This window comes from Malus sylvestris, chromosome 13, assembly GCF_916048215.2.
Source record: "Malus sylvestris chromosome 13, drMalSylv7.2, whole genome shotgun sequence".
Lineage (NCBI taxonomy): Eukaryota > Viridiplantae > Streptophyta > Magnoliopsida > Rosales > Rosaceae > Malus > Malus sylvestris.
Genome location: NC_062272.1, coordinates 5,094,231 through 5,165,529, shown reverse-complemented (window position 1 = coordinate 5,165,529; position 71,299 = coordinate 5,094,231). Strand labels below are relative to the sequence as shown.

Below are 71,299 nucleotides of genomic sequence, written 5' to 3'. Positions count from 1 at the left end.
AACGTTTTTGGTGAAAATATATTTGGAACCAATTCTTAGTAAAAACGCAGGTAAATTCTGGAAAAACACTTTAAGTGCTTTCAAGCGTAAAAATATTATTTACAAGCGCTTTTAGTTATATTAAAAGTACTTTCAAATGAGCTCTAACCCAAAGCATAAAAGTGTCAATTACATGAAATGGGCTCACCCTTTCACTCCAACCATATAAATATGGGTAATACTAGAGAAACCGAATAATGTGGTTGTTGATGATTGATGTATTACTTAAGTGTTAATTAACATGCTTATTTCTTATTGGTGACATATCATTTGATTTGCAAATTTAATTTAAAATTTTGGTCTCTCTAGTATCATCCTATAAACATTATGTGAAACAAAACTTACACTTAACATTGCACGTCACATTGTATTATCAAATAAAGATGTTAATCAGCTTGCCTAGCCACTGTCCTGCTATGCATAGAGCAAATCGGGAAGAGATCCTCTCCAGATCTCTCCCACCAAAGTCCACCAATCAATAAATCCGGATCCTTAAAATTTAATACAACGGCTACAAATATGGGTTCTCTTAAAAAGTTATAATAATTTTAGTCGTTGGATCAAATTTAAAGAGTTCAGATTAATTGATTGGATGAATTTGGTGGAAGAGATCCGGAGAGGTGTAGTCACTGGCCCACTTCGATCGTTGAATCAGCTGACGAGGTGTGGGCGGCCACGTGGGTATTAGAACCAACGAAAGAGACCGTACACGTGTGCCATCGCCGGGAGAGGAGCGTCGATGGTCCCGCAGGGACAGACCTGTCAATACAAACAAAAGCCCATATCACATTCCGGGGCCCAATTTCGACACATCGCCCACCCACTTGCTTTCTTATCCTGCGCCTCTCCTGAAACAGACTACGGAAAGGGACCCTTGTTCAGTGGGCCCAGCCTTCACTTTCTGAACCACCATGGCCTGCTTGCCACGTAGCACGCTATACATCCACGGCCCGAATGTGGGCCTGGCCCATTAAAGTGCCTATGGTGTTGTGCTCTCCCAGTAGACAGTTGCCACGTCTATGGTCTACGTTCTAGGCTTCTAGCCCCTTCTGCTACTTGTGGAGAATGTGATTGTCTGCTTCGATATGATTTTGAGATCGTCAGTAATGTGTGGTGGTCTAATTAGAAGAAAAAAAATTAAGACTTTGATACGGTTTTTAGTTATAAATATTTTTTGATTGAAATCTTATTGATTTTTAATTTTTGATCGAGATTCTTGAAATAAATGTGATAATTTATTTATTTGTACGCTACTATATTTTTTAAATTAGAAAATAGAAATTTTAGTTGTTTATATAAATGAGATTTTAAATAAAAAACCATAATTTGTGGGATTAAAAATATTAAAATATAAATATACTATTGTGTGTGTATAAACATGGGTACATTCATCAAAATTAACCAAAAAAATATTGTATCAAAACATGGGTACATTCTTCAAAATCACAAAAAAAAACAAAAAATTAGGCTTAATAACATTAGTAAATTTGTTCGATTAAACTTGACATTGATACATTTTAAAATCAAAGAAAAAAGAATGTGGGTAAGTTTAAAAATGGATTAGAAAAAAAAATTAAATAGATTTTATATAAAAAAAAGGGTACATTTTACATATAACAAATTGGTATATTTAAGAATGAGTACATTTTAAGATTAAAATTTTTTACATGAATGGGTACATATAATTATCATGGGTACATATAGCAAAATAAAAAGATATATGGGTACAAATACAAATAAACTTTAAAAAATATGGGCACAAAATAAATTAATAAATGGGTACAAATTAAAATTGAAAAGAAAATTGGTACAAATTAAAAAAAAATTACAAATTAAAAATAGGTACAAACTAAAATTAAAAATATATGATAAAAAATTTAGTCATAAATATAAATATAATAATTGTAACTTTTTTAACATTAAATGAATATATTTAGAAATAAAAAAAAATATTTTATTATTAAAACAATTAATTATGTTATTAATATCTAAGGACCTTGATCAAAAATTGAAAAGGAATAAGATTTTAATTAATAAAGTAGCAAAAAGAAGGATGAGAACCTAATTTCTCAAAAAAAATAAATCTAAAAGTTAGAAAAACTGAAGTGGCCAATGGCTGTGTCCACGTGGCATAGCTTGCCAACTATGAAATGGATGTGTCCACGTGGCGTTGCTTGCCAACCGTGAACTACTTGTTGGGGAGATTTCTTGAGCCATTAGAAGTCGTAGTGTGGTCGCTGTTGGAGTTCTCACACTCCACACGGAACACATTTGACTTGTGGTTGGGTTCGAATTTGCAAGAAAAACTTCGATGGAGCAGTCGAACAATATGTGTTGGTGGTTTCATTCGATCCTGCTAATTATATCGGTATGATAAAAGCAATTCTAATCCCGAAGTTTATCTCTAGGGGTATGATATCCACACATCTCTTTTTACTTCTCCCATACATTTTTTGTTTTCAGTCGTCGGATCAGATGAATTGAAGAAGATCAACGAACAGAAATTAACAAGGGACGTATGAGAAGTAAAAAATGGTGGATGGATAGCACACCCCTATCCCTGTAGCTGAGAAGATGAACTAAACTGCCCCAAATGTACAAGTCAATAGTTTGCTTGAGTGAATTGGGAATGTTTGTTATGACAAAAACTCTTCCTAACCCTCTATTGAATTTGTTTTTTCCCAATTGAGTAGGGGATGTTTGGGAGGTGAAGTTTCCACTTTTCTATCCCATTGCTTCCAACAAGCAATCATTAGTCAGATTTAGGGTTGGATATATCATACAATGCAATAAGGTTCGCCTTAAAAATAGACAAAGTATTTAATAAAACTTCATAAACACGATTAAAAAGTTTTTCGCTTATTAAATTAAAGCAATTTGGAAAATAACTCCTATTACTTCGGAGTTTACACAGTAGTTCAACTTGAGTGGCCGCATGTTTTATCTTACTCTTTGCTTCTTGAGAAACGCTAGCGATCTTTCTCTTATGACTTATTCAATTTGCATTTTTCATTCATTTAACGTAACGTGAACTCAATTATCTCTTAAAACTAGTGTAAATAGAAATAATAATAAAAAAGAATAAAAAACTCAACCCTCCTCCCCAAACTTGTCGTTCATCTTCCCAGTATCATTTTACGGAGTAGGATTATCTTCCCTCTTATTTATCTTTCCTTCCCTCTCCTCTTCCCACACTTTGCTTATTCTTTTTTTGTCTCTATAAAAAAATCAATATAAGATGTTGATATGATTTAATAGGAGGAAAGAAATTAAGATGAGAGAGAATCCTCCTGCTTTTCTTTAACTATCAAATTGCAGAAAACATCAAAATCCATGAATTCAAACGAGTAGAGATCCTATCCAAATCTCTTCCACCAAGGTCACTAGATCAAGTGATCCGGTCTTTTGAAATTTCATCAAACGGTCCATAATTTTTTACCCCTTAAAAGTTATAATAATTTTTTGCAGTTGGATGAAATTTCAAATACCAAATCACCTATTCAGACAAGGATCTCTTCTCAATTCAAATAGCCAAATCACCTATTCACCACATTTTTACACTAAAAAGTCAATCATGATATTATTCATTTTACCCTTTATTTTACCTTTATTGTTAAAATTCAAAGTTTTTAAGTTTTTTTTATTATTTTTCCTAATTTTATAAGGTTACAAAAATCAAACAATCACCGCACCCAAATCGAACCCTCAAACACACATCGCATAAAGCAATATATACGATGCATACTTAAAAAAATCCTCGATTAAGCACCGTACTTTCAGTCAAAAGTTAAGTTCTTCTTCATTGGTGTCAAATCAAAGTGAATGGTATTTTCTCTTTCACCCAACAAGTTCAAATTTTTCACATCAAACCAAAGCTGCTGCTGTTTTTTTTTTTTTCACGTGAAGTGTGACAAACCAATAGGACTCACCTCTCTCTTTAAGCAACCTCCTCCATTTTAATATTTGGGCATGGACCATGCATGATGCAATCTATATTCCATAAAATTAATTAAATAAATCATGGGACCATATCCTTATGTATTATATTCCCTCATTAGGGTTTGTTTTACAATTTCAAGGACTCGATTTCTTGTGCAACATCCCAGGCTTGCATCAGCAAGATTTTTCTGCAACGGACGCAATCTTGAGGACAAATGCAAACATATGGATTAGAAATATGTATATAATAAAGTCGCAATATTAGAAAAATGTATATACAACTGTTGAAATATTTTACATATTTTTTATATAAAAATATTAGTTATGAAATTGACGGTTTTGTTTTTACCCAAAAAATTAGGCATTCCACAGAGATTAGTAGAATTAATTTTCAGTGGAGGCCATGAAGACAAAAGGCAATTTAAGAATCAAATGACACACGCATGTGGAAGGTCTCTCCTTTTTCGATATGAGATTAATTTTTAATACGTTTGTACGATGAATTTTCAAGCCTAATACGTGAACAACACAAATCGCTAACTGTTGGGCTCTACACCTGGGACAATTTACTCTGATATTATGAAGAAAGTTGAAGTTCTATCGTAAAACTAATTGGTAATATGGATAATAACTTAATTACTTACTTATAAACACATATGATATCTTCTTCTTTTTTCCGAGATAGAATTAATACTCTCAACACACTCGTCCTCCCAAATGCCACAATCAAATGTCATACTCGCTCGACTATAAAATTGAAGTTAAGTTGCATAATTAGTCTGAACCTGTAAAATACTTACACTTTAAGAGTAGTGCTATGGTAATCAAAATTTTGAACCAAATTTACAAATCAAATGATGTGTTACCAATTAAAAATAAGCATGTTAACCAATACTTAAACAATAATTCAATCATCAATAATCACATCATTTCGTTTGTAAATTCAGTTTAAAAATTTTAATCTCTCTAATACTATCTCACTTTAAATAACGTAAACAAGGTGTCAACATCCCCAATAAGCTATCGGATCTGGGTTGTCCAAAAAGTCCTTTCCAATCACACACAAGTAATTGTCACCGAAGACGAACCATACCAGAAAATTTGACTTTATGAAAGCTCTATTTCTGTAAATTTCCACCATCTTTTTCAAGTGTAAAATAATACTTGTCTTGGCCGTTACTTCACAAGGACGCAGCATTCAACACATTAGTTTACAACAAAAATTAAAATATTGGTGATATTTATTTGATCCCCTCTGGAGTGCGTGTGCTATGTTGAACAACATGGTTATAATTCGATTTTAATGTAATCTTTCCTAGAAATCCAAAGATTAAAAGAATAGAATTTTAACGAAATATTTTTGGTACTGTACATTTTTAATGAAAAATCACATTTTTATCTTTTCTTGGTACTATTCGCTACACCTTTATTTGTCATTTTTTATTATTAAAACTAAAGTTTTTTTTTAGACTTTTCGTTAGATTTCTTTTAAAAGAATATGTGTAAATAATTCTCTATTATCGAAAACTCTTTTAAAATATGACTTTTTATGAACTCTATCTCATCTCATGTTTTTGACATAATATTTTATAATATTATCATAAAATTTGACATTAAACTTAACGTGACAGAATTCGTGAAGAGCCCCACTTTTAAAAACGGTCGTTCTCAGCTTTATTTTTGGTTTGTTTACTGTATTTTCGTTGGGGCTGCCTATCTTAATGCAGAAGAATCGATTTAAAACACAGGTTATCGAATGCAGCAGCATGATCTAGTTCCAGAATATGCATTAAGATACGATTTTTCCCTTCCTTTGCACTAAAATTCCATATGTTCTTATCTTTTCATGTCGATATTGTTTTCCAATTAGGGACATGACGATTCAAACTTAAAATCTCTCACAGCACTGAATGAAAAACCATGTCGTATCATAAACCCGTAAGCATAAACATAATTAGTGGCATAATGATTGGATACATTAATTACAACTGGCAACTAACTAGATAGTGCAAAGAAATGGAGCGGCAGTCTGCTGTGAAACGTGATTTCTCTCTCTCAGTAAGGCCAGAAACAAAAGGGCTGCTGATCCTGATCGTCCAAAGGGATGTACCCAAAATTACTAGAGCTTGGAGGGGGTAAATCATCATAGCAGCAATCTTCAAGCTTTAACAAGTTTGGTGGTGGTGGGGGCAGAAGGGTCTTTCCCAGATCATCATCTTCATCCTGCGAGAAATCTGATTGATCAGCTGGTTCAAACACATGGGAGGAATCCGCCGGCTCTAACAATGATGAATGGTTTTCAGTGCAGTGCGGGCTGTCCGAGTCAAAGACATCGCTTTTTGCAGAACTTGCATCCTCTTGCTTGCACACCACCATTGCCACTTTGGTCACATTTTCTGAACCCGCATTCAGAATTGCATTCCGAGGCTCCAAATCCGATGTATTGATCGCATCCTGTGAATCCGAATTTCCCTTTCCTGGTTTTCCTTTCTCTCTCGAAAGCAAAATATCCTTGATGGAATCAATCTGTTAACACGTAACAAAACCAAACAACTACTAGTTACTCAAAACTAAATTCTAGAGTACACCAAAGTATGACAGACATAGCTGAATTTAACGGCTGAATGTGCGCTCCAGAACCGAGCTTATCAGCCGAATGTGAGTGATTAAAAGGCTATGCATACTGAATTGAGGAGTTTGTTATACCTCATTCTTCAAACTTCCATTCTCCTTGAGGAGATTATCAGCATCAACCTTGAGCTTACCATAGCTAGCTTTCAATGAATCATAGTCCTTTTCCAACTGCTTGTTCTTATACCGCGCCCGCCGGTTTTGAAACCAGATTGCTACCTGGCGAGGCTGCAAGCCAAGTTCTTTAGCAAGTTGCACCTTCCTCTCCGGTTCAAGCTTGTTTTCTGACTCAAAATTCTTCTCCAGAAACTGAACTTGATTCGCCGTGAGCCGCCTTTTCTTTCCGGGCTGATGAAGGTAGCTACCGTCATAATCCTCATCCTCATTTTCTTCTTTAGGTTGGAAGAATGGCCTATCCAATGAATCCCCTCCACTTACATTTCCAAAATTAACCATTGAATTTGAGGCTGCATAGTAAAAAGGTGCAACCAAATTATGAAAGTCCTCCAATTTTGTTGACGGACTGAAACTATTCATCATGTCAGCAAAAAACTTTGATCCTTCAAACTTCACTTGCAAAAAGCTTCAAACTTTCCATCTAAACATGCAAAAAGCTTCAAGCTTTCTATCTAAAAATCCAAAAAGCTCCAAACTTCCAATCTTTTACGTGTTAATTAAGCAAGTACTGGCAACATTTAATAGAAAAAGTGCTAAACTTTGGTGAATAGTAGGAGAATTCTGCTACAAAAACTCGATTTTTGACAAATTAGTGCGTTGATTCAGATGATAAGTGTGGAAGTTTCAAGCTTTAACATTAATCCATCAAGTCAACCAAGAAAACCCCACGAGTCAATTTCTCAGAAAAGAAATACGAAATCAGAAAGGCTACAATCCCAACAAATAAAATAGCATAAAATAAAATGCAAGGCAGATAAAAAATTTACCATGAAAAGAAGAGGAAGGATTGGGAATCCAGAGAGACTCGAGAACGTCAGAAGAGCGAGGATGCTTTTCGTTTCGAAAAGTTACTTTCATGTCCGCAGAAGAAGAAGAAGAAGAACCGTAGAGTTTCCCACTCGCCATATATTAATGCAATCAGTTTACAAAAATCAAATGATGTGTGTGTAATTAATCGAATTATCAGGGGCTTAAGGGTGGTGGGTTTAATGTGAGGATTACTGCAATGTGGAAAGTGTGAGAGAAAGTGGAGCTCACATCCATCACTCTTGTGAGAGTAAAGAGCTTGGGGTGAGAGAGGAAAATGGTAAAATCATGGGGTTGTTTTGCAGAAGAAGAAAGAGTTGTTTTTGTTCTGCTGCTGCAAGTTTCTGCTTTTTCTATGGTTGGGAACTTGTGAAAGCCAGAAATTTTAAAACTTTGGAGGGGAGAGAGAGAGAGAGAGAGAGAGAGAGAGAGGGGAGATTCTTCTATTGGGGAAAGAGCTTATTGGTGGGGTTATAAAAGGAGCTTTGGTGAAGAGACGGGAGGCTTTCTTTTCTTGGGGGAGAGTAGACCGGTGGATGGAATTACCGAATGGCCCCCTTCTGGTTTCTCTTATCCAATTTGTTGCTTGCATTTTTAGAAAATTGAGAAAAATAATGATGAATCTTGTTTTAAACTAACAAATAATTGGATAATCTTCAATGTTCATATAAAAAAATTAGTGGTTAAATTAGTGACAAAATTTGAGATTTGCCACTTGTTTTGTTAAGGTAAAAAGTTCTGGGTCCAAAGTATTTGATCTGTTCGTTTGAAAAAATGGCCAAAGTTGCTTATATTCTGTTGCTCAATGCTCAAGTAATTTTATTGTGTTCGAGTAATGTGATGTTTGATAATACTCAACAACGGATCAGTGTCTCCATCTCATTTTCAAAGCATCGTGAGAGGACGGACTTAGGTCTTATTAGATATATTTCATTGTGTGTGTAACTTATATAATCGTTCATTGGATAAGCACGTAATAAATGTCGTAAAATTGAAGATATATTTCATTGACATGCAAGAATCCGGGATGGACAACTGTGTTGGGTTTTTACAGCTCAAAATTAGGATGATGCAAAGAATTAGGTTTGTGTTACCTATTTGGTTTTGGTGTCCTATTTGGGTTTGAATTTTGACTTCTTAGTTGGTTTCCTTGGTAGAGAGATTTTGTTAATTACCTATTTGATTAGGATTTAGATTTACTTCCTATTAGGATTCTTATTGTAACCCAAGTCCTATGCACTATAAATAGGACGTTAGGATTAGTGTATTTTGTGTGGCTCATTCGTGTGACAATTTGGTGAGAGTCAATTTGTGAGTTAGAGAGCAATTTGGGAGAATATTCTTCGTTAGGTTTGGGTTCTCTACTCGTTTGGTATAGGGTTTGTAATTTGTGGGATTTGGGTTATGAGAGTTTAAACACTCTTTTGTAATCTCCGTTTGTTTAGTGAAATTCCTCGCCGTGCTTCGCTCGTGGAGTAGGCTTTACGCCGAACCACGTAAATATCTTGTGTCAGTTTGAGATTGTTTGTTTTAGCTTTCACCTACGACGTTGATATTTGGTACTTTGTTATAATTCGCTTCCGTTTACGCATAAAAGTACAACAAACTGATGAATTTCAATTATAGACAATTAGATTGGAACAATACGTATGTATGATCATCAATGTTAACTACCTGTCAAACCTTCAATTATGTTAATTCTCTCACATTTCGTGAGTCATCCTCTCTCACTGAGAGTTTTTTCTCACCATTGTGTGAGTGATCTCGAATCTGATAACTTTTCTACAACCGTCGGTCCTAGATGTGGTTAGGGTCGGGGGTAGCTTTTTGCTCCTTCTCTTCCTTTTTGCTTCAGCTTGCGTTTTTCCCTACTCCCTCATGATCTCCCGTTCTACACTCCTCTTGCCTTTGATCTCATCGTCTTTATCCCCAAAGTCCATCCTCCGGTTCCCTCCACTCCCAGTTGCCTGTTCACCTCTATATTTCTCATCAGTCTAATTCATACCCTTCCCACTTAGCTTTGTCCCTTCTCGATCCAAACATTAATCTTGATCTGCAACCACTTCTCTTTACCGTGACAAGTTGCAGGTTTATCAGAAGATGTGTTTGAGTTCTGGCTCGGGAGTTCACACCATCACCTTCCCCTTGTTTGCCTTTAGGCAATGTTGCTTGTGGGATGTGAATTTTCACGGTCTTCCCTTAATTTGTGGCTGCGATCTTTGTGGTGGTGCTTGGTGGAGAACAATGAAGCCATATTTTCTTTCATTTCCTTCACTTCTAGGATGTTGTTTGGTCGGATCTCAAGCTTTTCGTGTTGGTGTATATGTGCTGCTACGACGACGACGGGGGTTACAAGCTACTAGGGTTTATGTTTTGCTTTTTTTGCTTTGTTTTCTTTCTATTTTGGGCTTTGTTTTGTTTTATTTTGTTCTTTGTGTAGTGCTTATCTTGTACTTGGATCTCTTATGTACATTTGTTCGGTTGATAATGAAATTTACCTTCTACCAAAAAAACAAAAAACCTTCAATTAATGCAACCTACTAAGAGGGTATTTTGGTAAATGGATCTGAGTATAGTTTTACATAGATGACAAGAAGGGGTCATTGAGGCCTATGGCCTATAGGGCCCTACGACTCTTTAATTTTAATTTCGTAGGGTACTGACAACTGACCTACCACGCTCTCAGTTTTCCTTCCGACTCTCAGTGGCTCCACCGGCGCAAACTCCCCAGCCGCCGCAGTGTCCTCAATATCGGCTTTTGCTTTATTTATTGTTTTCATACTTCCCATCTCATTTTATATATATATTTTTTGAGATGTGATATTTACACATCATTTTTTTACTTCTTACAGACTCTTTTTATTTTTAATCATCGAATTAGATGAATTAAAAAAGATCAAATGATATAAATTAATAAAGAGTGTGTGAGAAATAAAAATAAGTGTGAATAGCACACTTTTTTTTTTACATGCTAATGACTCTTTTTATCTACTTTTGCAGTCAACTATTTTGTGGAGTTTCGGTCGACTTGAATCAAATTCAATGCCCCATAAGCATTGGGGGTGAATTCGAAAAACCAAAAACCAAAAACAGCCAAGCGGAGTATCAAATCAAAGCTGAAAAAAAAAATCAAACCGAGTTGAAATTAGTTGGTTCAATTTTGATTTCAGTGGTTCAAGAATCAAATCGAACCAAATTAATAAATAAACGACGTCATTTTTATACCCTTATAATCCTACTACCTTACTACAATTATAATATCTCAAATTCTAAGAACTCATAAGCAATTCTAAACGAACCAAAAGTTTAACATTTTATTTTCTTTAATTGAGAAGGACATGAAATGAGTGCTTCTTTAGGGGAGTTGAGTAACTCAGAAGAGTGTAGAAACTACTCTTTTTATCGTCGAATCCGGAAGGAAGAAGTGGTTGTAGCTTTGAAGAAGATGAAGCATAAAAAAGCAATAGGCCCAGACAATATACCAATCGAAGTGTGGAAACTTTTGGGAGAGACAGGTATAACATGGCTCACTGACCTTTTCAATAGGATTTTGAAAACGAAGAAGATGCCAAATGAGTGGCGAACGAGCACTTTGGTGCCTATCTACAAGAATAAGGGCGACGTACAAAATTGCATGAACTATAGGGGTATTAAGCTAATGAGTCATACAATGAAGCTCTGGGAGAGAGTCATTGAGCATAGATTGAGGCAAGAGACACGGGTTTCAGACAACCAATTCGGGTTCATGCCAGGGCGCTCAACCATGGAGGCAATCTATCTCTTACGAAGATTGATGGAAAGATATAGAGATGGGAAAAAGAATTTACACATGGTCTTTATAGATTTGGAAAAAGCGTATGATAGGGTCCCAAGAGACATTCTTTGGAGGATTTTAGAGAAGAAAGGAGTACGAGTAGCATATATCCAAGCTATAAAGGATATGTATGAAGGAGCAAAGACTGCCGTAAGAACTCATGAAGGACAAACCGAAAGCTTTCCCATAACTGTAGGATTACATCAAGGCTCATCCTTAAGTCCTTACCTTTTTGCGTTGGTAATGGATGAGTTAACAGGACATATTCAAGATGATATTCCTTGGTGTATGCTTTTCGCAGACGATATAGTGTTGATAGATGAAACTCAGGAAGGGGTAAATGCAAAGCTTAACCTTTGGAGAGAAGTGTTGGAATATAAAGGTCTTCGCTTAAGCCGATCAAAGACAGAATATATGGAGTGCAAGTTCAGTGCAAATGGAGGCCAAAACGAGTTAGGGGTGAGGATCGGAGATCAAGAAATACCAAAGAGCGACCGTTTTCGTTACCTAGGATCTATCTTGCAAAAGAACGGAGAATTAGATGGAGATCTCAACCATAGAATACAAGCTGGATGGATGAAGTGGAAGAGTGCATCCGGCGTGTTGTGTGACCGCCGTATGCCACTGAAGCTCAAGGGAAAATTTTATAGGACGGCAATAAGGCCGGCGATGCTGTATGGCACAGAATGTTGGGCGGTGAAACATCAACACGTACACAAAATGGGTGTAGCGGAGATGAGGATGCTTCGTTGGATGTGTGGGCACACGAGAAAGGATAAGATTAGGAATAAGGATATCCGGGGTAAAGTAGGAGTAGCCGAAATTGAAGGAAAGATGAGAGAAAATCGGTTACGGTGGTTTGGACATGTGCAAAGAAGGCCTACTGACGCTCCGATTAGAAGATGCGACTATGGGACAGAGGTTCAGGGCCGAAGGGGTAGAGGAAGACCTAGGAAAACTTTGGAAGAGACTCTAAGAAAAGACTTAGAGTACTTGGATCTAACGAAGGACATGACACAGGATCGAGCACAATGGCGTTCTAAGATTCATATAGCCGATCCCACTCAGTGACTTGGATTTTCCAAGTCTCCAACCGAGAAGTTTTCCTCACTCGGGAAATTAAGGGAACACTACCCCAACCTACATGCTCCACTCAGAAAGCTTCAACATACAAGTTTCAACAAAAGAAAATTCAAAGAACTTAGCGAAGAAGGCTTTGGTGTATTTAACACAATACGTTGAAATGAAGGAAAGCTTATTTATTGATATCCCCGATAAGCTACAAATATGTACATATACATGAGTCAAAATAAACACACAAGAGGGAGCCTTCACAAAGGTTGCTTAGGAGAAGTCTCAGCAGTCGGTAGAGCCCCAGAAAGAGAAGGCACCGGAGGGGGATCATTTGGAGCCTCAGTACTGGACAGAACCCTAGAAGGAGGAGGCATCAGAGGTTGATCATTCGGAGCTTCATTACGCGGTACAGCTCCAGAAGACGAAGGCAATAAATGCCTTTGGAACAAACCCACAAATCTCTGATGATCAAGTAAAACCTGACCATCAGTTTCCTTCATCTGGTCAAGCTTCCTCTTCATGTTTGTAGCATAGTCATGTGCGAGCCGGTGCAACTGTTTATTCTCATGCTTGAGCCCTCTAATCTCCTGTTTGAGACTCATCACTTCAGCCGCCAATGATTCAACTTGGCGGGTTCGAGCAAATAGGCGTTGGGCCATATTAGACACAGAACCTGCACACTGAACACTGAGAGCCAGGGAATCCTTAACAGCTAACTCATCAGACCGTTTGGAAAGTAGTCTGTTATCTTTAGGAGTGAGAAGGTTCCTGGCCACCACCGCAGCGGTCATATCATTCTTCATCACGGAATCCCCAACGGTAAGAGGACCAGTTGGGGAGACGAAGGATGGGCGCCATATGTTGTCTGGAGAAGGCGGGGCTGTCTCTTCAACAAGGTTCAAGTCAAAACGACGGTCGGAGGGGCCAGACATTTTCAAAGGTGTTGAAGAGAGAAGAGGTCGGACAAATCAAGATCTTAGAAGTGCAAGAATGAAGCTTCTACTGGTGGAGATTCAAGTGTGCTTTGGAACTTAATGCCAGCCCCTATAAAAATCTGCACTCGACGGAGCTTCAGAAATCGAAGAGGCGCCTGCTCAGAAATCGAAGAGGCGTTTGCTTTCTCAAAAGCTGGGCTGCTTAGAGATCACGAGGGTTGATCTCAGAAATCGAAGAGGCGTTTGCTTTCTCAAAAGTTGGGCTGCTCAAAGACCACGAAGGCCGATCTCAGAAATCGAAGAGGCGCTCGCTTTCTCAAAAGCTGGGCTCCCCAGAGACCACGAGGGCCGATCTCAGAAATCGAAGAGGCACCTACTTTTCCAGCCTTGTCAGCACCTGTCACACGCACACTCAGCTTTGCGGAAATTATGGGCATTCTGTAGAAGACTTCTGGGGAAGTAGAAAACACATGAATCTTACTGTTCAATCACCCACTTCCCACACGTAACAATAGCTCATGGGTACCACAGATAACTTTGCCAAAGTTCTCTGCCAAAGTTGAGCACGTGAAGCTTGCAGCTCCCACTACATCGCTCTGACCAAGAAGGGTAAAAGAATAGCAAAGAAACAGCACTAACAAAGTTTAGACCCATAAATTTTGAAGGTCTAGCTACCATATTATTACCCACAAGGGTAAAGGAACAGTACCACTGCTGGATAATTGGAAAGTCCCTGTGTGTCAACCTCTGTGCTTCGTGGCAAGGTAGACTAGCAAACATGCCCAACCTTTACTCACATTCGAGAAAACACTCCCAATAAGATTGCTTGCTCCAAAATCGAAGAGGCACCGTCCTCCGAATCTCGAGAGCCAGACTCCCAACATGACTACTTTCTTAAAAATCGAAGAGAGGGTAAAGGAACAGTACCATTGCTGGATAATTGGAAAGTCCCTGTGTGTCAACCTCTGTGCTTCGTGGCAAGGTAGACTAGCAAACATGCCCAACCTTTACTCACATTCGAGAAAACACTCCCAACAAGATTGCTTGCTCCAAAATCGAAGAGGCACCGCCCTCCGAATCTCGAGAGCCAGACTCCCAACATGATTACTTTCTCAAAAATTGAAGAGACACTGCTCCCCTAATCTTCGAGAGCCAGACCCCCAGCATGATTGCTTTCTCAAAAATCGATGAGGCATCGTTCTCCGAATCAATCGAAGAGGCGCTCGCTTTCTCAAAAGCTGGGCTGCTCAGAGACCACGAGGGCCGATCTCAGAAATCGAAGAGGCACCTACTTTTCTAGCCTTGTCAGCACCTGTCACACGCACACTCAGCTTTGCAGAAATTATGGGCATTCTGTCGAAGACTTCTGGTGAAGTAGAAAGCACATGAATCTTACTGTTCAATCACCCACTTCCCACACGCAACAATAGCTCATGGGTACCACAGATAACTTTGCCAAAGTTCTCTGCCAAAGTTGAGCACGTGAAGCTTGCAGCTCCCACTACATCGCTCTGACCAAGAAAGGTAAAAGAATAGCAAAGAAACAGCACTAGCAAAGTTTAGACACATAAATTTTGAAGGTCTAGCTACCATATTATTACCCACAAGGGTAAAGGAACAGTACCACTGCTGGATAATTGGAAAGTCCCTGTGTGTCAACCTCTGTGCTTCGTGGCAAGGTAGACTAGCAAACATGCCCAACCTTTACTCACATTCGAGACAACACTCCCAACAGGATTGCTTGCTCCAAAATCGAAGAGGCACCGCCCTCCGAATCTCGAGAGCCAGACTCCCAACATGATTACTTCCTCAAAAATCGAAGAGACACTGCTCTCCGAATCTCGAGAGCCAGACCCCCAGCATGATTGCTTTCTCAAAAATCGATGAGGCATCGTTCTCCGAATCTCGAGAGCCAGATACCACAGACCACTTTTTCAAAGTGCTCTGACAGAGTTAAAACATGTGAAACTGGCAGCTCCCACTACCGTGCTATGACCAAGCAGGGTAAAGGAATAGCATTACTACTTGTTGTTAGGGAGACTCCTATATATGTCGACCTCCATCCCCAACGGACAGGCAGACCTGCAAAAATGCTCAACCCTTCATCATATCTGAGAGGGCACTCCCAACGAAGCCTTTCGAAATATTCAGCTTTCTTTCCCCCCGATAATACCTCTGCAAACAAGCTATACTAGAGCAAGAATATCTCATATCATCAGGGTTAAAAGCAAGAGTATCCCATATCATGCTTTTTCCCTGTCTTTTCCTTTGGTCTTGTTTTTACCTGCAAGACAAGGAGAAAGAGAGCAATCAGTCAGCACTTGGAATCAAGCTTCCAGCCAGGAACTGACTGCCTGGAACCCCTTACCTGATTACTTACCTGGCATTGCTCTCGAGTACTCATCTTCAACATCTTATGTTTCCAGGGAAGATTCCGCATCTGCTTGAGGAACAGATAGGGCAAGTGCGAAGGATACAAGGAAGCATGTGGAGACAAGCGTAACAGCACACGTGCCGATACATCCATTACTCTATCAAAAGCAAAAGTATCCCATATCAGCAGGGTGGAACGTACTCTAGATTTGATGGACTTGTTTTGACCCTCAAATTCTTCAGTCGGCCTTATACTTTGGAGGAAACCAGAAAACCCTCCAGCTCAGTTCAAGAATAAGCCTGTGGAAAGTTACTTCTTCAAAAGCAAAAGTATCTCATATCATCTCTTCTCATTTTTCTTCTCTTTATCCTTCATGCTGCTGCAAGATGGGGAGAAGGTGAACAATCAGTCGGAGCTCTGATTGCTTACCTTGTCTGTCACCTCTTTCAGCAGACCCCCTAGCTCGGCGACTTAGGGGACTCCTACTACATGGTTTGTATCGCGCTTGACCAAGCCTGAAACTACAAGTAAGCTTCAAGTGAAATTGATACATTACCTTGTGCATCTCCACCAGTTAAAGATACCACCCCTGGATGGAGGAAGAGTACTTCCAGAGAAGATGCCACATCTACTTATGAGACAGATAAGGCAAGTCAAGACGACACCACACTCCGATATTTAGAAGTTTCGTGATTACGAGATCATTCTCCCACAATATTTCCGAATGTCATTTGTACTAAATCATTCACTTGTACTCACTAAAGGAGAGCTTGAACCTATGTACTTGTGTAAACCCTTCACAATTAATGAGAACTCTTCTATTCCGTGGACGTAGCCAATCTGGGTGAACCACGTACATCTTGTGTTTGCTTTCATATCTCTATCCATTTATATACTTATCCACACTAATGACCGGAGCAATCTAGCGAAGATCACAAAAAGCGACCGTTTTCGCTACCTAGGATCTATCTTGCAAGAGAACGGAGAATTAGATAGAGATCTCAACCATAGAATATGAGCTGGATGGATGAAGTGTAAGAGTGCATCCGGCGTGTTGTGTGACCGTCGTTGGCCACTGAAGCTCAAGGAAAAATTTTATAGGACGGCAATAAGGCCAGCGATGTTGTATGGCACAGAATGTTGGGCGGTGAAGCATCAACACGTACACAAAATAGGTGTAGCGGAGATGAGGATGCTTCGTGGGATGTGTGGGCACACGAGAAAGGATAAGATTGGGAATGAGGATATCCGAGGTAAAGTAGGAGTAGCCGAAATTGTAGGAAAGATGAGAGAAAATCAGCTCCGGTGATTTGGACATGTGCAAAGAAGGCCGACTGACGCTCCGGTTCGAAGATGTGACTACGGGACAGAGGTTCAGGGCCGAAGGGGTAGAGGAAGACCTAGGAAAACTTTGGAAGAGACTCTAAGAAAAGACTTAGAGTACTTGGATCTAACGGAGGACATGACACAAAACCGAGCGCAATGGCGTTCTAGGATTCATATAGCCAACCCCACTTAGTGGGAAAAGGCTTTGTTGTTGTTGTTGTTGTTGACGTAAGAATTGAAGTTATTATGTACTGGCTACGAGTTTAACAAAATCTTCAACTATATTATTAATAGTTTATTATATTGTGCTTAGTACGACTAGAGAGTTGAGACGGTTGAGCAAAAGCAAGTTGGTGGCGAACGAGGAGTATTATTCAACAAAGGTGTTCTTCTTGATAAGCTAACTGCTGCGATCCGAGCAGTTGAGTGTCATGTCCAAAGTCAAGGCTGCTACTTGCCAGCTAGCCTGCCAATGGCCGCATGGACTTGCAATACGGTTTGAATTTTGGTTCCTACTCAACTCTCACAATGTCAAAGGCTTTGCTTAGATTTCCTAGTCTACTCTGGGATATTTTATGCTAGAGCGAGGCTATCAATCGTTAGTTTCTTTTGTTAATCATGTAATAATTATATTTTAACAGTTAAAAACTTTTGAATATAAGGTGGTCTGGACTCTGGAGTAACATTTGCATAGATCTAGTCGACATATCGAGTGTAGCATGCATATCATGCATTCGTAGATTATACATATTGTCGGCTTCCCTGATCAGATCATTGGAGTACCTTATCATGTTATCCCATCAAGAATGGTTAGGAGTCTTATGACACGGTTAAGAGAGCAACTTGAGTTATGATCATTTCTTTTTGCAGTGAACTGTAGGTTTTTTTAGACCGTCAGATATGATCTAAAATATTTTAATCTAGTCCTGTAATTGTTGCACACAATGATTATTAGAAAAACACAACTTACATATCAAGCCCTGGTGATTAATCAACTGGCTTTGGTTAGAATAATGTTCTTAATTTGTAAGGTATCGACAATGGCACGCGACCGTCTGGTCTTGTGCATCTAGTTTCCAATTAACCATGAGTTCAAAAATCAAATCTCATATATGACAATTAATTGCTAGCAGAAAAAAGCATTGGCAATGAAGATATGTAGAACAGCGCAGTAGTAAATCCAGTATGTAATTGAGGACTGAGCCGAATGCATCCAAAGATTCCAAACATCAAGCACATTGCTATACAGATAGCTACTTTAACTCGTGAGGTTTCGGTTGTACATTGTTTTGTTTGGATAATCTGAAGGAAACACTCGTGCCCTACTAAATGCATGAGCCATGAGGAATATAGGAACTGTACTACTGCATGCCGTAGCTACTTTAACTTTATTTTGTTGGATGCTAGCTAGCTACGAGTACAAGCATTTCTGCTAGCTAACCCTAGCTCGTCTTCATTCTTTACAAACTGGAGACGCAAAGTTTTCCCAACAGACAATACTTTTAGAGCACTCAGATGTCATCTTCAACAAAAAGTCTCATCGTATAGGATGTAGAACTTCATGTATTTGGTGCTGCATTGCATATAAAAGGTATCTTCTTTCCCTGCCAACTGGTTCCAAGAATGGTTAATAGGATTATAGGAGGAGAATTTACCTAGCAAAGAGAAAAGAAACTTTAGTAACGCAACTCATCCACCCGCGAGCCCTCACACACAAAAATCATATCCTTTATATGTTGTTCTAAGGTGACAACTTCACTGAATACTCTTTTGATTACACAAGTCACTGAGTACTCTTTCACTTAGTATAAACTAAGCTCAACTCACTTTTCATTCTTATTTGACTTAACAAGTGATGAGTGAGATAGACACGATCATAGCATATTGTGTCATAAGTGTTTCTAGGTTAGTTTATGCAATTTACCTTTTCTATGTTTATGAATGAACAAAACCGACAAGAAAGAAAATAACAAAACTATTCAAAATTAATTATCGCCACTATATCAATCAAATATCAACGAAATAGTGATAAACTAATAATTTTAATCGAAATTTAAAATTCTTATCATTTTAGTCAAATTTCCCAACGTTACTTGCCTAATGACATTGAAGGAGAACAAAAGGGTGTTTTGATTTTCATTATTTTTGTTAGATGTTTGACACACAAATGCATCATATAGCCACCCGAAACAAAAGCACATCACTATGATTATTTGCCAGTCATGAGCTCCCTAAGATGCATTGCAAAACACCCAACAATTGCCCTAGTAGACGCATACAGCACCCTCAGAGAGCTCAAGCAAATCCACTCCCAACTGCTCGTTAATGGCCTTCTCAACGACCGTCACCTTTCCGGCCACTTTGTCGCCGCTATTGCCCTCAGAAACCCCATCAATTTGGATTATTCCAATCAAGTCCTCCACCAATGCCAGAACCCAACACTCTTCGCCTTCAACTCCATGATCAGAGCCTACTCCAAAAGCTCCACGCCATCCAAAAGTTTTCACTTTTACAGCAGAATTCTCCGATCAAGTGACAATCTTTCACCCGATAATTACACCTTCAACTTCTTGGTTCGCACTTGCGCGCAGCTTTTGGCACGTGAGACCGGTCCTACCGTCCATGGCGGATTGATAAAGCACGGGTTTGAGAACGACCCACATGTCCAAAGCGGGTTAATTTTCATGTATGCTGAATTGGGTTCTTTAGATCCGTGTCACAGAGTGTTTAGAGAAATTGTTGAGCCGGATTTGGTTTGCCAGACGGCTATGGTGAGTGCTTGTGCGAGATGCGGTGACGTTGGTTTTGCACGGGACCTGTTTGATGAAATGCCTCAGAGGGATCCCGTTGCTTGGAATGCGATGATTGCAGGGTATGCGCAATGTGGGAAGTCCAGGGAAGCCTTGAATCTGTTTCATTTGATGCAAATGGAGGGTGTGAGGGTCAATGAGGTGTCTATGGTTTCGGTTTTATCGGCTTGCTCCCACTTGGGGGCATTGGATCAAGGGAGATGGGCTCATGCCTATATAGAGAAGAACAAGGTGCGGATGACGGTGACGCTGGGGACTGCACTCATCGACATGTATGCGAAATGCGGGAACATGAACAAGGCCATGGAAGTGTTTTGGGGGATGAAAGAAAAGAATGTGTATACATGGAGTAGTGCATTGGGAGGACTAGCCATGAATGGTTTTGGTGAGAAGTGTCTCGAGCTTTTCTCCCTTATGAATAAAGAAGGGGTTCATCCGAATGAAGTTACGTTTGTTTCGGTTCTGAGGGGTTGCACTGTGGTTGGACTAGTTGAGAAAGGTTGTCAGCATTTCGACTCAATGAGAAAATTGTACGGGATTGAGCCTCAGCTAGAGCACTACGGGTGCATGGTTGATTTATATGGTCGTGCCGGGCGTTTAGATGAAGCCCTGAGCTTCATAAACGGCATGCCAATGAAGCCTCATGCAGGTGCTTGGGGGGCTTTGCTGAACGCTAGTAGAATGTACAGGAATATGGAAATAGGTGAGCTTGCCTCGAGGAAGATAGTAGAACTGGAGGCCAAGAACCATGGAGCTTACGTGCTTTTGTCCAATATTTATGCCGATTCCAAGCTTTGGGATGGAGTTAGTAACGTGCGGCAGACTATGAAGGCAAAAGGTGTAAGGAAGCTTCCCGGTTGTAGTGTCCTAGAGGTCGATGGAGAAGTTCATGAGTTCCTTGTGGGAGACAAGTCCCATCCTCGGTACAATGAAATTGAGACAATGCTGGGAGAAATTTCTCGGCGGCTGAAGTTGGCGGGCTATGTGGCTAATACAAATCCTGTGTTGTTCGACATAGAAGAAGAAGAGAAAGAGGATGCATTGTGTAAACATAGCGAGAAGGTAGCAATTGCTTTCGGTTTGATCAGTTTGAAAGAAGGCGTGCCGATTCGGATTGTGAAGAACCTCAGGGTCTGTTGGGATTGCCATGACGTAACCAAAATGATATCTAAGCTTTTTAACAGAGAGATTGTTGTAAGAGATAGGAATAGGTTTCACCATTTTAAAGATGGTGAGTGCTCTTGCAAGGGTTACTGGTGATGTTAAATCAAATGTTCATCAGGATTTTTGTCCTTTAAATTTTGACTAGAAAGAAAAGAATGACGAAAAATAAAGGTGATTTTTTATTCTTTATTCTTTGAATCTAATCAATGGGCTGGACTAAGTTTAGGCTACAGCCCAGCCAAGTACACTTCCAAAGTTTTACTAGTAAAGTCCAAGTCTATCTCAGCCACTAAATCCAGCCCATTTCTCCAGCCCAATATAATCTTCTTCTTTTTTTTCTGTTGACAAAACAAGTATTCTTGTTCACAACAAGCGATATCACTAATCTAAGCTCTACTAGCGAACGACAAGGAGAGTGTCTGAAAGCAGAACGTAGAGGGTTTAATCAAGATGAATGTCATATCCACTGACGACAATCCACCACTTGCAATGAGAATATGGCCTAACAAAACTTGAGTGCAAAGGAGTGAACACATCCACATGGTCAACTAGCGGTCTCCATGTGGCTTCATGTTATTGGCTCATAAAATTGTAAGCTTCTATGTAATTATGGTAGACAAGGGTTAACCAAAGTCATCGAGATGGTCCTTCTACTGTGACCAACCTAATCTATGAATTAAGAAAGCGACATTTCCAACATAAAAATCTACACGTCTTTGTAAAATTAGGCATGTATCTTACTTTTCGTATGAAATTATCAGCTTTCGGGGCTAAGTCGTTGTTTGGTCGGTCCATATTTTTTGCTGTGTGTGAAAACATTAAGGAAGGATATAGAAACTTTGTTGTGGCATAACTACCACTACACATTACCACTAGCCAATTAAGTTCCGTTTAGCTGATGAACAAGACCAATTAATTTTAATTAAATGTGCAATCACGGATCTTGCAGAGTACGTACTGATAACACAATTGAGAAATTCAAATCTCTGTGTATGATTTATGATGTCACATTAACCTTGTTATGGAGTTTATTGGTCGGATTCTTGTCCTCCCTTCGCTATTTTTGCTTATCATCATAATATTGCTCTTCTCCCCAAATTTTCGAGTTTGTTTAGATGAATTTGCGTCTCACATTGCTTATTTTCGTTTATGACTTCCCGCCCATGCTTATTTGTTCCCTTCGCTTTGCTGGTTGGTTCCCTTTTTGTGCAAGGTTTGGTTATATGCATGTGTGCGTTTATCTTTTCTTAATGTGTTTGTCCTCTCTCTTTCAGGTTGAAAGTGTCACTTTGTGCCTTTGGCCGGCAATGAGGAGCTAATCTCGTCTAATCGCTTATGCAACATTAAATAATCAAGTTCAATGATGCCTGGATCTCCTGTACCAATTTTGAAGAGGGTCAACTGAATAATTGTCCATACCTAAATCTAATTTCAATTAAAATTGCTTTTGCTTCAATAATTGAATTTGAAACCCCAGTTTCTAATGCTTACAAATTCTTCTGTTACTTTCAGGCCCTAACCTTCGTTCTTATTGGTAGGAAAAAAGGAGTCCGCGTACGCAAATCTTTCCACCGGTGCCGCCCCCTACTACGGCTATGAGACAGGCGTACGGGTCGTGTCAATTCTGAGTTCAAATTCCTCTGGCTTCGCGTGCATTTTTATTATATCTTAAATCATAATAATTCTTCAAGGTCAATGGTAGGAGAGATGCGAATCCCAGTCCTCAACTCAGATAATTATTAGGGTAATCTATGTCCTGTGTTATTATATTTCGACTTTTTAGCTAAAATAATCTATGAGATTGACACAATTTTTCACTTTGATTTCTAACAATGAAAATTGATAGAAGTGGTTCATGAGTTTGTTTACCCTAAATCATTTTGGTCATTACGTGAAAAATATGTCAATATCATCATTAAGTGAAGGGTTAAATGCCCTTAAAAGGTGGTCACGTGGTCGTTCACGTAACAATTTAAGGAATTGATAGGTTTTTCACAATGACCAAATGATTTTATGATGGACAGACTTGAAGATCACTAGATTGATTTTCAATATCAGAGACCAAAATAAAGAGTTATGTCAATCTCAACAACCCCTTTGGCTTAAACGCCTTATATTTCTTGAGACACAAAGCAAGACCTTCGAACCATATAAATTGCTAAGTTTCTTTAATCTTTGTTTAATTAACTTAGGTCTCCACACCAATTTTTTTTAGTACATCGATATTTTTACACTAAAGGAGGGGGAGTTTGGCTCAGCCACACAATAAGCAACCTAATTTGGTATCGAATTCACCATCTACGATATTCGATTCTAAGACCTCTCACTTTCAAGTGAAGATTAATACCATCAGATTGTAGTATTGAGTGGCCTCCACATCAATTAGATAGCAGACAAAACAATTTGGAAGCGCTATTTTTGCCCAAAATAACAGCTATCTAGGAGGGGGTTAGTAAGAATAGTACGCTGCGTGCTCAAATTTTTTTTACCAGAAATAGCATGCATAATAGAAATTTACGGCTTAATTTTCATTGTATTGCATAATAGACAATATATACAAGGTACAATCCTTGTTCTATAAGGAAACAATAAAGGACACACAACTATCCTTCCTAATAAAGGATTTTAATATTTACAATATATTTACATACCCTTTTTAATACCACTCGCGTTAACACTCCCCCTCAAGTTGGAGCATAGATATCACACGTGCCCAACTTGACAAGTGAGTCACCAAAAGATCTACTACACACGGCATGAGTGAGGATATCCGCAAGTTGCTCTTCCAAGTTCACAAACGGTATCGAAACAATTTTCTTCTCCAGCTTCTCCTTAATAAAATGACAATCAACCTCCACATGCTTTGTTCTGTCATGTTGTACCAGATTCTCTACAATCTCCCGTGCGGATTTATTATCACAATACAAACTTGTCGCCTCCTTTGCTTTGAAACCTAGACCATCAAGTAACTTACGTAACCAAAGGACTTCACATATTCCATGTGCCATACCTTTGAATTCGGCTTCAGCTGACGATCTTGACACCATGTTTTGCTTCTTGCTCCTCCAAGTAACTAGATTTCCCCCAACAAACGTAAAGTATCCAGAAGTATAGCGTCTATCAGTTACATCACCTGTCCAATCAGCATCAGTAAATCATTCAATCCTCAGATGATTGGAATTTTTATACAAAATTCCTTTTTCTGGAGTCGACTTCAAATAAGCTAAAATCTGCATAACAGCTGCCATATGATCCACACTTGGCGAGTGCATAAACTGACTCACCACACTTACTGCATAGGCTATATCTGGACAGGTATAAGCTAAATAAATTAGTCTTCCTACCAGTCTCTGATATTTGCCTTTATCCACTGGTTCTTGATCTGGATAAATTCCCAAGTAATGTTTCTCCACAATGGGAGTATCCACGGGTTTACACCCAAGCATCCCTGTTTCCTTCAATAAATCCATAACATTTTTACGTTGAGACAAGAAAATACCTCTAGATGACCGAGCAACTTCCACGCCAAGAAAATATTTCAAATCTCCCAAATTCTTCATCTCGAACTTGGTGGCAAGGTTTTGTTCTAGATTTATCATCTCTTCCGAATCATCACCTGTTATTATCATGTCATCCACATAAATAATTAAGGCTGTCATTTTACCACCTCCCCGTCTCACAAATAATGTATGATCCGTGTGACTTTGATAATACCCAATCCGCCTTATAACTTGGGTAAATCTACCAAACCACGTGCGAGGTGATTGTTTAAGTCCATAGAGTGACTTTTGCAACCTACATACTCCAGTTTTCCCTCCAGCATAGTACCTCGGAGGAAAATCCATATATACATCTTCTTCCAAGTGCCCATGAAGAAAAACATTTTTCACATCAAATTGTTTTAGTGGCCAATTCAAATTTGCAGCTAAAGAAATCAGAACTCGTACTGTATTCATCTTCACTACTAGAGAAAACGTCTCTTGATAATCAACACCATAAGTTTGAGTATAGCCTTTTGCTACTAACCTTGCTTTATACCTGTCTATCGATCCGTCTGCCTTGTATTTAATCGTAAAGACCCATCTACACCCAACTGGTTTCTTTCTTTTTGGTAGCTCTGTTACCTCCCATGTATCATTCTTATGTAGTGCCATCATTTCCTCATCCATCACAGTAGCCCATTTAGGATCCTTCAAGGCCTCTTCAACTCGAGTTGGTGCTTGGATTGCTTCCACATTGTTTACCCAGGCTTGACGTTTTGGTGTAAGGTTTGAGCATGACATATAATTAGCTATTGGATACTTCACTTTTCCTTTAGGAGAAAACCTGTCAGGAGGAACACCATGATTTTGCCTTGGCAGAAACTTATATGTACTCATAACATTATCTGGATTAGTTACATGAGTATTAGTAGTACTTACCTCAGGAATATTCAGAGAAGACATATTAGGTGGCACTATTGAGCTTGCGAGAAAGGGGGTTGCGGGTTCTGTAGCTAATGGTTGCTGAAGCGGTGAAACTGGTTCGACAGTTCCCTACTGACATTCTGCATCATACTCGGTAGTACGTTGCTGAGAAGACTCAGCTGGTTTGGTGCTACTTGGCTAAATGATACTCACATTCTCGGCAGTGTCTTGCCGAGAGTCACTATCTCCATTCTTGGCAGTGTCTTGTCGATAACTTTCGCAGCTTTTTTTGTCAATAAATACTCCCCCTAAGCTACATATTTCCAACCATCCAAGATCACCACTCATATTCTCCCCCAGGTGATCGGAATGTGATGGAGTCGAAGCATAAAAAACTCAGATTCAGAAAAGGTAACATCCATAGTTACATACATATGACGAGTTTCAGGGTGGTAGCACTTATACTCTTTCTGTTGATGAGCAAATCCCAAAAAAGCACATCGGTGAGCACATGGATCGAGCTTACTACGATGAATCTTATGAATATGAACATAGGCTACACACCCAAATACACTAGGAGAAAGAGTATTGGTTGACACTACTGAAACAAATTATGTCAATACTTGGAGAGGTGTACGAAAATCCACAGCCCGGGATGGCATACGGTTAATCACATACACGGCATAAGTGACAACTTCAGGCCAGAACCGTTTGGGTACAGATGCACCAATGAGCAATGCACGGACAGTTTCTAGGATATGACGGTTCTTTCTTTTAGCAACCCCATTTTGTTGTGGGGTATGAGGGTAAGTAGTCTCATGTAGAATTATTTGATCCCGAAGAAAGCTGGACAACTCGGAACCAATATACTCACCTCCATTATCAGAGCGGATAACCTTAATAACAGAGGAATATTGTGTTGCAACCATTTGAGAGAATGATCGAAACACCATACCCATATCACTTTTATTCTTCATCACATAAATCCAAGTCATACAAGTGCAATCATCAATGAAGGTAACAAACCATTTAATTCCAGACAAAGTACTAACAGGAGAGAGACCCCAAACATCAGAGTGCACAAGTTCAAAGGGAAACAATCTTTTATTCATACTAAGAGGAAATGAAATGCGATGACTCTTCATGAGAATACATACCTCACAATGTAAGTCTGATTCTTTTATTTCATGGATTAAACTAGGCAACATACGCCTCAAATAACCAAACGAAGCGTGTCCTAACCGACGATGCAATAACCAAACTTCATGTAAATTATTGGTACGGGATGCTCGAACTGCATTAGCTCTGCCAGGAACGACGTCATCCACATAATATAACCCCTCTCTCTTAGTGCCACGCCCAATTATCTCCTTGGTCTGAATATCCGAAGCAAACAAAACAGTGGATACATAAGCACAACATAATCTAATTGCTCAGTAACTTGAGGAATAGATAACAAATTATCAGACAACGAGAGAACAAGCAGGCAGTGATGAAGGGGAAGGGTCGGCATGAGGTTCACAGTGTCGACCCCCAAAACCGGTGTTGTTGTTCCGTTAGCAGTTGCAATACACTTATGTGAACTGGTTGTCAAACTAGTAAATAAATTCTTATCAAAAGTCATATGATCGGTTGCCCCTAAGTCTAGAATCCAACTTGTATGATGTTCCATATCAGAGGCTAAAAGAACACACCCTATACTACCTGGAGTGGCCGAAACATCACTTTGAATAACCATCGGATCGACAACTGACCTGTGGGTAGAGCCAAACGCCCCACCCTCCAATTTCAGTCCAACCTCACCTTTGCCACTCGTTATTGACTACCACACAATACACACACATACACAGCAGTAGGTTTTTTTTTTTTTTTTTTTTTTTTTAACACACGGTTGCACAGTTTGAATTATTCACTGCAGTAGCAGAAAGCTTCCACGTATGTAGCTCTTACACGGGCAGATATCCTACCAATTGCGAGCCGCAATTACAAGCACTAGCAATCGTAAAACAAACACACACAACACAATTTTTAATTTGAAGCAGCAACAGGATCACAGCCTGCACTGATTTCTGCAACAACGATGCTACTATAAAGAAACACACGACAGACACACAACAACAGCAAGACAGCGTGCTGCAATCCCAGGGTACAAGTCAACCGAAGGTAACAGCAACGGAAGATACATTTTCTAGGGTTACGCCAACTTGGCTCTGATGCCAAATAGAAATTTACGGCTTAATTTTCATTGTATTGCATAATAGACAATATATACAAGATAAAATCCTTGTTATATAAGGAAACAATAAAGGACACACAATTATCCTTCCTAATAAAGGATTTTAATATTTACAATATATTTACATACCCTTTTTAATACCACTCACGTTAACATGCATATCGTCATTTCATTAAGTCTTCGTAGGCCTGAAGTCATCTGAAAGGCATACTGCACACCTGTTAATGCCTCATTTGTGAGGGTAACTAACATGTTCCAAGGCTGCTCCCATATGAATGCTTAACAAAGAAACACACTTATCTTGAACACACTAACAATGTTTGATATCATTGCATCTCATCAATATGTTTGTCCAAGAATGATGATGCTTTGTTATTCACTGAGATGACCATTTCATTCACTCTTCTTTCAGACATTTTATCAAACAGTTGGAGGGCATGTATGAAGCCAACTCTAACCTTCAAAAGGGCAGCACCCAATGTATCCATGGACATTCATCGAAGTTCGAAGGGTCAACATCCAAGGTATCCATGGACGTTCACCAAAGTTTAGAAGGTTAGTTGACCCCCACTGCCCCTCAATCATCTGCCACTGTAATTATGCTTCATTTGATTAACCCTTGCAATATTCTAATATACTCAATGTTTTGATTAGAAAAATACTGTATGAATTTCAAAAACTGCAGCCATGTGAAAAACCATGTTAGTTGTTTTAAATTTTAAATTTTAAATTTTTAAATTTTTATTTTTTTAACCAATCCATGTTAGTTTTAAACAACTACTTTTTTTTTTTCTTTTTTTTTTTCCAATGGTAATAGCAGCAGCCTTTTTTCCGGAAGAAATATTTGATTAATTTAGAAAATGAAAACCTTGCTGTTATTTCATTTCGTTTAAGAGTAAACTGTCGGTTTACCCCCTGAACTTTCACCTCACTTTCGATTTCCCCCCTGAACTTTTCCATTGGAAAATTAAGGACTCAAAACTAATTTTTTTAGCCAATTTGCCCCCTACCGTTAGTTTTTCATATATTCCATCCATATTTCCGTTAAGTGAGACCATGTGCACAACATGTGAGGGTAGTTAAGTTATTTCACTCTTAAAAATGATTAAAAAACTGAAAATAATAAAAAAAGCAAAACTTTCCCTCTATTTTTTCCCACTAATTCCTATCCTCGATTTTATTTTTCCCTCTCATTCCTATGCATGAGAAATGACATATGGTGTTATTGTCTACCATTTTTATTTTCTCTAACAAATTAATAATTTGACAAATGCTAATGGTGCTATTGTCTCCAAAGCAGTGCATTAATATAAGAAACCCTAGTCTTTTTTATGGACATGTTTCTTATATTAATGCACTGCTTTGGAGACAATAACACCATTAGCATTTGTCAAATTATTAATTTGTTAGAGAAAATTAAAATGGTAGTACATGCTTCAAAAAAAAAGATTAACTTAGCTACTTATGAAGACAATAACACCGTATGTTATTTCTCATGCATAGGAATGAGAGGGAAAATTAAAATTGAGGATAGGAATTAGCGGGAAAAAATAGAGGGAAAATTATTATTATTATTTATTTTCAGTTTTTAATCATTTTTAAATTGAAATGACTTAACTATCCTCACATGTTATGCACATGGTCTCACTTAACGGAAATATGGATGGAATATATGAAAAACTAACGGTAGGGGGCAAATTGGCTAAAAAAATTAGTTTGAGTCCTTAATTTTCCAATAGAAAAGTTCAGGGGGGAAATCGAAAGTGGGGTGAAAGTTCAGGGGGTAAACCGACAGTTTACCCTTTCGTTTAATTACGAGTAATAATATTATTTTAAGCTACACTAGTTTAAAACGAATGTCCTGTCCATTAATTACAACAATCCACCACTTGTTTAATTGACCTACGATATATTTGTTAAAATGTCCCACTCCTTGGTACCATAGTTAGTTTTGATCCTTAGGATGACAAAAATCTCATTAACCTATATTGTGTGCTAGCCAACCAAAATTAGAGAATTTTAGTCTACTGGATCAATGTTTCCAATTACAATTGATTTTAAATTTTGGGGTGTGCTATCCACACACCCTATTTTACTTCTCACACACCCCTTGATAATTTATATCCGTTGATCCTCTTCAATTCATCCGAATCGACGGCTGAAAATTAAAAAGATGTGTGAGAAGTAAAATAAGTTGTGTAGATATCACACCTCTAAATTTTTTGAGATGTCACAAGACCGCCCAGATTTATTTATGAGACGTATTTTCCTGAAAAAGCAAGTGTTCTTGCCACTAGTTTACTAGTGTCCAAGGCAAGTTGCAAGGTATCAGCTTTCTTCTTTGCCAAGGAAAATACACCACCTAAAGTCCTTTTCTGAAACTGAACGCAATTATTTTTGTTCTATTTTATATATATTTTTAAATTTATCATCGTAATTATTATAATAATTTAAAAGATAAAGAGCCTCAAATCCAAAATACATAAGTGGAAACCCACACTCTATCCATCCACATATATATTGATTGCAATCATGTAAGAGCATCATTTGTTAATTAAAATGAGCATTACGTGACTGTAAACAATTAATCAAACTTTTGGTAAAAAGTTGTCTAAAGCGTACACCGCGTCTACGTTTTAGAAAGAATAGAAGATAATTTAGATTAATCATAATAAGTGATTCAGTTGAAATGCAGTAAAATTTCAAGTACGATATGTTTCTAGTATTGCATATGAGGCAAGATGATAGCAAAACACAAGTGATGCCCTAGTTGCAACCTTTGAAAAGACGTGTGCCTTGGGCAACAAAAAAAAGGACGATTTAATTTACTTCCTGTCGCGATGATGCAAAATACATATTCTGCTATTAATTCCTGTCATGATGATGCCAATAACTTTTTTTTTTTTTTTTTTTTGGAGGGGATGATGGGGTGGCGTGGGATAAGAATATCTAAAATATAGCAGCAGGCTAGCCACACATGATTCGGACGGCCATGCATGCACACATGTCTATGTTTCACCTATATTTTCAGGGGAATTTGGATTCGATTTTGAACCCATACAGGGAGATCATCATCTCATTGATATGATAGATTTTATCAACCCTATATTTCAACAGCATCTGTACCGTTCTTTCACTTTTTGTTTTTCTGCATGTTTATCTATCTATACAGTTAAGGATAAGATATTACCCTTCTATATATTGTGGCCTTTTCTTTGGCATCTTTTAAAATTGCCGTGGAATTTCTCTTATTAACCAACCATCATATATAATTTGGAAAACGTCTTCCCTATTGTTCATATTCTAATTTATAAATCTTCCAGAATAAATGTGAAAGTGAACTCATATAATATATATATACACACAGTATTGATTTTCTAGCTAGCATTTGGAGGGATGGGACGATTTTTTTGTTTGTTTTTGTTTTAAAGTTTCAGCTTCAAACTGAATCATGGGTTTGAGAAGTGTGTTATATAAGAAGAATAATAATTTTGCACTTTAATTTTTTTTTTCTTTTGCACTCAATTTATTGTTTTTATCCATTGATTCTTCATTCTTCTTTATTTGTTCAATAAAAAAACTGTAACTAAAATGTGAAGTGTTGTTGGAGAAAAAATAGTGCTAAAATCACTAAACTATAAAATAATGTGCTAGCTAAGGGTCCTTAATTCACTCTTTTACTTGGATTTTACCTCATATACTTAAATATTATAACACCAATCTACATCATAGGTAAGATCATAATTTGTTGTAAGGATAGAATAGATAGGTACCGTACGAAAATATAAGAATATTTTTCTCTTCATATCGGGGGATCATACATTTCTCAAGTGCAAGAAATGAGTTCGATTGTATCATTTAATAGTGAACCCACGAATTATTAGTTCAAGTTGGGCTTTACAAGTATATGCAAGTCACTGTCACTTATTGATGCTCTAATGTACTCCACATAATTAATAGTTGACCGTTATTCACTTTATACCATAGTGACTGTCGAACTATGAGCTGCATTTCTCACTATGATTAACAGTTCAACACCGTTCACACGCTTCGGATTCTCGGACTATAAGTTGCATTTCTCATTATATTCCAGCCATTGTGGGGACCAAAATGAAGGAATAATGCCCTTAGCCTCGGGGCTTAGACTAATCAATGGAGCAAAATGACCATGAACAATGGATCTGCCGGACCCTAGGGCAGGTCATCATATCATAGTTCACAGTTCACACGTGGTCGTCTCCAAATTCAGCTTCAAAAAGAATCCAACTATATATATGTGCAAGCGATCCACATGCATGCATGCAGCTAATTTCCTTAATTATCATGCTCCCCGGCCGGATCACTGGATCATGCACACAAACTGGATTACAACACCAATGTATTGCTCTGAGTGATTAATGACAGTAACGTGAACAATACTGGTTTTGCATACGATGAAATTCTCTCTGTGTGATCTGTGCTAGCAATGGAGATAAGGATATACGTAGACTTTTCGTTAGGGTTACAACAAAGAGGGTAGACCTTTTCATTTGGCCGTATGTCTTATATAATTTAAAGCGACGTACCTAACAAACAATAAATAAATTTTATTGGAAGCTTTATTTATGGCTTGCTGGCTATCTCTATGTTCTGGGACGGTGAGACCCATAATTTTTGCCTGCATGTGATGTATGTACTCAGCGCAATGGCATGAATTGAACACACATATGATGTCACTGTGAGCTAAAGACGGATGAAATGGGGAGAAATGGAGAAATGGAGAAATGGGAAAAATGAAAATTTTGTTGACCCTTCAAACACACCTGTAGGGCATCTTCTAGGGACCAAAATATTTGGGTGTGATGGAGTTGTTGATATTACATGGACGTTGAGAATATTTAATAAAGAGAAGTAATTTTTATGCAACTTTTTTTATCAGGGAAAATGTGTGTGTTTATCAAATTTCTTTAATAAATAGATCACATTTAATACGAGTGAAATAATATCATCATGTGATGATACAAACTGAAAGATTTTTTTGCAAATGTAAAAACAAATCGGATCAAGACAAACTCAACTTGCCATCTCAATATTTTAACCTCTCAAATCGATTAGACAACAAGCAATACGACAACTTGATTTGATTCAATGAGTTTGATAAGGTAGATTGAAAAGGTAAGGGCAAATGAGGTACAGCTAGCCATCATGGAAAATGGGTTCATTAATTTGGTATATGTGATATTCTCAGTTGACATTTGCTTCGCTAAAAATTTGTCATTCGAATGAATTAGGCAATCAGTAGAAAAATTCACCTTGTCTAAGACACAGTTGTCCTAATTCTAACCTCATCCATTAGAGACCATGTTGCAGTTGCATGGTTTCAGAGCAGACTGTAGATCTGTTTCTTACTTGTTTGCAATCTAAGAATATAATTAATTAATAAATTCAGGTACAGCCGCAATTTGCTTTGATTAACTAACTTATACACACATGGATGTCATTGACATCCCGTGAAGATTAACACAATTTTTAACATATCGGGAAAGGCAGAAAACATTTTAGCTGAGTAGTGACAAGCAAAAACAACATATCGATCAGCACATAAAATTACGTAACGGCCAGGATTTGCTTAAACTTTCATCGAACTTCACCCGACAATAATATATGGATGATCTGGTGTTGATAATATGCTTCCACGTTGCACTATAGAGTTACTACCTAGCTGAGATAACATTACTTTATTTCTTATAAAATCGACCTTAATTATATATGTAGAATTCTCTAGACCTTGCAGTCGGAGCCTATAAAACCGAGAAATTTGAACCGTTCAAGATAAAAAGAGAGATCAAATTCTTGAATTGTGTGAAATGAGCAGTGAGATTAATTGCTGAAGATCGTAAGATTTAAAATTAATGATTCGAATTTCTTTGTCTATCAGCTCTGTACTACGAGATTCGGAGAGGATCTCAACTCGTACATGTATATATATATTTTGGACGTTCTTGTAAATTGCAATGTGGCCACATTTGCAGTCAAAGATGGATATATAGTAGATTAATTGTGAAGTTGATCTATTTTCAATGCTTGGCCTCAAACATTTAGCATATCCCCTTATCCATTTCATTAAAGTAATGCGGATATCATGTTCCATTACATCGTCTTCCTTCCTCCTCCATATAAAAAATTGGAAGATGTTAGGATTATGTTTTTAGACTCTAGTATTATAGACTGCATGATGTGGCGGTTGATTGCTGGATTCTTCAACCACATTATGTAATCTATAAAATTTGGTCTTAAAATATGGTTTCTCGATCTAGTATTTTCCAAGCTTTTATATGGAAGAGGAAAGAAGACGATATAATGGAACATGGTACCAAATTACTTATATGAAATGGATAAGGGGATATGCTAAATGTTTGGCCTAAGAAGGAAGATAATAAGTATTTTTGAGTTGGAGGAAAATAATATTAATACTTCATGATATGTGCAGATCCAAACTTGCCAGAATCATATCCAAACGGCCTTTGATTTGAACTGATCTCAACAGTGCTGTCTTTGTTGAAACAGTGACCTTCAGTCACAGTAGCGGGACAGCTAGGGTTACTTGCTTATCATGACTAGTTATTGGAGGCCGCAAGGTGAAAATTACAGTCAAAAACTTTAGAAGAAGGGAAACCCCGTGTTGTTTCTGCTAATTAACCCACTTGCATTGCATGTCTCTTTCATTTTTGCATCTTTGCATGTTAAGGATGAAAAACAAGTTAATAAAAAAACACGAGCTACATAATGTAAATATATAACTGGCCAATAACCATATATACGAGGCAATATATATAATCGGGCGGAGATTATTATACACTTGTTAGTGAAAAGAAGCTTTATGGAGACAGGAGACACATGCAATGTTTTTTCACCGTGCATTTGTTTAAACCTAATTTGTATGTTTTGTTTATTTAACATCGTCTAACTCTTAAGACTTGAATTTCGAGAATTTAGAGTTCACAGTCAATTATTTCCTCACTTTCTCATTATAAATTTATCGTTTGTACAAAAAAATGTTATATTTAACCTTTAATTTAAATTTTAAAAGAGTTTTGAATGCTGAACCAAACCTAATCTTACCCATCATCTTATTTACTACTAGGTTAATTACAGTAGCTTACTGCCATGAATTTTTCATATATGTCAAATAGAGTTAGATTCTTATCGTATGTCCTCCGTCAATGAAGTTGAGTTTAAACCCCCAGGGCTTTTATTGAAGTTTAGAACTAAAACAACATATACTGCTAAGGTAGAATATTATACTTGAACGCATTGTTAATAAATATATGAAATGTGTGTATAATACGTGAAACATACATACCTGTATTAATATGTTAAAAAATGTACAGGAAATGTGAATTTTATTTTTATTATTGAAAAATGTGTAAAAATAATGTGTATTGAACATAAAAGGTATGTGCGTATGTATATAATATATGTATGGTAATGTACAGTTGTAAAAAAGTACAATTAACAAATTCATTCATGCATAAACAAAAAATAAAAATATTATTAGAAGGTACGTATGTATATATATGTGTATATATATATATATATATATATATATATTCAATATGCGTATTAAACACAAGAACGTTATATTATAAAATTTATAGTGCAAGCTTGGATTTGAAGAGACATGCTAATATTTACTTTATATATCGATTGTTATATGTACTAAGAATCGGTAGTACCAAGTTATAGACACAAAACCTAATTTTTTTTATGCTATGAATTGATTCCCAATGCCTGCCCAATGTTTTTATCTGGATACGTGTTTTCTCCAACTCCAAGCAGAGAGACCTTTGGTTCACAGAACACTGAACTGAATAGTGGGAGCCAGTGTCGTGGTAGAGGCTAGAACAGCACATTCTCAGACTCTCGCAAGTCGGATAGTCAAAATGCCCCCAACACTCTCTGTCGGCCCTCCATTTGTGTATATATATGCACTGTGGCGGAGCCACATGGAGACCAAGATGGGCACGGGCATATCCTGAAATATTAGTTTATATACTTTATCTGTTGGTTTGGTAACTAAAGAATATGCGGCTCGGTGGTTGAAGGGGTTTTTGTGTTCCTGCACGTCGGGGTTCAACTTGCTGGTGAACCTCCTCCAAGTTCTTTATCAGCAATTTTTTTTTGGTTAGTTGATACGAAACAAGGTTAATTTATGTTGAAGAAAAATCTCACAATAATAGTATCGAGCCATGATTTAAATTTTGGTTTGAAATTAATGTTAACTTTGTTGTTGTTGTATTTAAAGGCCCCTCCTAGTCTAAATTCCTGACTCCACCACTGTATGTGCACAAAAAGAGATCAAGTTCTTTTTTACATAAAACTGATGATTGATTGAAGGCATAACTTCGTGAACGTCGGCATAGTAATATATATAGTTCTACTTTTCCGTAATGGAATATGTGATCATGTTCAACCACGTTTCACCCTAATCGATTTTAAGAAAATTTTGTGGAACGAAGATATATATATAATAGACGGAAAATCTTTAGATTCAAAGCATTTACTAACCTAACGGTTTAGACAATATTATAAGACCTCGATCAATACTGCTATATTATTGTATTTGCATTAGGACAAATAAATCCGCGGTCGTACCACTAGCAGATGGTAAGTAAGACTGATGAGTCGTAAGCTATGGTGATGGTGGGTATCAGGTATGTCCTTGAAAAGCTTAAATTTGACTAACTCTCAATCTTCCATCACTAATCTTTTAATCACAATTGTCCAATAGCTAGCATTATGCTTCTGTTAAAGATTAAAAGAACAGAGAATATGTTCTTTATTTTAATTTTTATATTTATCATTTGAAAGAAGAGATGGTAACATTCAGAGACGGCTTTGAAGGGAAGCGAAATGTGTAATCGCACATGATTTCAAATTTGAAGAAGCTCCCAAAAAAATTTGCCATCTAATATTTATTATATAATAATGCTATATATTAAAAAAAATTGTTTTTATTAGCACTTTAAAATCTTATTGTGCACTCATTATTAGCGTAAGTTTTTATTCCTTCTAAACATAAAAATTTGGAGTGCACAATGAGATACTTGGAGTGCTAATAACAACACCCTAAAAAACTTTTTTTTTCAATTTTATTATATGTTAACGCTATCTATTGAAGTGAGACTTTAAAGTTAGAGTTTTTGAAGCTTTATCTCATGTTTGGTCGTTAAGATTGAACTACTTTCGATTATTTACTAAAGGTTATATTCGTAGCTTTTTTTACTTATTGTTTAATGTCATTTGTAAACTTACAATCAGTGAGTCTTAAAGTTTGTTTTGATTTAAGTTATTACTTTCTAACATAAATACATTGTCCTAATGTTTTGAAAAACTATCTTAAGGAAGAGCCCTTTGACAAATTTCGCACCATAGAAGATGAGGCACCAACACCTTTACATTTAAGGAAAACTAACGAGAAGTCTAAAAAAACTTCCATTTTAATGAAAAGCCATTTTTAAAGGTATAGTGAATAGTACCAAGGAAATGTATAAATGTGGTATTTCGTTAAAAATGAACAGTATTGAAAGTGTTTTGTTAAAACTCTCTTACATTTAATATATAGTTTGGTGAAAAAACATTACAAGGGGTAGCTTTGCAATAAAAATAAAAAATAAAAAATTACAACGGGTACCCAATAATTTTTGGCTCTTTTTTTTTCATTTTGGGTCAAGATGATTTGATGCTTCCCTATTTTTCTCTGAGACATGTATACTTCTGTAAAGCATCTATTTTTAAAATAAAAATATATACTAATGGAACTTCTTGTTAATTTTCAATAAAAATAGCACTAAGGAACACTAATTAGACAATAAGACGTATATATAACATAATTTACTGCTTTTTACTGTTTATTTTAATTTTTTTAAGTATATTTATCACGATTTACTGCTCTTTTACTGTTTATTTTAATTTTTTGAAGTATGTGAGATATTCTACACTAATCTACATTAAGATGAGGAGATGAGTTTAAAACTAGGATGCAAGGGATTGAAGAGGAAGACACTAATCACTAGGCAATCCACCGCTTACTATTGTCTAGTTATATAGTATATTTCCATAAAACATCTACCCTTCCAATAATATAAATTGAGCATGAAAAATAATTGATTTCAAAATACTTACTTGCTTACATGGAATCATTACGAAAATTACAATTTAACATGCATGCACAAATTAATTAATTAATTTTATATGTTCATTAGACTATAAAATGTAAAGAGGATTAGGATTCATTTGATTTATTCTCTATTGTAACATGCAATGTGAGATTTTAAAGGGAAATTAAGTCATTTTCCAAAGGGTCTATTGACTCTTGACCATTCTCTCCCCAAGTTGGACTCCCTTCCTTCAATCCTTACCAACTCTATAAATCTCCCACCACCAGTCACCACTCTTTATTAATCAAAACCCTCTGGCACCAGGGATCCAATCCAAATTAAATTGAAACCCAAAGTGGGAAGAAAAGGAGGGCGCACAAGAAAGAAATGGTGGGTTCCTCTCTCCTTTTTTTCCTCCCATCCCTCACACTTCTTTTCTTGTCATGCTGCTTTTTCTTTATTGCAAGTTGCAACACCCCTTTAAGTCTCATGAGTTTTTGTAATGGTTCCTGTAGGAGCAAGAACAGCAGCTCAGCACCAGATGGGAAGGCTATGTTGACTGGAGAAGCCGACCTGCAATCAGAGGTCGCCATGGCGGCATGCTCGCCTCCTCCTTTGTGCTGGGTATGTGTCTCTTTTTCTTTGTCACCTGATCGATCACCTGGTTTAAGTAACCTTGGATTTCACATCAAGGATTGAGAATAAAACACATAAAGTACATTCATTTATTCTCCACCCTTGATGTCAAATCCAAAGGTAAGTGATCATTCATTCCTTGGTCACTTGATGAACAAGAGAACATTTCTACCAAATCCTCATCACTCCAAACCCCAAAACAAAGAATTGGGTTTTTGAAATCATTGATTATGTTGTATTTCTAAGTATTTTGGTATTTTTTTCACTGATTTGCTGCGTTTTTGTGTTGTTATGCATATGTTTTTAGTGGCGGAGGTATTGGAGAATTTGGCATATCTGGCAAATTCAAGCAACTTGGTCATGTACTTAAAGGATTATATGCATTTATCTCCGTCCAAAGCCGCAAACAATGTCACAGATTTCATGGGCACCGCCTTCCTTCTGGCCCTTCTCGGTGGTTTCTTATCCGATGCCTTATTCACAACTTATCACATCTACCTGATAAGTACAGTTATTGAATTTCTGGTAATTACAGTTTCCAGTCCCTCTCTCTCTCTGAACGTTTTTTCTTTTTTGGTTACTTCTGCTTACCTTTTTTTTTATGCTATCCACATACTTATTTTTATTTGTTACATATTTTTATTAATTTTTAGTCATCGAACCAAATAAATAAAAATTAATAAAAGTGTGAATGCGTGAGAGATAAAAAAAAAATCTATGAATAACGCCGCTCTTTCTTTTTTCGGTTATAAGCTTTCTCTTGCTTTTTGTTAATAGCTATATATATGCTGATAATCTGCACGTATTTCTTCCATTCCTTTCCCCTTAACTTTTGCATCGTTTTTAAGACTATTAATTCTATAATATATATGGAATAATTGGGTTGGTTCTCTCGAGGGAGTCCAAAGGGCACGTGGCTTGCAACAGGATTATGTTTCAGTCGGAACTCGGAGTCTGTGTAAGCTGGGGTTGGGAGCAAGCGCCATAAAACCCTCAGCCTCTCAGAAATTGAAAACTGTATGGATATGTTAGTTAGAATCATAACTTACTGTAATCAATGAGTTCAGTTGCTGCCTAGAGATCACACCACTTCATTGTTTTTTTTCTTTTTCTGATTTGAGAAAGCTCACAGTCTTGATAAGGAGAGAGTGGTGCTATCTGTACATTTTTATTTTATTTTTTACAGATAGTGCGGGATGACAAGAGCATTAGATGCTAGACAGAACCAACTGTTACTAGCCCATGTGTTTTTTTTTTTTGACAAAATTAGCCTATCATGAACAAGAAAGAAAACATAGCCCATCCCTTTAATTTTTTCTAGCTCCGCCTTGTCCTTATAACAATGTACTATTGGTATGAAACGTCATCATAACAGTGTACTCATTGCATATAAATTGTTGTCGAGGTTGAGGACCCATGTATTGATGTGCATTTGTTTTCTCATGTCATGCCATGACAATGAGAAACTTAGATTGCTCAATTTCAGTTTGACAGCACTGCAGGCATTAATACAATCTTTGTCTTCTCCCTTCACAACCTTGTCTTTGCTTAAGACTTACTTGATTGAAACACTACTCAGTACTACATGATAAGATCTCACTAGCTATATCACTCATTAGTGTACGGAACCTCTACGGATCCTTTCCTCTTAATCCATCAAATCAGAGAATCCGTGCCGTTGAAATTTGATCAAACGGCTACAAACAGGGGCCCACTTTAAAGGTTATAATAACTTCAGCCGTTTGATCAAATATCAACGAACAAATCCTCCTGATTTGGTGGATTAGGAGAAGTGTACCACCTCCACCCCTTGTGCTGGCCCTTTTTTTGCCACGTACACCCATGTTTTAGGAAACATGATTGTACCAAGTAAAATCAATCATATATATTGTGGTTGAAAGATCCACATCCAACATTATATTTCATTATTTTGGATCTCGTATAAGTTTTAACTGTGCAAGAGGCAAGTATCATATACAACGACAATGTCTTCTGTCCATATTCACATAACCACGTGTCGGGTTGCGGTTTCAATAGGGGCCAGAGGTCGAGAGGGATGTGGAATTCGACAAAATGTAAGTAGAGCCATCAACCATGGTCTTTAGGATAAATAGGACCCCAAGGCAAAAACATTACTTTCATCTGTAGCGACATTTCATAAGCAAGTCCTTTTCCTCCAAAAATTGAAGTGGAGATTCAACACGTGGATTGGGGACCCAATGTTTATAGCTTTCCTTTTTTGCCTATAGAAAAATTTGGGGTTTACTGTTGATTGAACCAGAAACTTTGGAACTCTTCTATTGGTCACTTTGAAGGGTGTGGAGCCCATTATCTGTGGCCCAATCATGTCCTACATATTTATGGCAGTTGGTCAGCCCAACTTAAGTCCAAGGGCAAACCCAAGTTCACAACGTAGACGTGGCGATATTTTAAATTAGTTTAATTCACGGGAGGAGATTGAAATTGATTACCGGGGTGGATGTAATGCTTTGACCGATTGAGCTAACTCACATTCGCATGAAAATCACAGACTTTGAGATATTTTAGTCTTCTTAACTTGCAAATGTTTTATTCTTTTGCCTAATGCTTATCTGCCTTATCAACCGATTCAAACTCCCAACATTGTCACAGGGTTTGATCCTACTCACAGTGCAAGCTCGCTTACCTTCACTGAAGCCACCATCATGCACCAAAGGCAGCCTCGACAATCCATGCCAAGAAGTTGAAGGCGGAAAAGCTGCCATGTTGTTCCTAGGCCTGTATCTGGTGGCATTGGGGGTCGGAGGAATAAAGGGCTCTTTACCATCACATGGCGCGGAGCAATTTGATGAGAGCACTCCGCAAGGCAGGAAGCAGAGATCAACCTTCTTCAACTACTATGTCTTCTGCCTCGCTTGTGGCGGCCTGATTGCGGTGACACTGGTGGTGTGGACTGAAGACAACAAAGGGTGGGTATGGGGTTTCGGAATTGCAACCATTAGCATATTGTTGTCTATTCTGGTGTTCCTTGCTGGTTCTACTCTTTACAGGAACAAGATACCTAATGGAAGTCCCCTAACAACCATTTTCAAGGTAAGAAAAGTAAGATGATATGTGCACCTTGTAATGTTCGTGATAACGTAAATTCCACATCACTAACACATCGGGGAGATCTAGGTTACTTAAGCAAGGGATGAAATCTAAATCGCAGATTTTTTATATAAGCGATTTTCTGCTTTAAACTAATCTAAAATGCGGAGAATGGCCTAAAAAGGTAGCTTGAATTCCAAGTAATCTAATTTAATTTCTGTCGCTATTGAGCAGGTTTTAATTGCTGCCACACTTCACAGCTGTGTGACCGGAAGTCCAAGCAATGCCATTGTGAGCATGGCTCCAAGCTCTTATTCTTCAACCCCAATCACCAAAGAAGTATCAGAACCAAACATCGTGGAGAAGGAGGATTACGCCACTGATGATCAAACACCAACAGAAAGCCTCAAGTTCCTAAACAGAGCGGTTGTAGTGAACAAGCGAGTCGACGATAAACTACATTGCACCGTGAAGCAAGTAGAAGAAGTCAAAATCGTGCTTAAAATCCTCCCGATTTTCGCATGCACGATCATGCTCAACTGCTGCCTAGCTCAGCTCTCCACATTCTCCGTCCAACAAGCTGCGACAATGGACACAAAGCTCGGCTCTCTAAAAGTCCCACCTGCTTCCCTCCCCATCTTCCCCGTACTCTTCATCATGATCATAGCACCAGTCTACGACTTCTTCATCATCCCATTCGCACGTAGGGCCAAGAAATCGGAAATGGGAATCACGCACTTGCAACGCATAGGAGCCGGCCTAGCCCTCTCCATCATTGCAATGGCAATAGCAGCCCTCGTGGAGATCAAGCGCAAGCGCGTAGCGTCCAACTCTGGAATGCTAGACTCAACCGAGCCACTCCCCATCACGTTCTTTTGGATTGCGCTTCAGTACTTGTTCCTGGGGTCAGCGGACCTTTTCACATTGGCCGGACTGTTGGAATTCTTCTTCACGGAAGCGCCGACGAGCATGAGGTCTCTGGCAACAGCTCTCACTTGGGCTTCCTTGGCAATGGGGTATTATCTGAGCTCAGTGATTGTTTCTGTGGTGAATGATGTTTCAGGGAAGTACTCCAACCACAAATGGCTGTCCGGTAAAATGCTGAATCACTACCACCTGGAGAGATTCTATTGGCTCATGTGTGTGCTGAGTGGATTGAATTTCTTGCACTATCTTTTCTGGGCAACCAGGTACAAATACAGATCAACAAGAACAGATAAGTAAAACAGGAGATCAACTTACATGGTATGGATACACTATCACTGTGATGTACCGTGTCAATGATACAACATTATGCGAACAAAAACTTACACATATCTACGTATTGTTGATATAAGATGTTATGGTAACAGTATACCTCGTGAAAGTCATCTGCAAAACAGTTTTTTTGGCAGGATCATAATATGTGGCATGATGATCATAACTTGCAAGACAACAGCTTGGACTGTAAATAATGATGCCCAAACTGGTAGCGAGTGAGAACTGAATCAGAGAGGCCTACACAGAAATGGGATCTAAGCATAGTTTTTTCTTTATAATCTTGTAGTCATTAAGTTATCTTATAGAAATATATGGTAGTTTGGTTCATGTTGTCAGACTGGCAATGGACTAATGGATTATGTGTCGTGTACTCATGTCATGTTTTTGCACGTAACCTATGCTCCTTTTTGGAACGATAATAAATAAAGTGTTTGGCGAGATTCACTCATTAGTGAAGGTTGTAAGATGCAAATATCCACCCACGACTTTTAAGGGAAGGGGTCCTACACAAGCTATAATAAGAAAATGAGTGTGATATCCACACCCCTTTTTATTTCTTCTACACCTTTTTGGTTTTCGACTATCGGATCGAATGAATTGAAGAAAATCAACGGACATAAATTAATAAGGAGTGTGTGAGAAGTAAAAATGAGTGTGTGGATAGCACACCCCTAAAAAAATTGAAATTGATACTTCGAAAAAAGTAATTTTACACTCACTTAAGTAGAATTTTCGTCTTGTCGATGTAACAGATGAGTGCACTAATGACTTTTGTGTAGTGGAAATTAAGACAACTAACTTTAGATGGATTCGTTTGAGCTTCATTGATTTGTATATATTTTTTAATGTTATAGTCGCACAATCGTATATTATCGTCGCAATGATCATATTCTTAAGCATTCGAATTAATGTGTCAAAAAATTTGATAAGCGTGAACAAAACATTGAATTGGTCGAATAATTCCTAACTATATTAATTATGATTATTATTACTGTTAAGGGGTAATGTGTATGAACGAATACAGTAATTCTCAATCAAATCCCAAACTAATATTGCCCTATGAATGGAGACATTCACTGCACTCGGACCCAGACACCGTGGCTGGGGGTGCCAGCGTGGACAAGAAATAGCAAGTAGTATCCAGGTGGGGCCACTGTGTTCTTCGGTGGGCCATACGCCGTAATCTTGTAAGCAGACGTCGACAGGCGCACCAGGCGCGCCACGTCCAAGACCACCATCCTCTGATTCATTGCGAACGAGTGCGTCGTAAACGACGGCGTTACGAGCGCCACCGTAATCCCGGGATCGGTCCGGTACTCGGATAAAACAAAAGTAACAGAAAACTCCTGGCCGTACGATACGGTATCGTCCCTCGTTTCGACGGTCAGGATCGACGGCCGCAGGGAAGCGAAGAGTGGGGCCAGGTACGGCGGGTGGAAAGCCTCCAGGCTGAGATCGGTGGGGAAAGCTCTCCTGAAGTTGTACATCTCGTGCGGGTTGCTCCCGCCCACCAATACTCTGCCATCTGGCACAAGAACAGCGGATGAGTGGTACATTCTTGGAATGCCGGCTGGCTTCAGCACCACGAATCTCCGTTCCGGGTCGGATTCGTAGGTTCGGTACAAGACCGGGTTGAAAACTGGATTTTCCGCGTTCTCCCAGCCCGCCGTCCCGTTCGACGCGCCGTTGATTATGAGGACGTCGCCCGTGGGCAAGAGTAGCATATCGGACATGACACGTGGCATGGGCATTTCCTCCATGACCCATTTAGGATCGGGGTCGGACAATTTGATCCGGCCGCAGCTGTTGGAGGCGAAGACGTGTACATTTTCATATTTCGCCTTGTGAAAGGCGCCGGGTGGTGCCCCGCCGCATATCAAGATTTCAACTTGAGGAAGACCCAACTCGGATAAAATCCCGTTCATTTTGAGCGGGAGGAGGACAGAGGACCCGGTGCTGGGGTAGTTCCGCTTGACGGCGACAGGCATACCCGGGAGCTCCTTCACGATCCGGTTGTTATTGTAGTCAAACAAGATTGACCGGTTGTTTGCAAAGATGAAGAGGTTGCCGTCCGGCAGGAGGTGCAAGAACGGGTAAAGATTGTTCTCCTCCCCCTGGTCGTTGGTCTCCGCCAAGAACCGGAAGTAAAACCACTTGTCGTTCTTCTTGGGGTAGAACTCGTAGGAGAAGGCTCTTCTTCCCCCGACGACGATGACACGTCCGTCGGGGAGAATCTGGTTGGAGGCGTACCATCGGTTGTCGGAGAGTTTTTCCGGGAGCTCGATCCACTGACAGCTGCCGTCGTTGCAGGGTGAGAAAGTACGGATTTTTCGGATGCCGATGTCCCCGTATCCGCCGGTCTGGACGAGGGTGCCGTTGGGTTCGAGGGCGCCGGAGGAGCACCAGAACTCGGAGGCGACGAAGAGGGGGAGGAATGTATCGGTGGCGAGGTCGTAGAGGAGGGAGTGGGCGGTGCAGTCGTTTACGGTCCTGTTGTGAGCGATGTACTGACGGCAGACGGTGCCGTCGGGGAGGGAGAGGTTGGAAGGGCCCATATCGGTCCGGTCAAAGATGATGACTCTGTCGTTTATGAGTAGCTGCATGTGCATGGCCGAGACGCCGATGCTCTTGTGCAAAAGAACCCACTCGCCGCCGTCTGATACATTAGTATTTTTTGTCGTAATGGAGGGAAACGACGTGGTATTGGACAAGTATTCGGAATGGGAGACGATGAAGAAGCAGGAGAAGAAGATGGGGACGAAGTAGGGGATAATGGAGGAGGAGAAAGAAAGGTTCTTGAAAACGGAGGCCATGGTTTCTTGGGGATTGTTTCAATGCAGTGGAGTGTACATATATATACAGTGGAATCTCACACTCTCAGTGTCTGATTTTTTTGCAGATGAGCGTAGTAAAAGAGATAACAGAGGATGAGGACGATGAAGGAGGTCTGAGCTGTGCATGGTGATGGTGGTGAACTTGTTTTTATTGAGAAATTTTTCAGTGTGACCGTTACACGGAATAGTACAGCACGTGTCATTACATGAATAATAAGATATATGTGTCAAAAAGTTAATAACTTAAAAATATAATTTTTTACTACTTACATTAAAACACATGGTGTGCCAACTTGTTCCCGTCACAATTAAAAAATTTTCATTTAGGTCAAAGCGGTAGGTTTGTTCCGTACGGAGGGTCAGACACAGCTTAGTTATTGCCACATTGGGCTCGTGGGCCGGGCCGGGCCTGACCAATATGCACATATTGCTGTATGTGGTAGGGTTTGGTGGGGTAAAACTGTAAAATCATTATGTGGGTGTTCCTTGAACTTGTTGAATTTTGTTCCGTAATGCAACGATGATCCGAGCTGTGGCGGAATCAGATACGAAATGTAATTTTTTAAAACGTATTTACCTTTTTCACTTATTGAAATTACTTTTTTAGTTAAAAAGTTTTGTTTTTTGGCAAAGAATTAAAAAGGTTAAGTGAACATTGCAGGGAAGAGATAAAATATGAAGTGTCACGAAATTGATCTGTCTTGTTATTAACTGTAGTCCAAAATCATGAATTATCTTAAGGGCTAAGGTTGTGAGCAAAAAATGAAAAATCTAGATGGAGAGATAACCACCTAATTTCCATAAGCATTTTAAGTAAGGTTTTAAATATCTCTAACATTATCAAGTATTCACAAACGGAGTTGTCGGTAATCGAAAGGAGGTGAAGTAATAGATTCTTACGGTATATTTGAAATTTCATAGATAATTTGAAAACGACAATAATTTTAATAGATTTTCTACACAATTTGTTACAAAATTAAGAGATTTATAAACATTTCGGTGTAATTTTGATTCTTTGATTTTTTTTTTTAAAGGACCAGCTGGTGGCTTCGTTACGGTATTTGTCTTTTCGGGGGACATGAAATAATGCCTTTTAAACATTGTATTTAAGAATTAAAGTCTTATTAGTGAGGTGCTGTGCTTCAGATCCTTTTTGTTCCACCTCACATGCCAATTTTTATTGAAGAGTAATTTCTTCTAAATTTGAGTTACCGATATACCCATAAGAAAATGGAAACAAAATATTTGATAATTTAGTTAATCGACTTTCGTCTAATTATTTCATCCACATTCATAATAAGGCTACAAATTGTTGTTGAGTCCTAAATTGGTTGTGAACTGACAGCACTATCATTTGTAACCAAATACCAGTTGCAACTTGCAACATGAGATGAAGCAGTAAAGTACATAATAATACGGTAAAAATTTACAATGCACCTCTTATGGGATATGGACCGGTCCACTGAACAGTTCAATTTATAGAGAGTCAATATAGCAAATACCAGCTCATCGCATACACAGGTTCATTAAACGGTTAGGTTCACATAATCTCAATTTGACCGTTCAAACACCAGTGCATTAGATCACAGAAACGGGAGTATTATAGAAATTTGCCTAATACAAGCTAGCCTTATCAAGTTTTTAGCCAAAATGATTTATGAGATTGACATAACTCTTCACTTTGGTCATTGAGATTTGAAATCGATATAAGTGGTCCCTAAGTTTGTCTACTATCAATCATTTTGGCTATTCCGTGAAAAATCTATGTTAAATAAGGACCAAAGTGACAAAATACCTTCAGGGGCGTTTGTTGTATCGGACTATCTCGGATTGGACTAGCTGCAGGGACTAACCTGGACTGACTTAGACTGGACTAATATAGACTAGCTTAGTGAAACGTTTGGTGCAGTGTCGGATAAGAAGTAGGATAATAAAATTCTTTTCTTTTTTATTTCTTTTTCTTTTCATTTTCTAGAACTATCTGTTTTCCTTTTTCTTTTCTTTTGTCTTATTATATGTATTTTCTAGAACTCTCTTCTGTTCTCTGTCTGTTTTTCTTTTTCGTTTTTTTTTTCTTCTCTTTTCTTTTCATTTTTTTTCTTCTCTTTTCTTTTCATTTCTAGAACTCTGTATTCCCTTCCCCCTTCCGTTTCTTCACCTGTATTCCCCAAGTTAGTCACAATGCACAGATTGATAATTACAAAATGGAAACATGCTTCACCTTCAATTCTCAATTCCTAATTTTTTTCCCCAAATTTCCAATTCCCACCAAAAACCCCAATGCTACTCCTTCCAATTCCGTCGGCGGCCATGGTGAGTTTTCCCGTCCGACAACCTCTCTCTCTCTCTCTTTCCTTTGTTTTCTCATCTAAATTCATCCGGCCAAATCCTTCTCTCCCCTAATTCCGTCGGCGGCCATGGCGAGTTTTCTTGTTTGGGTGGTTCTGGTTCTAAGATTTTTGGAGGTTCTGGGTCGTAATCGGATTCTGAGTAGTTCTGCACTCCTTTGCGATGCAAGCTTGTGGTGGTGGCTCGAGGGATTATGGGAAGACAAGGGGCAGTGACTTAGTCCTAGCTAATACCAAGGTTTCAGTCGGGACTAGCTAGAACGCTTAGCGAAGTCCGGAGTCGAGGCGAGTCCAACTTAGCGTCATTTAAGTTAGTCCCTTGCTATGCCAAACACAGGACTACACGGACTGTTAGTCCAGTCCTGTCCAGTGAATGCTAACGATGTCAAACAAACGACCCCTAGCACTTTAATAAACAATGGGCCAAAATAATTTGACAAAAATAAAGGTGTTTTTTGTCATTTTATCTTATTTAAATGAGATTTTTTACGAAATGACCAAAATAATTAATCATGAACAGACTCAGAGACCAGTTCTATCGATTTAAAATATCAAGAACTAAAATGAAGAATTATACTAATCTCAAATCATTTTAGATAAAAAGCCGCCTTATCATTATCCAAACTCATCCTAGATGCTCAAACCTAGAACTTTGAAGCCATTTTATTTTCCCGAATTATTTATTAACTGTACATTTTGCCACAACACAGACGTTTGATAAAAACAAAACACAACACAAACTTTGGTGTTTAATTTAATAGACGAATGCAACGCCAAATTGCTTTCTCCACATCTCTTTTCTTGCCAAGAAAGGTACAATACACCAAACAAGGAAGGAAGACATCAAAGAGGGAGGACAAACACCAGAAAAATAATAATTAAACAAACAAATAAATAAAGCGCCACAGAAGATAAACGACCACGGAGAAGAAGACCAATCACCATCAGCAGCTTGAAGCTGGAGGGAGACTTTTGAGCAGAAAGTAGATAAATTTCCACTGATAGACCTTTCGTATATAAACAATTAAGTGTAACAAGGATCGGATGTGGCAACGAACCAAACTTTTTCTCCGATTTCTGCATTTCCATCTACTGTCAGATAAGATTATAAATGCAACCCAATGGAACATATTTCTAGCATGGGACCGTGGGAGACACCGGTGAGATATAAGGCGGTACTAGCAGCAAACAAGGTACGGAGGTTGTTACTCTCTCAAGACTTGGAAGGGCCAGCACCCATTGATAAGCTCCTCACTGCAATTCTGACTGCACCAACAGCGCTAAGCTGCCTCATCTCAGGGCTTAGCCCATGTCCGACCTGGTTCTTACACCCTTCTTCCATCTGAACACCCACAAAGTATGCAATCTGAACAGCCATAAACATAGTAAGAGAAACGGAGAGATACGAGATGAGCAACTCAGTCCATATCAATAGATCGAGTAAAGTGGAACTAAAGTGATTTTGTCAATTAGCACTGCCAGTTGAGTATTAATCTGGATCCTTGGGATCCAAGGATGCTGTGTCTAAGACTCATAAATGGGATTTATGAAGAAAATAAACAACCACATTCAACAGGCCAAAATATCAAGAGGTTCAATTCTTTCATAAAATGGAGAAAGACTAGAAATTGGTAAACTGTAACACCTCCGAGATATTATCCATCAATGCACTTTAGTTGTGTAATACGCATACGGATGGCCAATAGCTTATTCTGAATTTACCCCAAAACATATTCTGAGCTGAACATGACGGTGCAAAGTGGTTATGCAATCAAACAAATGTGTCACATATATGTTTGCAGCAGTAAACTGAATCGCTCTTGAGAACAGTATTACTTGTGCAACACAAAGCGCATAGTTACAGCTCTGTCAACACATCTCTCCAAGGTCATCATGTCTAAGCTCACATAATTTTCTCATTTGTTCATATAGTTGCACACAACTCCGCCTATGTCTTACATGGCCGGTCCCAAGCCCGGATAAAGGAGGAGGGGGAGGGCGTCAGGTAGTCGACAACCGGCACTCCATGATCACGTCGAATCCTTATGAAAATGAATCCAGAACAAAATCGCGCTAAAGCTAGGGCGTCACCCGTAAGTGGCGCGCTGTGTGGCCCGAGCACAGTGATAAGTGAGCAAGGGTCGCTGTATCTCCATTGGCACCCGGATGCAGTGTTAAATGAGCAAGGGGGCCATAGAAACTTCTTTTCGAACGACTCCACTCAAAGTTGTTTGGGAGCATATGCTCCTATCAACTTTACCCGGGACACACAAAAGAAGTACTTTGATCCTATTAGACGGGGGAGGGTGAAGAAGCTAGGACAGAAGGGTAGAGTTCAAGAGAGCAAAATGCGTTTAGGAACGTGGAATATAGGAACCTTAACGGGAAAATCTATGGAAGTAGTGGAAGTTATGGTGAGGAGAAGGATAAATATTATGTGCCTACAAGAAACTAAGTGGGTTGGTAGTAAGGCAAAGGATCTAGAAAACTCAGGGTTTAAACTTTGGTATTCGGGCACAAATAGAACGAGAAACGGTGTTGGCATCATCGTGGACAAGACCTTGGTACAAGATGTTGTAGATGTCAAGAGGGTAGGAGATAGAATCATGGCAATCAAGATTGTAATAGGACAAGAACTTATCAATGTGATTAGTGCGTACGCACCTCAAGTAGGGTTGGATACGAGTTCGAAGGAGAAATTTTGGGAAGATCTTGGAGACTTGGTGCAAGGAATTGCTCAGACGGAGAAGTTATTTATAGGAGGAGATTTAAATGGACACGTGGGCAGGGAGACAGGCAACTATGGAGGTTTTCATGGTGGCCATGGTTTTGGGGAGAGAAACGAGGATGGGGAAGCTATCTTGGATTTTGCAATGGCATATGATCTCTTCTTAGCCAACACCTTCTTTAAGAAGAGAGAAGAACATGTGATCACCTACAAGAGTGGGTCGTCAAAAACACAAATAGATTTTCTTCTAATGAAGAAAGGGGATCGTATAACTTGTAAGGATTGCAAAGTTATACCAGGAGAGAGCGTGGCTAATCAACATCGCTTGTTGGTGATGGATGTACATATCAAAAGAGTAAGACAAAAGAACAAGACTTGGAAGTGCCAAAGGACTAGATGGTGGAATCTAAGAGAAGAAAAACAAGCCATTTTCAAAGAGAAGGTAATCACCCAATGTGTGTGGGATAGAGAGGGGGAAGCTAGCCAAATGTGGGATTCCATGGCTAGTTGTATCCGAAAAGTAGCAAAAGAGGTATTAGGAGAGTCCAAGGGCTTTGCCCCACACCAAAAGGAATCTTGGTGGTGGAATGAGGAGGTACAAACAAAGGTGAAGGCTAAGAAGGAATGTTGTAAAGCCTTATACAAGGAGAGGACCGATGAAAATGGTGAAAGGTATAGAAAAGCGAAGCAAGAGGCGAAGAAAGCTGTCAGAGAAGCTAAGTTAGCGACTTACGACGATATGTATAAACGACTAGATACCAAAGAAGGAGAGTTGGATATCTATAAACTATCTAGAGCAAGGGAAAAGAAGACAAGGGACCTAAACCAAGTGAGGTGCATCAAGGATGAGGATGGAAAGGTTCTTGCTACAGAGAACGCGGTTAAAGATAGATGGAGAGGTTATTTTCATAATCTTTTCAATGAAGGACATGAAATGAGTGCTTCTTTAGGGGAGTTGAGTAACTCAGAAGAGTGTAGAAACTACTCTTTTTATCGTCGAATCCGGAAGGAAGAAGTGGTTGTAGCTTTGAAGAAGATGAAGCATAAAAAAGCAATAGGCCCAGACGATATACCAATCGAAGTGTGGAAACTTTTGGGAGAGACAGGTATAACATGGCTCACTGACCTTTTCAATAGGATTTTGAAAACGAAGAAGATGCCAAATGAGTGGCGAACGAGCACTTTGGTGCCTATTTACAAGAATAAGGGCGACGTACAAAATTGCATGAACTATAGGGGTATTAAGCTAATGAGCCATACAATGAAGCTCTGGGAGAGAGTCATTGAGCATAGATTGAGGCAAGAGACACATGTTTCGGACAACCAATTCGGGTTCATGCCAGGGCGCTCAACCATGGAGGCAATCTATCTCTTACGAAGATTGATTGAAAGATATAGAGATGGGAAAAAGGATTTACACATGGTCTTTATAGATTTGGAAAAAGCGTATGATAGGGTCCCAAGAGACATTCTTTGGAGGATTTTAGAGAAGAAAGGAGTACGAGTAGCATATATCCAAGCTATAAAGGATATGTATGAAGGAGCAAAGACTGCCGTAAGAACTCATGAAGGACAAACCGAAAGCTTTCCCATAACTGTAGGATTACATCAAGGCTCATCCTTAAGTCCTTACCTTTTTGCGTTGGTAATGGATGAGTTAACAGGACATATTCAAGATGATATTCCTTGGTGTATGCTTTTCGCAGACGATATAGTGTTGATAGATGAAACTCAGGAAGGGGTAAATGCAAAGCTTAACCTTTGGAGAGAAGTGTTGGAATCTAAAGGTCTTCGCCTAAGCCGATCAAAGACAGAATATATGGAGTGCAAGTTCAGTGCAAATGGAGGCCAAAACGAGTTAGGGGTGAGGATCGGAGATCAAGAAATACCAAAGAGCGACCGTTTTCGTTACCTAGGATCTATCTTGCAAAAGAACGGAGAATTAGATGGAGATCTCAACCATAGAATACAAGCTGGATGGATGAAGTGGAAGAGTGCATCCGGCGTGTTGTGTGACCGCCGTATGCCACTGAAGCTCAAGGGAAAATTTTATAGGACGGCAATAAGGCCGGCGATGCTGTATGGCACAGAATGTTGGGCGGTGAAACATCAACACGTACACAAAATGGGTGTAGCGGAGATGAGGATGCTTCGTTGGATGTGTGGGCACACGAGAAAGGATAAGATTAGGAATGAGGATATCCGGGGTAAAGTAGGAGTAGCCGAAATTGAAGGAAAGATGAGAGAAAATCGGTTACGGTGGTTTGGACATGTGCAAAGAAGGCCTACTGACGCTCCGATTAGAAGATGCGACTATGGGACAGAGGTTCAGGGCCGAAGGGGTAGAGGAAGACCTAGGAAAACTTTGGAAGAGACTCTAAGAAAAGACTTAGAGTACTTGGATCTAACGAAGGACATGACACAGGATCGAGCACAATGGCGTTCTAAGATTCATATAGCCGATCCCACTCAGTGACTTGGACTTTCCAAGTCTCCAACCGAGAAGTTTTCCTCACTCGGGAAATTAAGGGAACACTACCCTAACCTACATGCTCCACTCAGAAAGCTTCAACATACAAGCTTCAACAAAAGAAAATTCAAAGAACTTAGCGAAGAAGGCTTTGGTGTATTTAACACAATACGTTGAAATGAAGGAAAGCTTATTTATTGATATCCCCGATAAGCTACAAATATGTACATATACATGAGTCAAAATAAACACACAAAAGGGAGCCTTCACAAAGGTTGCTTAGGAGAAGTCTCAGCAGTCGGTAGAGCCCCAGAAAGAGAAGGCACCGGAGGGGGATCATTTGGAGCCTCAGTACTGGACAGAACCCTAGAAGGAGGAGGCATCAGAGGTTGATCATTTGGAGCTTCATTATGCGGTACAGCCCCAGAAGACGAAGGCAATAAATGCCTTTGGAACAAACCCACAAATCTCTGATGATCAAGTAAAACCTGACCATCAGTTTCCTTCATCTGGTCAAGCTTCCTCTTCATGTTTGTAGCATAGTCATGTGCGAGCCGGTGCAACTGTTTATTCTCATGCTTGAGCCCTCTAATCTCCTGTTTGAGACTCATCACTTCAGCCGCCAATGATTCAACTTGGCGGGTTCGAGCAAATAGGCGTTGGGCCATATTAGACACAGAACCTGCACACTGAACACTGAGAGCCAGCGAATCCTTAACAGCTAACTCATCAGACCGTTTGGAAAGTAGTCTGTTATCTTTGGGAGTGAGAAGGTTCCTGGCCACCACCGCAGCGGTCATATCATTCTTCATCACGGAATCCCCAACGGTAAGAGGACCAGTTGGGGAGACGAAGGATGGGCGCCATATGTTGTCTGGAGAAGGCGGGGCTGCCTCTTCAACAAGGTTCAAGTCAAAACGACGGTCGGAGGGGCCAGACATTTTCAAAGGTGTTGAAGAGAGAAGAGGTCGGACAAATCAAGATCTTAGAAGTGCAAGAATGAAGCTTCTACTGGTGGAGATTCAAGTGTGCTTTGGAACTTAATGCCAGCCCCTATAAAAATCTGCACTCGACGGAGCTTCAGAAATCGAAGAGGCGCCTGCTCAGAAATCGAAGAGGCGTTTGCTTTCTCAAAAGTTGGGCTGCTTAGAGATCACGAGGGTTGATCTCAGAAATCGAAGAGGCGTTTGCTTTCTCAAAAGTTGGGCTGCTCAAAGACCACGAAGGCCGATCTCAGAAATCGAAGAGGCGCTCGCTTTCTCAAAAGCTGGGCTCCCCAGAGACCACGAGGGCCGATCTCAGAAATCGAAGAGGCACCTACTTTTCCAGCCTTGTCAGCACCTGTCACACGCACACTCAGCTTTGCGGAAATTATGGGCATTCTGTCAAAGACTTCTGGGGAAGTAGTCCCACACGCAACAATAGCTCATGGGTACCACAGATAACTTTGCCAAAGTTGAGCACGTGAAGCTTGCAGCTCCCACTACACCGCTCTGACCAAGAAGGGTAAAAGAATAGCAAAGAAACAGCACTAACAAAGTTTAGACCCATAAATTTTGAAGGTCTAGCTACCATATTATTACCCACAAGGGTAAAGGAACAGTACCATTGTTGGATAATTGGAAAGTCCCTGTGTGTCAACCTCTGTGCTTCGTGGCAAGGTAGACTAGCAAACATGCCCAACCTTTACTCACATTCGAGAAAACACTCCCAACAAGATTGCTTGCTCCAAAATCGAAGAGGCACCGCCCTCCGAATCTCGAGAGCCACTCTCCCAACATGATTACTTTCTCAAAAATCGAAGAGACACTGCTCCCCGAATCTCGAGAGCCAGACCCCCAGCATGATTGCTTTCTCAAAATCGATGAGGCATCGTTCTCCGAATCAATTGAAGAGACGCTCGCTTTCTCAAAAGCTGGGCTGCTCAGAGACCACGAGGGCCGATCTCAGAAATCGAAGAGGCACCTACTTTTCTAGCCTTGTCAGCACCTGTCACACGCACACTCAGCTTTGCAGAAATTATGGGCATTTTGTCGAAGACTTCTGGTGAAGTAGAAAGCACATGAATCTTACTGTTCAATCACCCACTTCCCACACGCAACAATAACTCATGGGTACCATAGATAACTTTGCCAAAGTTCTCTGCCAAAGTTGAGCACGTGAAGCTTGCAGCTCCCACTACATCGCTCTGACCAAGAAAGGTAAAAGAATAGCAAAGAAACAGCACTAACAAAGTTTAGACACATAAATTTTGAAGGTCTAGCTACCATATTATTACCCACAAGGGTAAAGGAACAGTACGGATAATTGGAAAGTCCCTGTGTGTCAACTTCTGTGCTTCGTGGCAAGGTAGACTAGCAAACATGCCCAACCTTTACTCACATTCGAGAAAACACTCCCAACAAGATTGCTTGCTCCAAAATCGAAGAGGCACCGTCCTCCGAATCTCGAGAGCCAGACTCCCAACATGACTACTTTCTCAAAATCGAAGAGAGGGTAAAGGAACAGTACCATTGCTGGATAATTGGAAAGTCCCTGTGTGTCAACCTTTGTGCTTCGTGGCAAGGTAGACTAGCAAACATGTCCAACCTTTACTCACATTCGAGACAACACTCCCAACAAGATTGCTTGCTCCAAAATCGAAGAGGCACCGCCCTCCGAATCTTGAGAGCCAGACTCCCAACATGATTACTTCCTCAAAAATCGAAGAGACACTGCTCTCCGAATCTCGAGAGTCAGACCCCCATCATGATTGCTTTCTCAAAAATCGAAGAGGCATCGTTCTCCGAATCTCGAGAGCCAGATACCACAGACCACTTTTTCAAAGTGCTCTGACAGAGTTAAAACATGTGAAACTGGCAGCTCCCACTACCGTGCTATGACCAAGCAGGGTAAAGGAATAGCATTACTACTTGTTGTTAGGGAGACTCCTATATATGTCGACCTCCATCCCCAACGGACAGGCAGACCTGCAAAAATGCTCAACCCTTCATCATATCTGAGAGGGCACTCCCAACGAAGCCTTTCGAAATATTCAGCTTTCTTTCCCCTCGATAATACCTCTGCAAACAAGCTATACTAGAGCAAGAATATCTCATATCATCAGGGTTAAAAGCAAGAGTATCCCATATCATGCTTTTTCCCTGTCTTTTCTTTTGGCCTTGTTTTTACCTGCAAGACAAGGAGAAAGAGAGCAATCAGTCAGCACTTGGAATCAAGCTTCCAGCCAGGAAGTGACTGCCTGGAACCCCTTACCTGATTACTTACCTGGCATTGCTCTCGAGTACTCATCTTCAACATCTTATGTTTCCAGGGAAGATTCCGCATCTGCTTGAGGAACAGATAGGGCAAGTGCGAAGGATACAAGGAAGCATGTGGAGACAAGCGTAACAGCACACGTGCCGATACATCCATTACTCTGTCAAAAGCAAAAGTATCCCATATCAGCAGGGTGGAACGTACTCTAGATTTGATGGACTTGTTTTGACCCTCAAATTCTTCAGTCGGCCTTATACTCTGGAGGAAACCAGAAAACCCTCCAGCTCAGTTCAAGAATAAGCCTGTGGAAAGTTACTTCTTCAAAAGCAAAAGTATCTCATATCATCTCTTCTCATTTTTCTTCTCTTTATCCTTCATGCTGCTGCAAGATGGGGAGAAGGTGAACAATCAGTCGGAGCTCTGATTGCTTACCTTGTCTGTCACCTCTTTCAGCAGACCCCCTAGCTCGGCGACTTGGGAGACTCCTACTACATGGTTTGTATCGCGCTTGACCAAGCCTGAAACTACAAGTAAGCTTCAAGTGAAATTGATACATTACCTTGTGCATCTCCACCAGTTAAAGATACCACCCCTGATGGAGGAAGAGTACTTCCAGAGAAGATGCCACATCTACCTATGAGACAGATAAGGCAAGTCAAGACGACACCACACTCCGATACTTAGAAGTTTCGTGATTACGAGATCATTCTCCCACAATATTTCCTAATGTCATTTGTACTAAATCATTCACTTGTACTCACTAAAGGAGAGCTTGAACCTATGTACTTGTGTAAACCCTTCACAATTAATGAGAACTCTTCTATTACGTGGACGTAGCCAATCTGGGTGAACCACGTACATCTTGTGTTTGCTTTCCTATCTCTATCCATTTATATACTTATCCACACTAATGACCGGAGCAATCTAGCGAAGATCACAAAAAGCGACCGTTTTCGCTACCTAGGATCTATCTTGCAAGAGAACGGAGAATTAGATGGAGATCTCAACCATAGAATACGAGCTGGATGGAAAGAGTGCATCCGGCGTGTTGTGTGACCGTCGTAGGCCACTGAAGCTCAAGGGAAAATTTTATAGGACGGCAATAAGGCCAACGATGTTGTATGGCACAGAATGTTGGGTGGTGAAGCATCAACACGTACACAAAATGGGTATAGCGGAGATGAGGATGCTTCGTGGGATGTGTGGGCACACGAGAAAGGATAAGATTGGGAATGAGGATATCCGAGGTAAAGTAGGAGTAGCCGAAATTGTAGGAAAGATGAGAGAAAATCGGCTCCGGTGATTTGGACATGTGCAAAGAAGGCCGACTGACGCTCCGGTTCGAAGATGTGACTACGGGACAGAGGTTCAGGGCCGAAGGGGTAGAGGAAGATCTAGGAAAACTTTGGAAGAGACTCTAAGAAAAGACTTAGAGTACTTGGATCTAACGGAGGACATGACACAAAACCGAGCGCAATGGCGTTCTAGGATTCATATAGCCGACCCCACTTAGTGGGAAAAGGCTTTGTTGTTGTTGTTGTTGTTCATATAGTTGCACACAAACATGGAAATTGACTGTGTGAAGCAATCCCAATACAAGAGAAGAAATGAAGAAAACTTAAGTCGCCGGACAGCGAAACTTCATATTTGTATGCCAGAAAAGGTTGATCAATTGAAAACGATGTTCTGCCTTACTTTTCTCTAAGCCAAGGCACACCAAGTCGACACACTAAGTCTCATTGAAAAAAAGCCATTAACAATATAAAAAATTGAGTCGTGAAAGCTTTAGCCATAAAATACCTTTCCAGAAGCATTACGAATGGGTGATATGTGAAGGAGATTCCAAAATGAACTTTTATCCTTCCTGAGAATGAAACAGCAACAAAGTCAAATCCGATAAGTAATATGTAGTGCATGTGGAACGTATAGAATAAATCGTTAAGTAGCAACCTGTAATTCAAGATACGTACTGTGCATGCTGTTTTGTTTTGAACGCTTTCCTTTATCTGGGGGAAAACAAGCAAAAATGGGATGACGCACTAACATCTATCTATTCCACCAAACCAACAAAGTATATGGTGATGACATGATCATGACGGAAAAGGAAAAATACCCGATATATCATTGAGGAATCGGTCTCCACCCCACTTAAAAACCTACAATTGCGCCCCAAAACTTCATGTCTGGCATAACCTATACATGGAAAACACTGAGTTCAGTAACTGCATATGCCCAATTATTCTATAGATTTGCAAACAACATGGAGTTTAGAATGGTCTAGAGAGACCCTGGTAAATAGCTAACATTGTACATGTTACCTGTCAGTTTGAAGAAGGCATCACTTGCATAAACTATTGGCATGTCTGGTAAGTTCGGATCAGTTCTGCAAGGCAGCACAATCATTTCGAAGCAAACAAAATGTACAATCATCAGCAATCTTCAGAAAGTTTGAAACCTTCTGCAAAGTAAGAAAATGAGAATTTGCAACAACTCACAATACAAAACTTTGTTTGATTCTACCAAGAGATATATTTAAGGCTGAACTGAGAAGGCCCACCCCTGATGAGCTGCATCTCTTCCCACAAACTAATCTGCCCATTGACTCGCTATAGTGCGTTAGCACGGACAAGATGTTATTAATCGCAGTTGCAGCTCTCGTCTTCTCTACATCACTTGCCTCGCACGATTCTTCAATGTCAAATCCTGGGCGTTACATAGTAAACGAAGACTCAACCACAACAAAAGTTTGGTCACCATCCAAAACCAGAAACCGCAATCAACATAGCTCGAACACCGGAAGGAATGTAACTTTAACATTAACATTACCAACAATCATATAGATAACAGGAAACAACAATTGAAAAAGAAACATATTACAACATTACTTGGAACAAAAAATTAAGGAACACGAACCTCTATTATCAGCATCATCCAATGCAGATTCCAACGACAAAACACGACGCAAATCAACCAACGAATCAAAGAACACTTCTTTTCGACACGACCCGTAAACAATATCACTCATCCTAGACCCCTCCTCACACAAACCAACACCATTTCTCCCACCAGACCGCCTCGGCCTCCTCGAAATCGGAACCTGAACTCCCACGAAATGAATCACCCTCCCGTCCTCCTTCCCAAAAACAGGACACATATGAAACAGCATCCAAAACGGCGTCCCATCTTTCCGATAATTCAGCAAACTAACCTGAACAGCTCTCTCCTCCCTGATGGCCTCCCGGACCTCCATGACCGACCGCCTGCAAGTCCCCGGACCCTGAAACACTCTGCCGTTCCTCCCGACCACCTCGTTCTTCGAATATCCCGACATTTTCAGGAACCCTTTACTCGCAAACACGATTGGATGCCCGGAAATCGAAGGGTCAGTGATCGTGAAGCTGTCGGGCAATTCGCTCAGAGTTTCGTGCACACAGAGAGAGTAGCGGCTGATCAACGACTGTTCGATTAAACCCAGCTCCGATTCCATCGTCCCTGTTCCTCAATCACTTCGACAAAACCTTCGTCGCTCTGTGTTCGATCGAGTCCCAATCCCATGTGGGCACCCGTAAAGTTCAAAAATTGGAGAAACCCCAGTTGAGAAAACGAGCAGAGCACGCAGAAATCCAAAGAATTTGATCAATTGGCGTCGCCCATTGATTACTAGGGGAGTTTGGTGACAGATGAAATGTAAAGATTGCAGCTTTGATGAACATTTCTTGTGAGAGAGTGAGCTTATAGCGAAGGGGAAGCCATCAGGATCTTTAAATTCAGAAAATATCTAGTGCAGGTTGTTGTGATTTCGAATGAACAATAATCGCTGAGAAATACCCATCAATCGTTTGCTGTTTAATTAGTGGGAAAAATATATAAATCTGTACAGTAGTGTGTAGAAACTCACGAGACAGAAAGGGGGTAGCAGCTGTGCAGAGTCACAAATTAAAATACTTTAACTTATTTTATTAATAAATAATTAATTTTAACATCAGTTGATTAATTTGGATCAGGATCATCTCTTGAGCTAAGGGTAAGGATTCTTTTGAGCAAGTCTATCAGATCATTGAAATTTTATCTAACGGTTATAATTATTATAAATTTTAGAAGATTTCTTATTTATAATCGTTGGATAAAATTTTAACGATCCGGCTTACTCAAAAGGATTCTCACCGTGATTAATTTTGCTCTGGTTATTTTATTCACTTTGGGGTGGAGTTTAATTAAGTTCTTGTCACTTTATGGTTTTAACATGAAAAGGACAAGAGTTACGACAACCACTTGCATTCGGAATTGCGATGACACCAACCTGGGATTGTGTGCGTATGTGGATTTCAGTAACTTTACAACGCCAACAGGATATCTCCGCTCTGACGATGATGATAGGGATGCGTAAATTGTGTTTATTTTTGTACATCGTACAATCAGTTTTTGTTAAGTATTATTTATGTTTAACAAAAAATATTTAAAATAATTTATGACCGTAATATGTATGATAAACAGACATGATTGACGAATTCTCAAGATCATCACAAAGAAGATTCGAGTTCTTTACAATGTACGTGTGGTGTAGACTTGTGTTTCATTTCAAATACTTTGCTTTTTAATGTTATTTAGCACTACAGTTTAATGATATTCTTCTTTAGTGGTAAGTAAAAATGTTTAAGTTTGATTCGTCTATGATGAATTTAAACCACATTATTTATAGTTCATTGTGAGGTTTAACTCTCACCCCTTAATATAGATAATTATCCTTGGGTTGTGATATCCACACATCATATTTTACTTCTCACACACCTTTTTAATTTTCGATCGTTGGATCAGATGAATTCAAAAAGATCAACGGAAAAAAATTATCAAGGGGTATGTGTGAAGTAAAATGAGTTGTATGAATATCATACCCCTTATCCTTTGTACGAAAAAAAATACAAACTTTGCTTCTCATTGTATTAATTTAACTCGGTTTTAACTTAGAACTTCCATTTCTTAACTACAGTTCTAACCGGAGCATTTGTAGGTATTTTGTTTATATATTCAAATCATCTTAATCGACTTTCTTTCATCTTATCTTCAATTGGAGCAACTCCTACTTTACCTAAGATATCATTGTTTCTTAATCTTATCATTTCTCGTACGCCTACATATTCAACGAAACATTCTCATCTCTCATACACTTAGTTTATGCACGTGTTGATACTTGACCGCCCAACATTTCGTGCCAAAAAGCGTTGTTGGCCTTATTGCAATCCTATAAAAAAATTCCTTGAACTTTAATAGCATACCACTGTCAAGGATGTTTAAATTCCAACACTTTTCGTCAAAGGATAATAAGTAAATAATAAAATAATTTTTGTTACTTTGCTTGCATGTTCCATTAGAGTGACAATTTTTTCCTAAAGCAATCGAGAAAGCAACTTACTTGTACTTAAAAAAAAAAAAATAGAGAGAAATGCATGGTAATTGTGGGAAAAATGACCATAAGGAACTTTCCTTTGTCATTGTTGTGGGGGCGTTGTGGTGGGGGACGTCGGCGATCCTCATCCCACACACCGACACACGCCACCATCGGTTTCAACTAACCCGCCTTCGGTTTGGCTTACAATGGAACCACTCATATTTGCACACGTGGACCACCCCAGCTTCCAGCTTCCAGCTTCGACTTCACTCCAATTATTTGATCCAAACCATTTATTATTACACATCTTAATCAGACTTGTTTTAACTAATTTCTGTGGGTTATAGTAGTCATTGTCAAACCAAGTTGGGTTAACAAAACAAAATTGGGTTTTGAGTTCGAAAATACAGTGATAGACTCTAATCATACTTATTCAATTCTCGTCATCATGTGTAGTTCCTTTGGGGCTAGTTTAGTACTGTTGAATATAAAATTAAAAAAAAAACAGTTTTTTTTTTTTAAATTTGAGGTAAAAATTGTGTTTAGTAAATTAAAATTTTTTTTTCTCAAAATTATGGATCCAAAATAGTAGAAAACAAAAACAGCTCCTCCTGCTTCTGAAAACATTTTTTCTTTTTTTCGCAGCATAACAATCTTAAACTAGCTCTTAATGGCTTATCGAATGAGATGACAAAGAACAAGAGAGAAGCACCGGCTTCATTGATTTACCCAAAAAATGAAAAGAAAAAGAGAGATTAGAATAATTTTAAATATTTATTTACCAAAAAAAAAAAGAGAAAAGGAAAATCTGCAATTTGGGCCCAATTCGTTTGGGCCGATTTTGGTAGTTTCCTTCTCTTTTGGGCTTCATGATTTTGAAAGTTTCCGACCAAAAAACCAACAAACTATTTTCTTCATTTTACAGTGACGGTTATGGTGGCACCGCAGTGGTGAATTCGAACCCGGTAGTCTACAATCAGAGCTCGCATACTGTCCCATCTGAACTCTGATCGCACTCCACCGTCGCATCACCGTCGTTTAACTTCCGGAGCTTACGATTCGGACATTGCAGGTAGAGAAGCACCGGAATCGAACAATTAGGGTTTTCAGCTTCGAAACTTTCCGGGATTGCGATCACCGCCGAGGTTCGACGGAGGACTCGATCTCAGGTCAGTATATTTGGTTCTGATGAACAGCTAAATAGAATTTAGACTTTGAATTCTCTGCCATTTGCTGCTGGATTCGGCATTGGAAGGTCAGTCTCGAAATTCAATTCCAATGCCGAATCCAGGGAACCAGAAATAGCAGTATAGATTTCGTAATGGGTTGTGAAGATTTTAGAGCTTTTTTTTTGTTATACATATTCCATGATTCAAGAATCGTGATTTGAGATTTAGAGTATTTGAACTGTTTGATCAAGGGCCATTGTTGTAGTGTGGTAAAAGCCTCTGATTTGGATGGCTTTCCATTGGCATTTGATTGCGTGTGTCGAAAATTCGGGTGTATGGGAAAAGTGTTTGGGAAGGTGATGGAGAATTTTCGGGCGTGAATTTCTCTTGCTAGGCACTTTAAGTCCCGTTTCAATGAGAGTTCTTACCAGTCTTATCGGCATGGGTTCACATGTTCAAGCTATACATACATACACATTCGCCTGTTTAACGTAACCCCTGTTTCGTTTGACTGACAACATTTATGGATTTTGCAGTGGTGGGACAATGAATTTTCTTATGCGATCTACTCACCATGTACAGCGTGTGACGGCAGAACAGCCATCTGTTCTGTCTGTACCGCCTGTGCCTCCTGTCCACGAACCACCTGCAGAGACGTATCCTACCCCAAAATCAGCAACAACCTTGGAGGGTCTAATTGCTGAAGATTCATATCCACAGTATTCCACAACCGAAGATAATGCTGCAGAAAGTGAATCTAGTGGTGAAAATGGAATTGGTGCACAGAAGGAAACCTCTATCATAGCAAAGCATTATGATGTCTCTGATGAGGAGGGATGGATTGCCATTCCATACAGTAAGTGCTTTCCATTACACTCAACTATGTTCTGATAATTTGCATAGTGTCGGACTGCATGTGCTCTTATAGGTGTGCACATAAACTGAGTTATGATATACACATATATAGTTGACTGAGTGTTTATATTATGTATTAAATGCGTAATTCTATCATGGTGATTATAAACTAATATGTCTAAAGCTTGTTTTGCTCTTGCAGAAGAACTCCCTGATAATTGGAATGATGCACCAGATATACAGTTATTACGCCCTCTGGACCGCTCCTTTGTTTTCCCTGGTAGTTCTTCAATCTCCCGACTCTTTTGGTTTTGACATGCATTTTATTCTTCACATGGAGGATTCATCCTTTATTAGGACCTGAAATCTAATTTTTAATCCAGGTGAACAAGTTCACATCCTTGCATGCTTGTCAGCATGTAAGCAGGACACAGAAATTATTACTCCCTTTAAATTGGCTGCAGTCATGAATAAAAATGGCATAAGACTAAGTCCAAAGAAACAAAATCGAAATGTGGAAGATAGCAATGGTACATTGTTGGGAAAAGGAGATATGAGTCCTAACAGTCAAGATGCCGATCAAAATGGTGAAACCCTTTCAAAAGAGGGGACTGATTCACAAAAGGATGTTTCTGCTAGTGAATCTCTTCTCAGAATGGAGGATCACAAAAGACAGACTGAAATTTTATTGCAAAGATTCGAAAGGTCTCATTTTTTTGTTAGGATTGCAGAGTCAAGTGAGGCACTTTGGGCAAAAAAAAGTACTTCTAAGAAGTCTTCAGAATCCGTTGAGGCGGATGGTCAAGAGTACATGGAAAATGGAACCCAGAAAACTGCAGTAAATGCCATTATTGATAAAGGGAATTTTGATCCCAATGTATCTGGAGGCGTAGCAAGAAATAATGTCAAGTGTTGCTCTCTTTCTAATGGTGACATAGTGGTATGTGTAATGAAGCTTGTAGGTTATTCATTGTATACATACATATTTTGTGTTGTATACATGCTCGTGCACACGCACACACACCATATGTATATTCATATCGTACTTCAACCCGCTTGAGAAACAAAATATCTAAAAGATATTGGGACATTGTTTATAGGGTGAAAAAGTGGTGAGCTTCTATCTGCACCAAAGGTTTTGCTTACCCATCCAGCTAGTCTTCACACTTAACCCCCTATAATCGTCTCATAATTTTATCTATCGTTTTCTTAGGTTGACCATGGCTCACTGGCAATGACTCTACCACCGGAATTCTTTTTAGGTTTATGTTATTCTGTGCTTGTATTCCAATAATTTTGTTTTCAGGTTACTGTAGGAAAACAAAAATTGTTAATAGAATAATAGAGAGGTATGTTTAGCAGGTTTTTAGGTATACATTGAAGAACCCATGTACGCTTTTTGCTGGTTTGTTGGTCCTCATTTGTTAGCTGAAAGTTTAGAGTAGAATTTCCACCATATTCATGCAGCTTTAGTTTTTAAGCTTCCTGCAAGGTTCAACAGGAGAAAAGCCCTGGTGGGTCTTTTTTGGTACTAAAATAAGTAAGAGTCGTGTAACTCTGATAACAAATTCATGACCCTTCCATTTTAAAATATTCTATATTTTCTTTTTCCTCTCACATTCATGGCTAGTGTAAGCAGTTGTTCAGATCACTTATTCTCATTCCATTTTCTTGTTTGGAAGGATGCAGGTTCTTTTACAAGTGAATGTTGGTGTAGATTTTTTGAATGACCCTGTTATTGAGATTCTTCAGTTTGAGAAATATCGTGAGAGAAGTTTGTTTGCTCAGACTCAGGACAGCTTAGTTGATGCAAATCAGGACCCATGTGGAGAATTGTTGAAATGGTTGCTTCCTTTGGATAACACCCTTCCACCTCCTGCTCAACCTTTATCTCCTCCTTTAACTTCCAATTCAGCAATTGGTAGCACATCTCAAAAATCTGGTTCTCAACTCTTATCCCATTTTAGAAGTTACTCCATGTCATCATTACCACAAAATACTACACCACCACCGGGACCTATTAAAGCTGCAAGTTCTAAGCCAAGCTTTGATCTTGAAGACTGGGATCAGTATTCATCTCAGAAGTTCTTGAAGAATCAAAAAACTGGTGGCGAGGGGCTTTTATCTTTTCGAGGCGTGTCATTGGAGCGAGAAAGATTTTCTGTTCGTTGTGGATTGGAGGGAATCTATATACCTGGAAGAAGATGGAGGAGAAAACTTGAAATCATACAACCGGTAGAAATCCATTCTTTTGCTGCTGACTGCAATACAGATGACCTTCTTTGTGTCCAGATAAAGGTGTGAGCAATGATTGACTAGATCGAGGTGTTTGTTAAATATGTTTTTTTTTCCTCCTGGATTTTGATAATATCTAATCACGCTTGTTCGAAATGACATGTTTGTATGCTTTGTTTCACATTCCTATTAAGTTATCATTTTGTTTTGCAGAATATTTCTTCAGAACATGGGTTAATACTTGTTTTTGCCTTATTTTTTTATAATGTCTAACACTTTGTTAGGAATGACATGTTTACTAGGCTTCGTCTCACATTCCTATTAAGCTACCCTTTTGTTGTGCAGAATGTTTCTCCAGCACATGCACCAAATATTGTGGTGTATATTGATGCTATAACAATTGTTTTTGAGGAGGCTTCGAAAGGTGGACAATCCTTATCATTACCAATTGCATGTATTGAAGCAGGAAATGATCACAGTTTGCCAAATCTTGCCCTCAGGTTGTTGTTATGTCTTTGGTATCTCAATTTGGTTTTCATTTCATACTGTAGTTTTCCTTAATACAAAAACTTCATTTTTTCATTGTGATTGTGCCTTTCTTGATCACATTAATGTCTAGGATTAGAAAATTATATTGGTCGGGCGAAATCCCTAGTACTATATGTTCACATAGAAGAAATTCCTTTGCATGTATAACAGTTGGCAAATTCTCTTGAACTTAGAAAGAGCTTAGATGCCTGAGAAAAAGGGAAGAAAAAAAAAAGACTTGCATCTAGTTTGATAAAACAACCTCTGGCTACTCTGATACCAGGTTTGATACAGCAAATGCAAACTTAGTGACATAGAAAAAGGGCACCATCATTCTGGAATAAAGTTGGAGCTTCATATCTTTAGAATTTGAAACTCATATGTTACATCACACATTTTTTGAAGAAAGATGTATAGCTTTTGGAATCCCAAGTTTATTTGTTCTCTTCTCATTAAAGTTTCTCATGGCAGGAGAGGTGAAGAGCATTCCTTTATTCTTAAACCAGCAACATCCTTGTGGAAGAATTTCAAGGCTGGTGGTGATAGAAGAAATCACTCATCACAACTACAGGCTGGAAATGCAGCACCAAGCTTGCGTCTGCCGCCCAAGACTGTTGAAGGAAAGAAGAGTGCTTCAACTGCTGATCAGTACGCAATTATGGTATCATGTCGGTGCAACTACACTGGTAATTATATATCTCTCAGTGTTCCATATTTGGAGGACCTAAGTTTTAATTTCTAATTCTTCTCCTTTTATGTTACATCTGCAGGGTCAAGATTATTTTTCAAACAGCCAACAAGTTGGTGTCCGCGTGTTTCAAGGGATCTTATGATCTCTGTTGCATCTGAAATGTCCGGACAATCTAGTGCACCCAACGGAGGAGTCTCTCAGCTTCCTGTTCAGGTTTCAAATACTTAGTAGCTCAAATGTGTCTTTGGGGGATTTCCTTTTTTCACGTTGTATTAGGTTCATTCAACTTTTCAATTTTGCAGGTCTTGACTCTCCAGGTTTCAAATCTAATGTCAGAAGATCTAAATCTAACAGTTCTTGCTCCAGCTTCATTCACTTCCCCTCCTTCAGTGGTCTCCTTGAATTCTTCCCGTGCTTCACCAATGAGTCCATTTTTAAGTTTTCCTGAGTATACAGGAAAAAGTCCTACAATACAGAGGCTAAGCTCACCACTCCTTTCGGACAATCAGAAACAAAATGTTAAAGGTGGAGTTTCGCCAGCTTCTTTTAGCGAACAGACTTCTCCATTGTCTGATGCCATTCCAAGCACTGGTCTGTGTTGTACACATCTGTGGCTTCAGAGTAGAGTTCCACTAGGGTAATGCTCCATTTTCTTATCTTCTTTTCGTTTCATATTCATTGATATTTCAGTTATTATAATTTTCTATGGTCACATCAGGTGTGTCCCATCTCAATCTATGGCAACCATCAAGCTTGAGCTACTTCCATTGACGGATGGTATAATTACACTGGACACTCTGCAAATTGATGTCAAGGAAAAAGGTAAACATCTCATTATTTCTACCATTTTTGTTTCCCATGCATCACTGTCGGAAGAATGAGTGGTTTATGCATTTTCATGTCTAGCAAAATTAAGTGCTACGCTAGGATGATTAGTTGATGCTTAGGGGGAGTATTCTACAGTCCTACTGTTCAAATTTTTCCCGCCTTGAGTGTTAAAAGACCATTGTTATTCATAGGTCTGAAAAGAAGATAAATAGCACTTGTATAGGTGTATTCTCATGGATTCTAGGTCCGCTAGTTTGACTGCTTAACGATGGAGCATCAGGAAAAAAATTGGGCACAAGTATCTGGCGGTTAATTTAATCAATAACGAATCAGTATCCAGAAGGCAATTTGGCTGGTTTTCTGCTTTCTCTCTGGTTCCTCCCTCAACACAATATTCCAATCATACCTGAGGGTTATCCTTACTTAAGTGCGAACCTCCAACCGATGCATATGTTGTTCTGATCGAGTATCATTTTCTTGCACGACAGGTGTTACCTACATACCCGAGTACTCACTGAAGATTAATGCGACTTCCAGCATTTCCACGGGGATTCTTTAGGAAACATACAGTGCAGCATGCATTTCATCCTCCCATTTTAACCCGAGCCGTGGAAGAATTTTGAGCCGTCGCATGTGTAGTCATCCAGCATCAGGCTCTTGGCAACAGGTACCGCACCGGGGTTTCCGTTTGCTTTGTTCAGTCGAGATTCTCATGTCAATCGTTCTATAAATACAATTTCCCCGTGTGTGTGTGTTGTAAATGGTGGTTTGGGAGAGGTTAGGGATTGTTACAAAATATCCCTTCGATGGGAGGCCTCTATTCTCTGTAGACGAATCTTACTTGTGTGAGAGATGTAATCATTTTATACAGGAAAAAATTATAGAGCTTTTCATTTAGTTTTATACGTGGTAATATTGGCTCATTATTTTCGTTCAATTTTTTTGTTCAACTTTTTCAGTCTCTCTGGATCACGGCCGGATACATCACGTGTAATAGTACAATTGTTTGGAAACTGAAAACAAAATTTCCAACCAATTGTATGAAAAATTTCCCCACCATATGATGCGATGCCTCTCGCAACATTTTCACGAGGGCCTTACGTGCACCCGCTACGTGACTATACAGTATATTAAACTAATGACGGAATGTTATTTGTTTTAATTTTTCAAACACAGTGCGTTATTTATATTGTCGCAGTAGCACACCCAGTAAAAGTCTTGTTTAGAGGTTGAGACTCGTGATTTCAACAAAATAAATAAATATATAGATGTATAAAATAAGATATTTTTTTAATTTTTTTTATGTACGACCATTGACATTCATACTAAAATTTGAAAAACAAAATAAATAATGGCAATTTCTGAAAATCCAGGCAGATGATATTGACAGAGTCGTGGTATTCAACTTTGATCCCTTAACCTTATGGCATGATACAGGACAGGTTGGCCTACTCCCCCAAATCTCAATCATCATTTAACATTGGGTAATAATCATATGAAATTAAGTTGTAAAATGTAATGTTTCCAAAAAAAAAAAAAATTGTAATTAGAGTGAACTTTTGATTTAGTCGCTTAGTTATTACTTCATTGAAATTTAAGTTCTTAAATTCTTTTTTTTTTTATAAAATAATATCATAAATTCATTAAAAACTACTAATTTTATCACTATTATTATATTCATAATTATTTTATCCTTTTTTTTTCGTCAACTTATATGCAACTTTAAGGGTTTATAAGCGAGAAAATAATGTTATTACTTTGTAAAATGCGTCATGTGGCTTATGTGGAAGGAAAATTGAATAAAATAGCTTCAAATCTAATGTTACAGATATAATTGGCAAATTTTTATTAGTTTAAGGACTCGCTTCTCCGAAAAAAATAGTTTTAGAACTAATTTTTATTCAGGTGATAATTCAGGAACGAAGTCGGCAATTCATACATGTGATTATATTCATGTCAAACTTGGTGTTGGTATAATTAGGTATACCCATGTGCTTCTTACTGTTCCAAACTCTATTTTTGGATTCAGTTACTATGTAGTAAAAAGTTTGTTTTCTTCTCCATTTTTGGTAGTCAAGAGTGACAAGTTTAGAGGAAAGATATTTTGTTTTCTACGAAAACGAGTAACTTTCACACTCTTATTTTTTGTCACATTTTCTCGTTTTTATTTTTATTAATTTAAAATTAAAATAATCATTGAACATTAAAAAAAAATGCAGGCACAACATTCTTATTGGATAAAAAAAGAAGAAGAATAATAAGCATATTGGAAGTTGGAAGTCAATCTTTGCGTTGCACGCTAAGACCTTAATCTCAACTCACATTTCTTAAAACTAATAAACAAACTAATAATGTCAATACCTTAATCTTAATCTTAATCTTAATCTTATCCTCCTTTTAATTTAGCTCTCAGTACTTCTCCTAGCCGAGATCAAATCTTCTGCACCCAAAATTCGACATCTTTATAACTTATCATTCGCTGACACCTGACAATTCATTTAATATTCGTTTAAAAGTATTAACTCTTGAACTTATCTTCTCAATAAAAAAGGGGTGTGCTATCCACACATCCATTTTTACTTCTCACACACCTCTTGTTAATTTATGTCCGTTGATCTTCTTCAATCCCTCTGATCCGACGGACGAAAACTAAAAATATGTGAGAGAAGTAAAAAGGGGTGTGTGTATATCACACCCCTAAAAAAAAATAACAAACTAAAGATAAATAAAGCCAAAAGAATACGTGTCATTCAAGTAGACAAGACACAAATAGACCACAAAATTTTAATTGCAGAAGATTTAAACTCCTCTATCCATGATGGCTTGGGTTTGGCATCAATAGCCAAAATATCTTTATTTTCATCAACAATCATAAATTTAGACACGAAATATTTTTGTTTTTTGCACGCTTTTTGCATTTTTTTTAAATTTTTTTTTTAAAGTAAAAGCATATACTAGTTAGATCACTTATAATTCTTGATTACTAGTGATTTTTACAATCTCCTTTTTTCCAATATGAACTCATTTCTCTCTCAATCGAACAACAAGATAATGCCTGCCATTACCTTTTTTTGTTTATGGGTTTTATCGCATTATCTACATCTATTCAATAATTGACCATCCCTCTCTCACC

At 38.8% G+C, this 71,299-nt stretch overlaps 6 protein-coding genes across 8 annotated transcripts; 3 read left to right on the top strand and 3 right to left on the bottom strand.

The window, feature by feature from the left end:
• Nucleotides 1–5,885: 5,885 nt before the first annotated feature.
• Nucleotides 5,886–8,052, bottom strand: LOC126597253 (homeobox-leucine zipper protein HAT5-like). The gene is made up of 3 exons (XM_050264037.1): nt 7,554–8,052; nt 6,685–7,076; nt 5,886–6,504 (listed from the first exon to the last, which is right to left on the bottom strand). The coding sequence occupies exons 1-3, from the start codon at nt 7,690–7,692 to the stop codon at nt 6,034–6,036; spliced, it is 1,002 nt and encodes a 333-aa protein (XP_050119994.1). The 5' UTR covers nt 7,693–8,052; the 3' UTR covers nt 5,886–6,033.
• Nucleotides 8,053–19,112: 11,060 nt separating this feature from the next.
• LOC126597248 (putative pentatricopeptide repeat-containing protein At5g40405) lies at nt 19,113–21,279 on the top strand. Its single transcript, XM_050264031.1, has one exon. The coding sequence runs from the start codon at nt 19,339–19,341 to the stop codon at nt 21,184–21,186; it is 1,848 nt and encodes a 615-aa protein (XP_050119988.1). The 5' UTR covers nt 19,113–19,338; the 3' UTR covers nt 21,187–21,279.
• Nucleotides 21,280–38,107: 16,828 nt separating this feature from the next.
• Nucleotides 38,108–43,287, top strand: LOC126597249 (protein NRT1/ PTR FAMILY 4.6-like). The gene is made up of 5 exons (XM_050264032.1): nt 38,108–38,261; nt 38,387–38,495; nt 38,815–39,032; nt 41,139–41,579; nt 41,811–43,287. The coding sequence occupies exons 1-5, from the start codon at nt 38,259–38,261 to the stop codon at nt 42,798–42,800; spliced, it is 1,761 nt and encodes a 586-aa protein (XP_050119989.1). The 5' UTR covers nt 38,108–38,258; the 3' UTR covers nt 42,801–43,287.
• Nucleotides 43,288–43,909: 622 nt separating this feature from the next.
• Nucleotides 43,910–45,752, bottom strand: LOC126597250 (aldehyde oxidase GLOX-like). The gene has a single exon (XM_050264034.1). It carries the CDS (start codon nt 45,647–45,649, stop codon nt 43,910–43,912), a length of 1,740 nt encoding a protein of 579 aa, XP_050119991.1. The 5' UTR covers nt 45,650–45,752.
• A 2,979-nt stretch (nt 45,753–48,731) lies between these two features.
• On the bottom strand, nt 48,732–60,370 carry LOC126597252 (protein TWIN LOV 1-like). Of its 2 annotated transcripts, none has more exons than XM_050264036.1 (7): nt 59,388–60,366; nt 58,970–59,177; nt 58,793–58,857; nt 58,588–58,667; nt 58,425–58,480; nt 58,275–58,338; nt 48,732–49,384 (listed from the first exon to the last, which is right to left on the bottom strand). In XM_050264036.1, the coding sequence occupies exons 1-7, from the start codon at nt 59,959–59,961 to the stop codon at nt 49,232–49,234; spliced, it is 1,200 nt and encodes a 399-aa protein (XP_050119993.1). In that variant the 5' UTR covers nt 59,962–60,366; the 3' UTR covers nt 48,732–49,231. The 2 variants fall into 2 exon arrangements, 1 of the variants encoding a protein (XP_050119993.1); XR_007614185.1 differs by having other exon boundaries at nt 49,300–49,384; nt 58,445–58,480; nt 59,388–60,370.
• Nucleotides 60,371–62,768: 2,398 nt separating this feature from the next.
• LOC126596942 (uncharacterized) lies at nt 62,769–69,069 on the top strand. Of its 2 annotated transcripts, none has more exons than XM_050263654.1 (11): nt 62,769–63,029; nt 63,566–63,885; nt 64,069–64,164; nt 64,268–64,824; nt 65,574–66,182; nt 66,465–66,619; nt 67,119–67,333; nt 67,418–67,551; nt 67,641–67,975; nt 68,057–68,160; nt 68,655–69,069. In XM_050263654.1, the coding sequence occupies exons 2-11, from the start codon at nt 63,576–63,578 to the stop codon at nt 68,723–68,725; spliced, it is 2,586 nt and encodes an 861-aa protein (XP_050119611.1). In that variant the 5' UTR covers nt 62,769–63,029; nt 63,566–63,575; the 3' UTR covers nt 68,726–69,069. The 2 variants fall into 2 exon arrangements, with proteins under 2 accessions (XP_050119611.1, XP_050119612.1); XM_050263655.1 differs by having other exon boundaries at nt 62,770–63,029; nt 64,087–64,164.
• The last annotated feature ends 2,230 nt before the right edge of the window (nt 69,070–71,299 follow it).

Bases quoted from the DNA above. Each gene is read 5' to 3' on its own strand.
- LOC126597248 (XM_050264031.1), top strand. From the start codon at position 19,339: ATGAGCTCCCTAAGATGCATTGCAAAACACCCAACAATTGCCCTAGTA.
- LOC126597252 (XM_050264036.1), bottom strand. From the start codon at position 59,961: ATGGAATCGGAGCTGGGTTTAATCGAACAGTCGTTGATCAGCCGCTAC. The intron at 59,178-59,387 runs GTTCGTGTTCCT...TGTAACGCCCAG, and splicing joins GGATGATGCTGATAATAGAG to GATTTGACATTGAAGAATCG. The intron at 58,481-58,587 runs GTATTTTTCCTT...GTTTTCCCCCAG, and splicing joins ATTCCTCAATGATATATCGG to ATAAAGGAAAGCGTTCAAAA.
- LOC126596942 (XM_050263654.1), top strand. From the start codon at position 63,576: ATGAATTTTCTTATGCGATCTACTCACCATGTACAGCGTGTGACGGCA. The intron at 64,165-64,267 runs GTAGTTCTTCAA...TTTTTAATCCAG, and splicing joins CCGCTCCTTTGTTTTCCCTG to GTGAACAAGTTCACATCCTT. The intron at 66,620-67,118 runs GTTGTTGTTATG...TTCTCATGGCAG, and splicing joins TTGCCAAATCTTGCCCTCAG to GAGAGGTGAAGAGCATTCCT.
- LOC126597253 (XM_050264037.1), bottom strand. From the start codon at position 7,692: ATGGCGAGTGGGAAACTCTACGGTTCTTCTTCTTCTTCTTCTGCGGAC. The intron at 7,077-7,553 runs GTAAATTTTTTA...TTTACTATGCAG, and splicing joins TCCTTCCTCTTCTTTTCATG to CCTCAAATTCAATGGTTAAT. The intron at 6,505-6,684 runs GTATAACAAACT...ACGTGTTAACAG, and splicing joins ATGGAAGTTTGAAGAATGAG to ATTGATTCCATCAAGGATAT.
- LOC126597250 (XM_050264034.1), bottom strand. From the start codon at position 45,649: ATGGCCTCCGTTTTCAAGAACCTTTCTTTCTCCTCCTCCATTATCCCC.
- LOC126597249 (XM_050264032.1), top strand. The intron at 38,496-38,814 runs GTATGTGTCTCT...ATATGTTTTTAG, and splicing joins CGCCTCCTCCTTTGTGCTGG to TGGCGGAGGTATTGGAGAAT. The intron at 41,580-41,810 runs GTAAGAAAAGTA...GCTATTGAGCAG, and splicing joins CCCTAACAACCATTTTCAAG to GTTTTAATTGCTGCCACACT.